Here is a 60,948-nt window from a genome sequence, read left to right on the forward strand (position 1 = left end):
GGTGCCATCAAAAATGCAGACTCGTTTCGTCATCATCTCCCTTATGCTTTCTCTGAAGGACATAAAGTTACCAGCCCAGATCTCTTGTCTAGTTTAAATAGGTACCGAATGTATAATTTCTCACAGCAGTTATACTCATTTACTACCTCCTTTCTTGCATGGCCTGATACGTTACACTGTCACTTGATCAACGGGAATGTTTTTATACTGCCTTCCTATATAATTTACATGGAGCTTGGCATCTTTGGCCCCAGTTTTCCACAACAATGGAAATAACTGTTCAAGTGCTAACTCTACTGCAAAGTTTTCTAAAGCCAGCTGTTGAAAGATAACTCAATTTTCAATGTTTAGTTTGTTCTGTCTAAGCAACTCTATTTTGCTTCTCCAAGGAGTTAATCTGTTAATTAGTTCACCTGCCCATTCTTATTCAATTAAAAATAATTAATCCTCCAAAAGCATTTCTTCACAACATGGAAGGATTTGACCAGATTCTCTCCATTACTGTGGGGTGTTTTGCTGGGAGTCTGGTCACTGGCAGAAGATGTCAGCATATTGTGGATATGGTCACCAGCAACTTCCGAATCCAAAGTGCTGCAACAGAAGGTGAGAGCTTGGCAGTCCAAAATCTTTTCTGAAAAACAGCCAGTTCCGTACAACAAATGAAAAGCCAGGAACTTCAGCAGGGGAGAGGAGAAGATTTGCTTCTGGACGAATATTATCATTCTGTAAAATGTCCCTCAGGACTGATTCAGTGGGTATGAACAAGAGGCTCAAAAAGACAAATTTTGCTATGCAACTGAATAATTTGCCTTCCCTCAGTTTTACTGCTGCTAGTGGGCCTCATATGGGTTTTGCTGGCATGTGATGTAAGGTTCTCGTCACTTTGAGGAGATTTTTTTTAAAAGGCTGGATCATTTCATGCAATCATTAACCACCTCGTGCTGCTTGGCATGCTGAAATAATAAGGGTAATTGAATATCACGCTTCTGGGTGTGAGCTAATTGCCTGCAGGGCTCTGGAAGGATGTTTCTTCCCTGTACACCACATAGCATAATTGGATAGGTAATAGGCATTATGGGAGCCTTCCACCTTCCTCAAGAACATCAGTGCAGAAGGCAAAATGTCAAGTTAGATGAACAAATGATTTAATCCAGTATGGCAAGCCCTCTGCTCCTATGGCGCCATGGTGAGCAACTGGTTGGATTGCAGGATATGCACCTGCCATCATGTAATGAGGTCCTGAGTAACCTGGGTCATTATTTTAACCTGAAACAGCAGCAAAAGCCTCAAACTTCTCAAAATGCTCATCTCTATGGCAACCGCCATATAAAGTATTGTGCAGTTGTGAATTAATATGTATTTATGCTTAAATGAGAACCAGGAGCAACTATTCCTAGTTTTACAAGCACACCGTTGCCTGAATCCCTTTAATCTTCTCTGTGTGCTGCTGAATGTCAGGTAATGGAGAGGCACAGTGTGAGCTCAATTAGTTTAAAATCTTATCAGTATAATTGGGCAGGATGAGCTGTATTAGCTTGCCAAATAGGACTCAACACTTTGAAGTTATTTACTCCATTTTATATTCTTCCAAATGCAATTAATTGCATAACCATTAGCAACTAATATTAATTAATTAATGGGGTTCCAACATAATTGTATGTGATAGACATCACCAAATGAGTCCTTCGAGATGACTGGGAGGTAGGGAAGGGGATTGCTACCATGAATACCAAATCTCCTCATCAGACTGACTCACCTACAAATCATGTTCAGGAACGACTAGAAAAACGCTCAATGCTAAAGATGACTCTAGAGCACACACTGCCATGCCCACGGCCTCAGCATGGAGATGCGGGGTGTTATTAAATCAGAATAACCTTGGTGAAAACAGGAATCTCAAAAAGCTATGTAAAAGAATGACCTTAAGTGTTCAAGGCCAGGGTGGATGGGGCTTTGAGCAGCCTGATCTAGTGGGAGGTATCCCTGCCCATGGCAGGGGCGTTGGAACTACATAATCTTTAAGGTCCCTTCTAACCCAAACCATTCTAGGATTCTATGACTTCAACAAATTTCTGTCCTTCAAACTCTTTTTTACTAGCTAAACATTCTTCCCTACAATTTCAGCTAACTGGGGCCAAAATCTTTCCATGCAATAAGTCATTTACTCTGGGGTTTGTTTGCCAAGAAGCCCCACCCGTGCTTGTCAGCACACCCCTGCTCCATTTTCTGCCCTTCGCCACTAGAATAGCCTCTGCCTGAGAAAAGCAAGAACACAGAATCATAGAGTTGCCTCTGTTGGAAGGGACCTTTCAGATCATGGAGTCCAACCATCAACCTAACTCTGACAAAAAACACCACTAAACCATATCTGTAAGCACTGTGTCTACCCGTCTTTTAAATAATTCCAGGGATGGTGCCTCACCCACTTCCCTGGGCAGCCTCTTCCAATGCTTGATAACACTTTCAGTGTAAAAATTTTCCCTAATATCCAGTCTAAACCTCCCCTGGCGCAACTTGAGGCCATTTCCTCTTGTCCTATCGCCTGTTAGGAAGATACACTCATCAACATCAAAGGTATGTTCTGTGCTGCTATGCTTGCTGCCCTATTTTCTTGCAAGCGGCAATGCAGAAGCTAATCATTCACCATCCATTTGGTGAATTAAAGTCCTAGAATACTGTTCCTATTATGCCATTGGAAGTGCCGTCATGTATAGCAGCTGTAACCCCTGAATGCGTGTGGTTATCTCAGGTCCTGAACCATCTTACTAGCTAGAACAGGCTGTTATGATCCTGACCAATTTTCTGACGTGTCCATCATGCATTAGCAGGGTACTACTGTTATGATCCAAATTTTCAGGAGCAAACATTCATTTGACCTCCCTGACTTGGGCTGTCTAGGGAGCCTGTGTTTTGGGGGGATGAGTGTGTGAGCTGGGCTCCATCAGTACCCACTGATTTTTTGCAAGGACATGAGCACCTCTGATGCTCAGAAAGTATATCCTACCTAAGCAAATTCAGAAGCAACTAGAACTTAGTGGATTTTGATCAAAGTATTAGCTATAGGGTGTGATGGGTAGACCAACTACCTTTCTCATGATAGCTGTAATACAAATAGGTTTAAAACAGGTAAGGGATGACATGAAGTGAGATTTATTTTCAGAAAACCTTATTAGTTGAATATTCATTTTTAGCTACGCTTTTATCTGAATGTCCCCTGCTGTTTCTGCTGGATTCCTCTTTGCTTCTGTCCTTCGCTGTGGGACGGTGTTGTTATACACAATTAAACACATTTCCAATTTGTGCTCCTGAGACTGTGGCAGCTGTACTTCAATAGAGGGTGAAGACAGACCAGATGGATAGAAGGTGAAGTGCTGTCAGTCCTTTGGGATTGAAGATGCCACAGAAATGCAAACAGAACCTATAGTTTATAAGCGAAAATAATGTCTTGACAGTCTGATGAAAGACTAGCTCAGAAACACCTTATCCTCCCAAAAATTAAGATCTGGGAAGACTGATATGGGTGCACTGTCAAGGAGTTCATCTTTTTTGTCCTTTTTTAGCTGCCTTTTTTTTTTTTTTTTTATGAGAAACCATACCAATCTAATCTGAATGAGGAAAGTCACCTTCCCCGGTGCTCGGTTTCATTTTCCTCAAGCAATAGAAATGAAAATGAAAATTCCATTTTGAAAACATGAAAAGAGGAACATTCCCGTGAAGGCAGGAAAAAAATCTTCAATAGTCCCACAAGTAAAACTCTTTAAAACTGTCACTTACATCCTTAAAAAATGAAGGCCTGTGAGTCAGGCTGTTCAAAACCATATGCAGGTGCTGCACATATTTTTTTTTATCAAAGACCAAAAGAAACTGCAGTGACTTAAAAATTCAATAAATACATAGCAAAGGAACACTTGATAAAGGAAAAGAGGGGAGACAGAGATGAAGTCAAGTTAATTTGGAAGATGCTTTAAGAAAAGAATACGAACGCTGTTACAACAGTTCCTCTGGGACTTCCCGTTCTGTGCATTAGTCAGTAATGAAAGAAGGTGCTTATGCGTAGATCAACATTTAAATCCCTGATACTCTTGTCAAAGTGTTGCTTTTAGCTTTATCCTTTACTTCTCACTTTTCATACTGCATCTATTTCACATGCACGCATTCCTATTTCTTATAGGCCAGATGTTGCACATCCGAAGCAGTGCCAAGTCCTACGAGATCAATGAAACTTTTAATCTGAGCTGCAAAGCAGGATATCATTATGCTTCCATGTGTTAATCTTTATGACCCTGAGCAAAGCAACCACCTGTGGCGGGGTATGAATTCCCTGATCCCAGCAGTGAGCAACTTTTCACCTCGGCAGTTCTAGCCAAGCCAGAAGCACTGAATTGTGTGAAGATCTGCTCCCCTGTCGGGTTTACAGATCTGCCCTTTGTGTATATATTACAGCAAAGATTTCCAGCCAGCCAGCTTGACATTCTTCTGTGAATTGACTATGAAATTATACAGATAAAGGGCAGTATGCCCGGGAATGACCTATTCAAGCGTGGCAAATATTGACTGAAACAGAATATTTTGGATTATGAGGGGCTTGCTTGGATTTTTCCATAAGCAACTGGGACATACTCAGCATTTATATTCCCAACATCCCCACCTGCTTTACAGACATGCCATCCAGCCCCAGCAGCAAGAGGAGCTCATTGCACTGGCTGCTTTGTAGATAGAGACCTGAAAAAATTGCCCTTGCCCAAACTCATACGAAGGAATCTGGGTTTCTACAGGTACAAGTTTTTACCCAGTTTCGGAGAGGTAAAAGGAATAAAGGGAATAAATCTTGTGTTGCTGAGATCAGTGACCTGAAATCTCCAGGGAGAGAGGATGAGCGTGGATGGAGGAAACCTGCTCTTGCACCACGTGGTGCCCCAGGGACACGTAGCCCTGGCACAATCTGCTCTGTCAAGTGAGATCCAGACAAAAGCACTTTTAGGTGGGTCTCACAGGAACTTGCCCTTTCCACAGTGAAGTGTTTTCCCTGCAAAATGTTATCGGAGTTCCCTGGGCTCTCTTCTCAAGGTCTCCCCATTAGAGAGTTAATCACAGAAATTATGTGAGATATGCGGTAAACTGTAGGGGAGCTTCATCCTTCCTCCCTTTCATAGTAACTTACAGACGTTATTATGTGAAATGGGCAGCAGACTTCGATGAATATGTGGGTGACAAAAATTTTATTAGGATCCCACAAACACCAGGATCTGTAAAGGTAGAGCCTTTTTTCCCCTACTTTCTTGGGGATATTGGGAACATTTTGACAGAGTTGCTAAACCACACATACACATGGGTGTTTCAATAGTTTCTTCTCCTGGTGTGCTTTGCCTCACTTTCCAGGTCACTCATTTCCCTTTCAAGCTGGTTTCTCCAGTTATCCCATTTTTATAAAATTAAACAGCAATTTTTCTTGGTGTTTATCTTTGCCTGTCTGCCCAGGCAGGCAGCAGGTCAGCTTGGTGGGCAGGCAGGAGGTCCAGGCTCTTCACTGCCCTCCAAAACACGCTGGCAGGAGGCTGACCAACATTTCATCGCGATATCCCAAACACATTTTGTGACGACTCTCACAACCTATAAGAAGGCTCATGTGGCTTTTTCAAGTGTTAGTCCGTCTCTGGTTTTGTACCAGGCTTCAACGGCTGACATTTCTATAAACTATTCCTAAGGCTAATCCCTAAGGATGGATAAAGGGCATGGCGCGGTGAGCAAGGGGCTCCCTACCATTGACTTTGCTGTATTCTTCTCCCCTCCGAGGGGAAGAGATGCCCCAGGCGAGGAGTTTGGACCGTCAGCACCCACAACGCCGCTGCCACAGGCACTCACCAGCTTGGCTCCAGGGTATTTAAAGATCATTTATAGCTCTGAGGTGAGGGGCCGGCGTCTGCTGTGAGGCTGCCCTCAAATCTGCTCCTCTGGCACACAGGCGCTTCCCAGCAGGAGGGCACAGGCCGTCTGTGCACAACGGAGCTCTCCCAGATTGCAACAAACTCCCACAGCAGCTGAGAAAAATCACCTTGACATCCACTTTCAGGTCATGATTTTGTATGTCCTGTTTTTCATGGATATATTTCCTGAGGGATTTCAGCCTGGTTCAGAATTCCCCCACCGCGGCACAAGCTGTTTGAGAGCAGCAAATTAAGAGTGTGGGAATGGCTGCAAAGGCACGTGCCCTTTCCCTTTCCTTCTTTCCCCCAGAGTTACCATTTTGAGAAAACCACCAGTAAATCGGTGTTTTCTGTGACTGCTCTGCAACTAAAGGTAGAGTTGTCCCCCTTCAATTTTTATTTAAATGGTTTGGTCATTTAGGGAAAAGAAGAAAAAGACAACAGCAAAACCCAGTTCTTTACATCATAAATGTAATCTTCTTCTGTCTGAACTACAGCTTTTGCTGGCAGTATTTGAGTGTCTTATATAGGCTAAGAAGGGGAAGAAAGGAAACATTTCCCATTTGGTGAGGCAGCACCCAACCTTACCTCTCCTCCACTATGGTATACCTTTTCTTCACCTTTTTCATTCTAGCAAATGCTTGCAGGCTGTTGAACAAAACAGGGATTGTACATACACACTTTTTTTGTCTCTCATGATAGATGACAGCCTCAGAGCTGAGATCCAAAACCCAGTTAGGTTCTGGGGTACCAGTGGTGCCAACACGGAGCACTTCCACACCTTGTATACACCAGCCAGCAGAGATGGGATTTACAACACTATAGACATTAGAGAGTTTAGGCTTCAGAGCACAAATGTCACTGACTGGCTGTGGGTATCTTATCTTAAATGCTAATGTGAGCATATGCCACCACTTCTCTCATTTCTTCTGAAATACCAGAGATTATTGTCATATCTTTGGCACAATAGCCTACTCATAAGAATGCTTGCTTTGGAAATGAGCATAAAATCTGCAAGTTGCTTTACCAATAAGCACTAGGCTAGGCTGCAGTATGGTGGGATCGAGTCACCCACTCCCCCCACCATCAGGCCAGCACTGTGCCAGTGTGCGGAATGGGTTTGAAGTTTCATTGGGCCACAGAGAGGGAAAGCACAACAGAGATGTTGACGGTGGGATCTGGAGACCAGAACACTAATGGTTGACAAGGAGTCTGGCAGTGTCCTTCCCATTCTCCAGGATGTTTCTGGCCTGTTGAGAATCTTTAATATAAAGTGCCTTCAGGTGCTATACAGCTCAGCAGCTAGGGCCACATCCTGGGAGAAGTGGCCTTGAAACATTTTGGGCTAAGGAGTGAATTGTGCTGAGGGTCCCATTTTCTAGGCCAGTGGTTTAAGCCTTGGATAATCACAATGAGCACTACAGCCGTTGCCCCCTCCCCGCCACCCTGAAAGACAAGGGTGAGCCAGTAACTTCATTACAAAGGAGAGGTGTCTCCTCCGGGGATCATGCTGTGCCCCGTGTCCCAGGCAGGCAGAGGTGCTTACTTGAAGTTCTCCCAAGCTAGGTGGGGAGACGTCAGATTTGCCTCTGCCCTCTGATTTTCTATGAGGTATCTCCAGGTGACTCCTCAGTCAGCATGCAGGTGGCACATAGGGGCTGCGACACTTAACGGTATAGCCGCATCTGGTCCCTAAAACTTATATTGTTTGCTTCAGTTTTTTAGCTGGTAATAAAAAAAGCTTATTAAGAAACTTCTTGCTGCCTGCTCTGTAGCTGCAGCTCACACACCCAGAAATAAAGCTCTGGGAAAAGGGGTGCACACTGGGACAAGACTTTAGGAGACATAAACTAGAAACATGCTCGGGCACACACATGACTCTCATTCCTTTAAGTTATACTCCATTACTTCTAGGTCTTTTATCTATGCATTTATGCATCAGGATTTTTATAAATAAAATAATTCACCTGAATTACAGTAGTGCAAACACCAGAGGAGCCACACAGCAATGCTAATGTAATGATTGCTTTCACTTGGTTTTTTAATCACTTAGAAACGCAATTTGGTACCTGCAGGATTTTTGCATCTCCAGGCCTCTGCAAGATGGCCAGATGAGTGCAGGTGCTCACTTCCATCTTCGTGCTGGTGGCCTCTGACCAGGGGCAGTGAACAAATGGAAATCAGAGGAAAGCAAGAGTTAAAAGAATGAAATCTGTGTGGGAATGGCATGCCCACTTTATTTAATACCTTAATAAACCAGAAGGTTTTTGAGGCAGCAGATAGCAAACAGGGATAGAGGGAAAGAGCAGAGGTTTAGAAGTGACCTTTTAAATATCCACACCTAAACAAAGGCTCAGAGCAGTCAGTTTCACTTTAAAACAGAACAAAATGAGCAGTGCTGTTGGAGCCCTCACGCTCAGCAAAGCATTTGCAGATGAGCTTGTGTTTAGGTTTGGGCTAAGGTTTTGTTTATTCCCACTGGACTTCATCAAGCGCTTAATATTCTGTTATGTGTGTGCTTAACAGAGTACACGCTTCTCTGATGGAGGTGGTGGAGAAGAGATTAATTACACTCTGACTCTTCCAGTATAAAAACTAGGAGATACGAAATGCACTGCAAAACAAACAAAGTAATGTAGTTTTTCCTCCGGTGTGTAGCAGACTTGTGGAATTTCTTGCCAGAGGCCACTGTGAATGCTTGAAGCTTATGCCCACAGGAGACAGAGCCAGCGCTTGAACAGAGATATATTATAGATTAGTAAACAGAAATTACACCAGCTCTGGAAATTGCTTGAGCTACAAAGGGTCAGAGGCTGGGGGCAGCCAGTGGTACCCTCTGTTCGCCCTGGTCTAGCCCTGCCCTTGGCTTCTGCCTGCAGCCACTGCCCAAGTCAGGGCGTTGGGCTGGGTGAACCCTCAGAGTGACCTCCTGCAGCCGCTCTGTCAGTGAATGGCTCTGTGCAGCTATGGCCTGCGGGACAACACCATTATTCACCTCGCTTTAGAAATACCAAAGCCGGGACTAAGTCCCAGACCCTCTTTCCAGGATACACCCAGGATGCAACTCATGCTTTTAAACTGAGCAAACAAAGTAGGTGTAGGGATCACCACAGAGATCAGAAAATAAATATTATTCTTACAGGCCCCTGGGAGACACCGAGGATAAAACAAAGCAAACTCAAGCTGTTGGTGATCAGTTCTCGTTGACTGTTCTCATTTAGCCACCGACTTCCCTGCCAAAGCTCCACTGCCAAACAGAGGTCCTCGGACTTCTGCCGCCTGCCGTCCAGGATGGGTCACTGGAGTGCAGAGCAAACTCAGCACAGCCCACTCACCGTGCGGCACTTCGAAGCCCCTCTCAGAAACCACTAGGCTATAAAATGCCAACACACCTCTGATGAAGAGGACTGCTGGTCCTACCATTTGTGCTGGGTTACCTGTTAAAAATCTGAGTGGGTAATTTATGAAATCACACAGCAGAATAGCCTTGAGCTCGATTCTGTCAGGAACCCGCTTACACCTGGCCCCCACTGGTCAGCAACTGGGGGAATCTGCTCCTGCGCAGAGGAGGCGTTCTGCTGGTGGCAGAGCTGCTGCTGGTAACAGCCGTGAACGCTGGCTGAAGGAATCATATTATAGGCCATTAGCAGAGAGGAAAAACAACAAATGGTAATCAGTCAACAGCTTCAACACATCTGTGCCGAAGCATAGGCAATGAGGGAGCTAGATACAGAATAAAAATAAAAATTGGCAGAGATCTGGAAACTGCTGTAGCGCTGGTATCTATTATGCAGCTCCAAAGGGCTCCGTCTGAGGCACACATCATTATTTGTGTGCTGAAGAGACCAAAAGACCATTCACAACCACTGCAAGTTGCTAAGTGTTCTTCGAGACTACCTCTCTTCACTGAAGGGGCTAGTTTATTTGGGGAAAAAAAAACAAAACAAAATATTGGTTGAAATTACATCCAGAAAAACTGATGGAAAAATCATGCTAAACTGTAGTTTTCAGATTCTTCAGCAGGGAGATTTCTATCTCTCCCTCTGCTATGATTTCTGCACATCTCTTGGAGGTGACCCAGAGCCACGCAGAATCATTACACGGTTTTGTGCTTCTCCCTACCAGGTTCAGGAACTATGAAGGAAGAGGTGAAAAGAAGGAGCTGTGGCGTTGAAGCAGATAGAGTAATATTCTAGTATTTGGTAAGTCTGGAATGAGCAGTTACCAAGAAAGCATAAGGAAGCCCATGGGCAATAAAAATCCCACAAGTCAAAAGAATTTTCCTCAAAATTTCTGTAGTGTTTGAGTCTGTTTCAAATGGGAAAGAAGCAGGGGCAGAAAACAAGTGGAAAAATACAGGAGTAAATATGTACAGACAAGAGAAAATCACATTCAAGCACACCACCACAGAAATATTGCTAAAACCAGCAGGCTCTCCTGAAGACACTGCAGAGCTCATTTGTGTTTCCAGCCATTACATATCCGACACATACACCTCCATTCTTTGCATTTGCAGTCCTTAAAATGCTGATCTTTGGTAAGCCTTCTCTTAATTTTATTTATTTTCCAGGCAGGCGTGTGGCACATGAACACAGATGCTCGGATGCTGGTGCGCAAAACACAGTTTTCAGATATTGTATTTGTAAAGAAGTTCCAACACCTATTATCACCCATTCCCTTGAAAAACGAAGTGATTTCCATTTACCACCTTGCACAGCTTGTTTGAGTCACAGAGTTCATGTAAGAAGCAAGTGTCCTTACCCTTTTCTCAGGGCTCACAACTCATGGCATTTGCTGGGGGCATTTTGGTTGCTGCAATACACCGATTTAGAACTTGTCTCATCAAAAATCAAGCTGGAGAACTCAGCAAAGCACTTAGGCATCAAGTGCAAAGTTTTCAACTTGAAATCCCCAGGACCATTCTCGTACTTAAATCTCCACAAGCAGTAAGTGCTTTGTTAGATCAGTTTCTATCTAAAGGAGGCGTCCCCTGAGCAGAGCCTTTCAGAGCGCAGAAGGAGAATCAGCAGATTGTCTGCCTGAACCCACTGCTAAAAAAGGGAGGAAAGGTATGCTGATGTGCGTAAGCATGCCTTCTCTTTGACTTCACCAACCTTTTTCCAAATAATTTTCTCTCCTGCTTTGTCAAATGAAGAGCAGATAATAGCAGGATAAACATTCTGGTAACTACTGCATTTCTCACCGATGTTTTTTTTACAGGCGTGGGGTTTTTAACACAAATTTTAGCACGGTGAACCCTGGATCTTTACAGCAGCACAAAATCATAACAGTTTCAGAAACAGTTTCAAATCTAGATATTTTTTATATTTTCTGTACTACCCAAGCATACCTTTTTGTCTGGAATATAAGCCAGTAGTTGAGTAAAAAGAAGATAACTGCACATTCTAATCCCAGTAATGCCCCAATAAACTAGGATGATCATCATTAAAAGTACAGAAATTACCCTAGATATATATCATTTATATCACTTTCTTATCTGATTCTTTCTTTGGTTTGGGTTTTTTTTTTTTCTTTCTAAATCGGGGTGCCACTGAAAGACACCTTGAAATTACTGCCATTCAGGAAAGCAAAATAAAACCATGTTTACAGCTAAAATTAAGTTATCGATTTCTGTTCCATAAGCAGAAATACACAAATGGCAGAGCTCAGCATTTTCCAAAGCGTACTCAAGTCATGTTCCCAGCAATCAAGAGAGATCTAATCAAATTTTCTCCTCTCAAAAATAATGATCTTGGCAGATTTTGTTAAAAAGCTTGCCAGGCTTTGCTGTTCCCGTGGATATTGTGTGCTTTTGGTGATCGCTGGGTGCTGAGATGTTTTTGCACCTCACCGCTGCGTTTCCTCAGTCCCTGCGCTGGTGTCTGCCAACCTCTGAATGAGATATTTCCAAGCACAATGAAATAAGAGCGATGATCTGACCGCAGCGGTCACACCGCTGCCCCCGGGGAGCAAACCCTGCTCACGCCTCATCTCTGAGCCTTCGCCCAGATTCCTGGCCATTTCCCAGCTGCTCTTGGCTCACACAGCTCTGCCCGGGCTGCTTCCCCTCCCTGTCCTCAGCCTGCGTCACAAGCACTCGCTTTCTCCTCTCCTTCTTTCCACGTGAGACGAGACCACTGGAAGGCAGACCACCTGGCCACTTGCTCTGCCTCACCTCAGCAGTCTGCTCTTTTTTTTTTTGCAGTTCATGTATTTTCCTACTCCTGCTTCTACACCTTTCACTGGTGGTCTAGTATATTTAGTTGCTGCCGTGTGAAATGTTTTGTAGTCCTTTGCATGAAAATTTCTGCAGAATAATGCATTTATTTTACCATTTAGGAAGAGTGGAAGAAGCCAAAAATTCAGAGCAGCATTTTCTATTTTAGTTACTCATAGTTGGGTATCTAGATTAAGTTAAACTAAAAAAAAATAATAAAACAACCCAAATAAACAAACAAACAAAAAAACTAAAACCACACCACAAATGAGATTTTCAGTGGTGCTGAGAACACCCTATCATGATTGCTTTCATTATCCTCAGAGGAGGGCACTTGGATGGAAAGGGCCATATAAGGCACCAAGAAAAATACAATAATCTGACTGAAGATGACGGCATCTGTTCGTGCATCCTTATTTCCAGGTGAGTAAGATACCCCAGTTGGGAAGAAGGCCAGAGCAGAGTCCTGGTTCTTATTGCTAGGCCGTGTGTGGCCTGAGTGCCATCAAACTGCAATACCCACACATGTGCCAGGAAAGTATGTCAGGGACATAGACAGGTAACTCCCTGTGAAATCTAAGTTGATCATTCAGACCATATTAACATGGAGTTGCAATGTACTTGCTATAGTGTCTGAACAAGCGCTCACAGGCACCCACACAGCCCCTGTGGGTGGAGGCACGAGAACAGCAGTTGTCCCATCCGATAACTGATAGAGGACTGAGGTTAAGTATTCTTCATGTCATGTTAAGAAACAGAATAACTCAAGAAAAGAGATTAAATAAGCCATTTCACCTGCAGAGTCAGAGGCAGCACTGGGTGCAGGACCTGCCTCTTGTGTTCCAGTCCACCCTTCTCCTGGTTGGATCCCGCTGCGCCATCTTGGGTCTGCAAGATGAGTTCGGCTCTCTCATGCCAATGCCTCAGACATCCACACGGCAGCCTTCCTCTGAATTTGGCCAGCTCTGCAAAACTTGGCAATGGTCTGAATGATGTCATTCAACAGTTAACTAACTGGGGTCAGGGCCAGTGCTACTCACAATTTCCCGTTCTGCTGCTCTGGCTTTAAGCACAGGTATTGCGAGGCAAAAGACTTCTAAGAGGCTTTCCTGTTTCAGCAAGACACATGTGAAGAGAAAGACTCCAGCAAGACAGATGTTTGTTTAGACTGCTATCCAGAGCTATCATTTGAACATATTTTAAGAGGTACCCTTCCCATTAGTTCTTCTGAAGCGTAGCCTTATTGATCCTATTTCAGAACAACACATCTCTATGCAAGGGATTTATTTGACTGCCAAACCACAATGCCCCAGCAACCACTTTTGTGCTCATAAAGCTTCACCTGCTTGAGTACAATCCATGAGTTAGTTGCCCAAGAGAGGGTATAACTGGCCTGTGCTCTTGAGAGCTTACCCTCCCACATTTCTTTCTTTATACAGCTAAATGTTGTGACTGCGTTTTAAGCCTAAATAGTTTGGTGGTATCCCTTTAACGGGTTAGTGAACTTTAAATACCGGCTATACTTTTATCTAACACATTGATTATGTTTTCAAATGAGTTGTGGTGTTTGCTATCCCACTCCAAAATATTTTTCCCCTTTGACGTCAGCTAGGACTACGTTTTATATATTTTTGCCTTTCTCCAAATACGATCTTTATATTCATTTCTTAACCTCTGTGTTTATGTATTTTATTGAATTTTTGGAGATTGGATTCATTTTCAGCATTTGATTTGTTGCAGTGACTTCGGGCTGGCTGCCCAACTTAAACATGGCTGCTACCCTTGGGATGGTGGCCTGACTATTAATTATTTCCCCACTGAAACTGCATTACCACAAAACAAATTTTCTTATAACGACATTAAGCAAAGACCATAGAAACCTGCCCAGCATTAGAATTTTTTCCTTGGCAGCTGTTCTATGCTTTTTCCTCACATCATCTAAATCAAGAATGAGATATCATTTAATATTTCCTCAGCTCACGAATAAACAGGCCTTCTATTTTTCTTGATGTAAATATAACAACATCAGCATTGAAGTAATTATCAAATCACAGACATTATCCTGCACTCTTTATAAATTCAATCTCCTACATAAGACAACATGTTTAACCACAAAAAGGTTGAATTATATAGGGCTAAGTGTCACCATCCTTGTTTTACAGGGTATAAGAGTTCTTATTTCCTTACCCCCAGACAAGTCTTGATACATAAAAAAGGTTTAATAAAATAGGCATTACTTATCTTTACAAATATGGTAATTATTAGTGACAAAACAGTTTATAAACCAGTCAAGACTGGAATGAAGCATCTTGGGGTGAAAAGCAGGGAGCAAGCGTAAAATATGTCTGATTAAGAATGAACACCCTATAGATTCACTGTTAGCATACCTGAAGGACCAACAACAGGTGTTTTGGATCCTTATGTCACAACTATGCAATTATGCTAATATATGGTAATGGCATTACCCTAGAAAAAAGTTGCTTTCCTCTGTTCATCTAGGAACAAGATCAATTATGAAGTCAGATGGTTTGGGTTTGCTGTTGGTGATATCATTGTGTCACTGAGCAACAGAAAAAGGATTAATTCTTTTATACTTGCATCGTTTCAAAGTCTGCTCCCTCAGAGCAGCCCCTTTCCCTTTAAGCTACATACCTGTGGAAAATTTTTCCAGCAGAATATTTTCAAGGCAATAACTACAGAAGTGTTGATTTACTCCTGAAAATATAAACAGTTAGAGTCGGAGACAGTCATCTATATCATGTCCTCTGCTACATTAATCCAATTCCATTTTAGCTAAGGGCAGCCTGATGTTCATTATCCTTCAAGAAGGTAGGACTTGCTTGCCAAATATATGCTTTTGCGGTAGTTATTATGCTTCTAAATTTTTTTTTCATGGTTTCCTGTTACACAGTTCCAGTGTATTTTTTTTAAAGAACCATATTATTTATTTCTTTTAACTCTGTCATTAGTTTGAAATCTCTCTGCAATTCAATGATGAAGAATAAAAGAAGCAGCAGGGTAATACAGTTAAGGTAAATGTCTTTGACTACTTCAAATCAAAATTTTTTTCTCAATTAAAGATCAGTAAAGTCTGTGTGTTTTATAAACTATAACTAAAAAAGGCCATCATAGTAGATAATGGAAGGAGTCTGACTTTTTGCCTTCTTTTTTTAAATAGGGATTTTATTAACTGCTCCTGCACAACCTACAGCCTATCTTTTTCCTTTATATTTGCCCAGGAGGGCTTGGCTGGCGGTCTCAAATTTTCATTCGATGAGCAGAGACACTCTTTTGCACATGTTTTTGTGCAGCACATGCAACTCACTTGCCAGTTGTGAGACTTTTCAACTACTCCAGAGTAGAACCTGGTACGAAACCTGCAGTCCCAGCCACATCCAGAGCTTCACTGAGCTCGACGCTGTACAAACAGAAAGGGAAGACAGCAAAGTTACAACTTAAGCAACTAGAACATACAAGAGCCAAAGGGACCACAGTTTGAAGTGTGAAATAACAAGTAAGGAGTAAGGGAGAAAAGGAGGTATTCAAGAGTCATGCCAGCCAGCCCGGTCTCCTTCCAGCAGGCTGCGTTGCCTACCTAAAAATGTCACGCAGAAGATTCTCATTAGTACTTTTCTGATATCAAAAGGAAAAATATTGACAAAACTATACCACTCAAAGCCTGATCCATTCCTCAAGGGGCTGTGTTTGTTACAAAAACACTCATGAGAGCTAGGATTGCTTAGCTCCTTCATGTACATAGCCCTGGGAAAAAATATATACAATTGTTTGGCCTAATAATGACACTGAGATACTCCAGGTACCTGGAGTTCTAAATGGTCCCATTCTGCATAGCAAATTCTACTTTCTCTTTTCATTTAACAGAGGTAAAAACCTGCTGTAACAGGGCAGAGAATATCGATGCTCATACCAGCAGAAAACCATTTTCCCCAACTGATGTTCTTCAGGGATGAGTTCTCAAAATATTTCTACTTCGTTCCCATTACTGTGTGTTTATTAGTTTGGCTTCTTGGGCCCACTTTAAAATAACTGTTACTATTTATCTAATTCTTTCTATAGGAGATGTTCTCTAAATTTTGTAGCAATTTTATGACTAAAGTAGCAAGGAAATATACAAGTGTATAAACAACTGTCTGCCTTCATCCTTTCATCCAAATTGCATCAAGAGGCGAGTCTGTGGAAAGAGCTAATGATGCAATCAGCATAAGAACATATTACAAATTGGAATTCTAATAGATAATCTCTAGATGCAGACTTATCATATAATTATACAGTTGGAGAAATGGAATATTTTTATAGGATTGCTTTTTCTGTTGCTGTAGCTTCTTGCAATGATCTCTCTAGCATTTAAATTCCTAGTTGCATTCAACAGAGAGGGCTTTGAATGGATGTTACTCGACAGGGTGACCTTTACTGAGGAAGGCAGGAAGGTGACAATGAGAGAAAAAGTATGCTACAAATAGGTACAAAGGGACCGCAAGCCACAGGATCTCTTTGCATTCTTTGTTAACGTGGTGTTGGCAAGTTCTTTTCATGTAGTTCATCGGCTAATGCAATCTGTATATCATATAGTCCCCCAGCAGTTCAGCAGAAGAGCAAACTGAAATGACAATACAGAATGATTTAACAGTGCCTTGCTAGGGCTTCCTTGAATGTGGGGCTTCTATAGCATTTGAATACCTGCCCTACAAGTGAAGCATCAGTCTGCTTCCCTTGCCAATAAAATCAGAATGAGGAAACAGCTGATACAGCACAGCTATACTTAGTTAGTCATATACCTACTTGTTTGTGCCACATTATGTGCTGTTCAGTACCAAGAGCCCTAAAAAGAAATATAGCTAGCTGTGAAACAAGGGCTAAAATGACAAGTACTTGTCCCAACATATATTAAAAGTTGCATCTGATGGAAAGGTCTGTCTGTCGGGGATGCTTGGAAACACGTTTTAAGCTTGGAGTTTCAAATATTTCTCAACAGAAATGGAAAACTTAAGCAAGTTCTACTTCTTACGCCATCCTCCTCCCCACGATCTTTACTGTAAACCCAGAAAAAATGGAGTAACTTGTGTGCCCTCCTGCGCTCTCAACTTTCAGTCTTCCCAGTTCCATGAGAGCCCAACAGCCAGACAGCAGCACTGACACACTCCCTCTGCTCTCTGCAGGAGGTGAGGAGAAACAACCCCTGTTGTTGGTCTTTGGAGGTAGCACGGGTGCCATACCGCCCACACAGCACATCTTTGCTGTGCTGTTTTTTTGATATTTCCTTCTCAACAGCCTATCAAATCCGACACAGCATAGCAAGCAAGCAACGGGCTGTTACCATTAAAGTGGTTGGTCCCATCCCTATATAGAAATATGAGCCACGATCTTTTTTGCTACTCATGAAACCAGGAGATGAGGACATACGACAAAATGGGCTGCTGGAATTGTCGCTGTTTTTTTTTATTTAGTAGGTAGATGAGAAATTTTATTTCTCATCTGTTTTCTAAACAAGCAGTGTTATTTCAAAGAAAAAAAAAAAAAAAAAACAGAAACAAAGCCATGATCAAAACCACACATACAGAATAACTTAAATAAACATTTTTCCTTTTGAAGATGATTGAAGTGTAGGATAAATAAAACACATTATTATTCTGGACATTCTCCATAAACAGTTCATATCTAATAGTTTCTCCATTAAGTATTCAGATAATCGATATATATCAGCTAAACTACTCTGGCACTGACTGGGTCTTTAAAGGAACAAGCTGGCTGGAAAAAATGAGATTTCACTAAAGGACAAACCTATAAAAATTAGGTTTCTTAATGTTTAGGCATCCTTAATTCTCTGTCCCTTAGGAAATGCTTTCTCTCCCTCCTCTCTTGGACTTAGCCTACAACAAATTGGTTTTACCTCAGCAGGGCTGGAAGATGTTGGTGCCACTGCTGAGCTTAGGTAAGGGACTGAGCAGCATCGGAAAACAACAAGGATCATCCACCAAGCCAACATTAGCCTACTGAGGCTAAGCTCCTGAGAAATCCTCCTCAGAGTTGCTCTTTGCTCCTATAGAGGAATGTATTCACTTCATTCACCCCAGAGATAGCGCAGCATAAGCTTCAATCGGCTAAATCTAGCATCAGTGAACATCCACACGCTGCTTGCAAAAGGAGAGACTTTGCTATGGTGAAGAAATTAATCTAGGTCAACAACACAGAGGCTGCGGTGTCAATCACGTGCAGAGGCTTATCACACAGTTCCTATAGGTCATGTTTTAGCCCAGTGGTTCCTGCTTAGATTGACTTGGCACCTAGGGAGCCCACCGTCATAGACCAGAAGAGCAAAACGTATCTTTGACTTAGAGATCTCACAGCCTAGGATAGTCTAATAAATAGCAGCCCCTCCCTACAACAGAGTAAGACTGCAGTAAGTGGAGTTGTTTCCTCTCTTCAGGCCACGTCCCAGCATAACCCCAATGTCACAAAAGAATAGAGCTGTAACTCATAATATTTTACAGTAATTAGACAGGCCAAGAGAGGAAATTCTAGTTCACTGTATTAGACATTAGCTTTTTAAGAAACTGAGCTGAAAAATCCGTTTCCTTATGGTCTTTCTCATTAATACTGCTTGTCTACAAAATTAACAGAAAACACTTCAATAATGTACACTTCGCCTAAAATAACTGAGCAGCTTTGATGATGATCAGCTCCATGCTAACCTGAACCTTAATCCGGTCAACATCTGTACCTGTTTTTCTGAGAATGCCTTCTCTTTCTTGTCACTGAAGTGTTGCCAACTCTATTTCACCTCACATCTTATTTAGTGTCTACCCTAAAACCTTAGTAGTTAAAAGAAAATCTTAGTTTCCCTTCGCAGAGTTTCTAGGTGTCATACTTGCAGCAAAAGGCTTGAAAACACAAATCATATCAGCTTAAAGAAAGCAAATAAAAAACCCTCAAAGGCACTTTTTTAACAAAATTGTCACAACTTTTATGACAAGCTTATAATCTGAAGAGGAGAGGCAAGCGTCTGACTCATGATTTCTAAGTCCTTGGGGTTCGAATGTAAGGGTTCCTCTTCACCTTCCTTTTCCTCTGCTGCTTTTCTACTCTTGCACTTTGCATGAGGAACGAAGATGCCCAAATTTCTGGTAGAAATCATCTTCGGCACGATTCAGAGCTTCCTCGTCGATGTAGACAGCTGGTCTCCGGGAAGCCAAAAAGTACTGCACTTTCCGCAGGCTCCATCCCATCACGTACTTCAGCCAGCCACTGACAGCAGCTGTAGACCTGCCAACGCCAGCATTGCAATGAACGTAGACAGTGTGTCCATTCTCCAGTAGCCCGTGCAAGAGGCAGACAGCTTGTGGCAACATCTGTATTCTTCCTAAGGTCAAAACCAAGACATGTTCATTTGCATTGGAGAAAGCTGGGTTCACAGTTGAGTTTATGTCTGTACAGGCCGATGCACTATGAATCACAATGGCAAATCTACATATTTGGGGGTTTTTTCTTTCTTTTTTTTTTTTTTTCCAAATGACCTTCTACCCTAACCTTTGTTTCTTCTGGCAACATAGATTTGCATCACACAAAATCTGTAAAATGCCCCAAGTCTTCTCTAAATATACATTCTGATTAACACTGAACATGTGTGGCATATTAATTTTCACAGGGACTGAGATAAGGCAGAAAATTACATCAGACAGTATATCTTAGGTAGGTCTAATGTTAGCCAGCAAAAAGTGCAATGTTTTTTAGTACCAGAGGTTTGTGAAGCTACCTATCTACTGCTGCTTTCCAAAACATTGTAATGAAGGCCATTATGTCAATAATAAGGGAGGGAGGGAGAGCACAAGAGTATTTTCCTGTACAACTTAATGATGTTGTGATTTCATTGTGTACTAAGCATATGGTTAAACAAGACACAACAGTCTTTCTCACTCCCAAACGGATGACTATACCATATTTCCTGATGCCTTTCTCCCTGTTACCCCGGGAACTGAAGCTGTAAACATCAGAGCCCCACTTTTCCTCATGGCACAGATGAGCACTGACATTAAGCCCTTTCAAATCCCTGTTTTAAGGTCTCCTGTCTTGCCTGATGTCCTATTAGTGATATGACAGTTCTCCATTTGTGGCAGGAGTATTTCACTCTATTGAAAGCACTCTCCTGGTAGGCTACTCACTCGAAAACACACACGCTTTCTAACCTACTGTTTTCACAATAAGATTTTGAACTGAGCATTCCAACAGAGGAATTAAAAATACTAATTTATGTTATGACATGAAGTGCTGTGGGTATTCTAATTAATTACTAATAATTATATAAATGACTCTATCGAGATCCTTTATCCCAGCATCAGACTGGGATACTATAGTTAAAGAAAAATTATTTGCTGGGGGAAGGGAATAGAAAAGACGGGCATACAGCACTGTCTCTCCGTTTTTAACCAGCATGGATGGCAACCTGTCCTGCTGTGCAAGCTTGCAGTCTTCCACCTACACAGCATATTTTTATTATACGGCTGAATTCAAGCTCAATGCAAAAACAGCCAAGCAGGTATCAATGTCAGATGGCTTTAAACTCAAATGCACGTATACTGCCAGACACAAAGTACGTTAGATGGCCTCTCCGCCTACAAAATAGATGAGTAATTTATTAGAGACAACGTGCACACACACAAATTACACCTTAAGTGTTGGCTATATTTTTATGTAAAATTTATGCAGAAAAAAAAACCCAGTCGTGAAAGTGACAGATTAGTAACTCAGAGGATTTGTTACTATTAATTTAGCGCAAGAGTGGTCTGATCATTACCTTCCGTGCTCATGTCTGGGGTTGGCATCCAGACATAAGCAAGACCTTCCTCTTTGTACAGTCTCATGAGGGTTTCGGGGCTCATGGGTTCAGGGTAGCGGTTGCAGCCCCAGGAATTCTGAACAATGTCCCACTCGGTCTGGAAGTTCATCACAGCTGTAACACCCAGCTCGTGCTTCAGCTTGACAGTCACATGCTCCAGCTGCCGAGGACAACTTCCCAGCCAGATGTTTGGCAGAATTCTAGCATTGAGAAAACATTGCAGTGGGATCAATTAGAATATCTTAACAAAGAAACTGCCAAGTTCAGCGGCGTTCCAGCTCCAAACCTGCTTAGCATCATCCTACGAACATGGCTAAGCGCAGCCTTTTCATGTCATGCAATAAGCAGCTTCTTATTTCATTACAGTTGAGTTGGTAATGTTTGATGCTGACGATCAAGTTCCTAACCTACCACAAAGAGCCAGACGGTCCGAGAAAAAATTCAGAGCATAATTAGTAGCACAGGTCTCTAAGGCATCCATCATTAAGCTTGCAGTAGAAGCTTACTAACATCACAGATTAGAACAAGAAAACTCTGAAGATTCATGCAATTTGCACAAAAAAAAAGAGAGACCTAAAAGATTCACATGGTCCAGATCTGAATTACTTTAGTAATAAATCACAGACATAGAACTCTTCCAGCTTTGTAGCTACCACTATAATGAGGAAAGTAGACAGAAAAAAACCCTAACTTAAACTACACTTCTGTGAGCAAACTCAAAATTGAATAAGCAATTTTCTTCTCATTTTTCTCTGTTCTTGTGGAGTCTAGTGGGAACCAAATGCAGAACTACAATACATGTTTAGCTTCCCTCAAGGCCTAAAGAACCAGAAATTTTGCAAAAAAAAGGCGAGATGTGTAGGACGGATAAACATCCATATTTCTGGTACTTATCTAAATCAAACTTCAAAACTTCTATGGTTTTCCTGTTGTTAATTATCATAAAACTATTACATGTCTCAACAGATTTTGACATAAATATAAAATGAATATTAAGAAGCTCGCTTTCAAATGACGATTTTTAATGTGCACATGCGATTAAACTGATGGTACCTACAATGGATTATTTACATGCACAAATTATTAGTGGTCTACTTTAAAATTTTTTTTGTTTGCATAGACTTCTATTTTGAACACGTCATCCACAAACTACACAAAATATCCCTGAAGTTGAACATACAACTTTGCAAACATTTTTAACTGAAAAAAATTGAAGCCAATCTACAACAAAGGCAAGATCCTCAAAAATAAAATGTCTGCCATGCATTTCTGATGGGCTTTTCAAATTTTAATCTCAGGGACAAATAAGAGAAGTTTTATGTTTATTCAGGAGCAGTTACTCATGGAAATAGTCCTTAAATCATCAGGTAGCTATTTCATGGAATCAGGGAATCAAGGAATTTTTCAGAGTTGGAAGGGACCTCTAGAGATCATCTAGTCCAACTCCCCTGCTAAAGCAGGATTGCCTAGAGCACATCACTCAGGACTGCATCCAGGCGGGTCTTGAAAGTCTCCAGAGAAGGGGACTCTACAACGTCCCTGGGCAGCCTGTTCCAGTGCGCTGTCACCCTCACCGTAAAGAAGTTTTTTTCTCATATTTGATCGGAACTTCCTATGTTCCAGCTTGTGCCCGTTACCCCTCGTCCTGTTACTGGGAACCACTGAAAAGAGTCTGGCTCCATCCCCCTCCTTAGACCCACCCTTTAGATAGTTGTAAACATTAACAAGGTCTCCCCTCAGCCTTCTCTTCTCCAGGCTAAAGAGTCCCACCTCTCTCAGCCTTTCCTCATAAGGGAGATGCTCCAATCCCTCAGTCATCTTTGCTGCCCTACGCTGGACTCTGTCCGGTAGTTCCCTGTCTCTCTTGAGCTGGGGAGCCCAAAACTGGACACAGTATTCCAGTTGTGGCCTCAACAGTGCAGAGTAGAAGGGGAGAATGACCTCCCTTGGCCTGCTGGCCACACTCTTCCCTATGCAGCCCAGAATTCCGTTCCACTATCACAGTAAAAAGTCCTTACTAGTATTTAATTAAGATCTGTAATTGACAATGATTAAATCCTGCTATGTTACTACTGAAAAAGAAAAATTCAGATCCAGGAAGTACTTATTACTACTGTTTTCTGTATTTTGGCTGCCTCCACAGTGAGTTACATACCAGCCACACAAACACAGTCTTTGGCCTTAACAGCCCCTATTTCAGTGAGACAATGAACTCGATCTCAGTACGTGGTAACTGAGTCCCAGCTTTCTGTATCACAGATAATGAATGAAAACCTGAAAATTTAGGCGAATCTATTACATAGCAAATCACCATTTCCACCATGTTGCACTGACTGTGAGATTATTTGAAGGGATTTGACTTAGTTGTTGTTTCACATCCAGACCCTGGTCTAGAATGTGGTGAGAGTATTTCCCACTGCATTTGTTCCTAAGCAGGAAGCAAGCTTTAACCCAAAATTTCATAAATTAAGATTTACCCTTTGAAGTAATTTCCTTTGTCACTTTTCTCACACTTCTGAATGCCACCTTTCTAAAGGAGAGAAGACATGGAAAGAAAGAAGTTCTAATACACAGGCTCTGGATTTCTTAAGCTACAAAATTAAATTCAGGTTGTTTATTAAGAAATACCAACACTCAGTGGACTGGATGTCAACCTGAAGGAAATGCAATAACGCACAATTGTGTATCACTATTATGTTCAAGGCACAATCCCACATGCCAGTCCAGGAAGGGAGCTTCACAAAATTGGCCAAAGTCCAGCATAACCAGCTCAAGCATTCCCCCTGACCAGAAGGAACGGTGAAGGTCCACTGCAACAATTACTTTAGTGCCCCATTTCCCACATTGCAGGCCCACAGCAAACCCCATCCTAACCTGAAAGGGACCCCCTTCTGCCACGGGAATCCATTGCAATGATTAGAGCATTTCAAGGAGGCAAATGCAAGTTAAAGTGCCCTACAGAAGCTGATGAATGGCTGAAGATGAGTAATGCCCACAAAAGTCCATAGCAGAGAAAGGAAAATGGCAATATCACTAATACCTTGTGACAATATCAGGATATTTTTTCAACAAGAACATTAGTATCCTTCCTTCGAAGGCTTTCCTGGAGACTCATACATATGTAATTCTCTTGATATTTTGGGAAATATCTAATACAATAAGTTACCTTGACAGGAGAGCAAAAGTGTGTTTTCTAGCATTTGATTGAATCAGGAGTGATAAAATTCTGGGCAGTACTCTTGCTTACAGATAAATCAATGCTTTATAATTTTTTCCCCAATGATTATTTAGTGGGTGAACATCACTGCTGTACTACCTGCAAGCCCACTGGGATATACACCATGTGTTTATTCTGTTTTTGTAGCCTAAAGGGTTTTTTCCGTGACAAGACCTCCTGTATTTCACAATAATAATTGCATTTACTGAAGAATCTGATGGGTTTACAAAGTTTTTATCACTGTCTTTCCCTATAATTAACCAAACTAGTGGTGGCATTCAGAGAATGACCAAAACAACATATTTAGGACAGCCAATTCTTGTGAATTATTTTTCTGATCAGGTCCTAGAGCTTAGCCTTTGAAAGGATCAAGATGCAGCCTTGACCTTGGTCTTCAAGCCCCTTATTTATCCACCTCCAAATGACTGTAAAGTCTTGGTCTTGCTGGACAAGGCGTAACTGCTCTTTTACCCAGAAAACAGTCTGTGCAGAAAGCAGTACTGCAATACAACAGTATTGGCCCATTTATGTGAAAATCCTGGGATAATCCTGCTGCGTAGTACCTATATATCCATTTAGCTTTACCTGGTTCATATCTTGACTTTGTCTTACATCAGAAGAAAAGAAGGAAAGGGTCAGCACATGTGCAAATACATACACTGACGAAGAGTTTAGCAGATGTATTTTTTTATATAGATTTTTTTGATAGCCCTACTGAGGGCTTAGTTACACTGAGGACCAGGGAAAAGTATATATTAAACAAAGCAAGACAGCGGTAATTTCATTTTCACATCTCTTTCCTTAATAATATGACTTTTAGTTTTCCTTTTCCAATGTGGCCTTTCTTCTTTAAGCTGCCACCACATTTCAGTAGGTAACTAGAATTTAGCTGCAAGAGTATTTGGCATGGGGAAGAGACCTCTTTTGATTTCCCCTCTCAACTGTCACGGAATAATGCTCTGAGCTCTCCGACAGCTGCTGCTTTCCAGCTCACATGTGGTTGTTTTCCAGCAGCAGATTAAGTGATGCCTACTTAACAGTTCAAAAAACATTTGGGGATTACACGTGATCAATAAACCTATAAACTTTTCAGCCATTAACCCCTGTCATATGCCCCAAATACCACAACAGGAGGGTGTTTTAACAAAATTCTACTTAGAATTCTATTTCAATATAAAAATGTCACTTTGTCATTGTACCTTTTAACTCCCCTTAGTGTTACTAAGGATAAAAAACCATGCTTGATCCCAGAAGACATGGTCAATTCAGTCACAGGGAACGTATCAATGAAGAAATCGCCTAGAGTAACATCAAAAATATTCAGCTAACTTCAGAGATTAAGACTTGCAGATTATCTAAAAGCCCTTTCTTTAAAGTTACTTTCTGTAAAGTTACTTTCAGCCTGCCTTACACTTCAGTTCTCCACCTGTAAAATGGAGATAATATTTACCTACCTTAAGGGGACTTTTGAGGATTAAATGAAGGAATGAATGTGAGAAGCTTGAATTACTGGTAACAAGGACGAAATTTTAGGGAGGTGTCTGCTCAATTTACTTGATTTACAGAGCCCAAAACTGAAGGCTGATGTGTTAAAAACCTGCCTTTTGACTTGTAAACTGAGAAAACCAACAACAATTTACCATTACCAGAGAATAAATATGGAACACCCTGAAATCACTTGTATGGTTATTTTCCAGCTGTCATCATACTTAAATTATTTTTAATGATGCAGATATATATTGCACTTGGTTGCTTCCCCCCAGGACCCTGCACAGCCTAGATTAAATTATAACAATTCACTATGAATGCATCTGAAACAACAAATGCATTCCATTTAATCAATGCATATGCAAATAGTCTTCCCATCCTTAAGGAGTAAATGAGTCTGAGGCAATGAAAGATTAAAATTCTCATACTTTTTTTTTTTTTTTTTTTAACGTTGCAGATTGTACTTTTCAGGCTAGGGGAAATGTTTCCGAAGGGTGACACACCATACCTTTGAATCTTAGACCTCCACAGATAGTACAAAACCAACCCAGCAACTGTAGCTGTAGGGATCCCATTCACAGTGAGGGTGACCTGCCCTAGGGGAAGGTACCCGCTTACTGCACCTGGCTGCCAAATCCAAATCCTCCTCCACAACACAAATGTCGATGCTGCTTCTTAAGCAGCTCCTTTGTTACTTTTGCTGATAACGGTTTAAGGCAAATGGGCACCAAAATCACGTTCCCTTAAAATGGCGAGCTGTAAGATGGGATGGCTCCGGTACTGTTTCCAGATCTGTTCAATCATCAGCGTACCAGGAGCAGGCATTTTACAATCTCTCCTAAAATCAGCCAGCCCTTCCAAGCAGGCATAGTTCTTACAGAAAAGGGTAGGATTCAAGCCTCTGGGGAACACATTTCATCAGAACATTTATCAGGTACAATATTGCAGATGTCCTTTTATCCCTACAGTTGCCAGCTTTAATCAAGAAAGAGAACTTTGCCAAACCAAGGAAAAATACTAAGGTATTTTTCATTGGTTATTGTCAACAGAGTAATCCATCAACCATTCTATCTGTTTATATTGGTAATATTTTTGACCAAGGTCCAGCGTATTATTTTAAATGAAAAGTGATGGATTCATCCTTCAGCGCCAGGTCAAGATGTAGCCTGAGTTACAGCTTGCAATTCACTTCAGTTATCTGCACCAGTCTTCCTCAGATGCCACTAAGCATCTGATGACAGCGAGATGAGCGCTAATATATACATATAACATGATAGAGCAATTTAGCTGAAACAACAAACAAAATAATGATTAAATCGGCTGTGTCCTCCCTTAAGCCTTTATTTCCTAAAGGTGTAGCATGCAACTACAGCTACACGTTACTTGCAGCAAAACTTATTCTGCATTCCCAGAAGAGCAACATATATAATTCAGCTAATTTACCCCCAGCATTTTGTGATGCTCATATGCATACGGAGTGTTTTTTCTACTGATGTAGTGCTATTACCCTGACACCACTACAAGCAAGCGGCCCAAGGGGAATGTAGGCCTGAAGTACAACTCAGTTAGAGATGTTTTTGCAGCACTGTAACTACTGGAGACTGCTTCCAATTACAGCGTGTTCCTATTTCCTCCCCTGGTGGCACTGGAGTAGGAACTGGTTCAGAATTTTTGATAAGGTGGATTTTTAATGGAAAATGATCTGTCAGGACCAAAACCTTGCATTGAAGTTTTCTACTTTTAACCAAATTTAAACTAGTTCAAGACCAAATGTCCCATGAGAAATAAAGGGAGGCAAGCAGATGGCAGCAAAAAAAATCCTACCTCTCTTTCCCTCTCTCTCATTTGACACAAAAGAGATTTCCAAAAGTATTGCTTTGGGCATATTCAAAATGAGAATATAGTAAACCCTACCAGCTGTAGCTGAGATGCTCTTTCATCTTTTCTCTATCCTCTGCCTTGTGACAAGGCACATCACTTTAAATGGTGACACCACTGGAGTATGATGACCCAGAACTATCATCCTGCGTGTGCGCTTTCTTTTGCCATTGCCATCATTTTAACAACATACAGCAGCTTATTCTTAGGTACACGCATGCCTCTTCTGGGCCTTCCTTGTTCTTTTCTCCTGAACCTGTGACAGTGAAAATACTAAGAGCACTTGCTAGAAATCAGACCAGGTTCCTGCACCTTTGTCAGAGCAACCTAGAAACATGACTTAGATTGCTATCTAGTGTCCTGAAATGCATTTACAAACAGAGAAACGTTTTCAAGTGACCAAATTCTGCTCTCCAGTGGAAGATCTGAACACTTTCAAATATTGCTTGATAGGCAGAAAGCACACTGATGACTATCCTTGCCTTTAGAAATACTTTCCTAATGTCCAATATGCATAGTGCAGTCACAGGTCACAATGACTTCTTTTTGTCTCTGTAATGGACACAAAGAACAGATTATTCCTTTCCACTCTGCAAGACCCTTTCACCCATCTGAAAATTACAAACACACACACACACACACAGAGCCTTGTATTCTTCACATACACACACACACTTACTTGTCATCTATTCAAAGCATCTGATGACAATTGTTTGCCTTTGGACTCTCCAGCTGGTCAACAACCTTCTAAAGATGTTATACCCAGTACTGGAAAGAGGTTTCACCATTTCGGAGCTGAACTGAAGATCAGTTCCATCTTCTGCCTCGAAGGCTGTATCCCTCTTTATAGTTCCCTGACTGTCCTTTTACAACACGATGCTGTTCACCTATATTCAACACGGAGTTCTGTTTCCAAGTTAAGATCTCTCATAAGAGATCAGTCTACTCAAGGAGGGGGTGAATCTGCCTGAAACAGAATTTTTTAAGATTTTGTTAGTTACAGCTGCCAGGAGTATCAATAAAACTAAATGAATATACAGCAAAGGAGTAGATGAGGTTCACAGTTGATGAATGCATCTCAATAATACACCTTGGAATAAATAATTTCAGCCACTCACATACACCACTGGGATTTAAGTTAAGTATAATCGATTAGAAAGGGAAACAGTACATGCTTGCAGTGATGCTTGGTGAAAGTGTTGTGTTACAGAGAGGTCAAAGTGGTAATATTAGCCCGTACATAGAATTGAACCAACAATAACAGAAAGTTTATAGTAACCTTCTAAAAATCAATGATCCCATTCTATGCACTCAAATTTTGAACTTTCTGTTAACTATTTTATTGTATCAGAAAAGATACAGAAAAATGAAAACATTCAAAATACAGGAGATGACAGCTGCTTCTTGTGAAAATACTTTTCAGACTAAGAATTTAGCATATTTAAGATGGAATTGGATGACTGCTTAAAAATAAAGCAGTGAGGGGAGGGGCAAATCAACTGGCCCTATCTACATAAAAGAGGTAAAGAATCTCAACTTCCACATAGTTTCACCTATAAGCAACTACTAAGAGATGAGAAAAAGGAGAAGGTGGGTTATAATTATTTTTTTTCTTGCACTTTCCTCCAAAATACTGACAACATAGTCAGATATCAAAACAGAGGACTCCCTGGTTTGGTCTTGTACAAGAATTCTGTTTTCTTTACATTCTCTTTAAATAAAGGACAGAGAGATCTCTCAGCAAAATGCCTCCTTACCAATGAAATAATAATGTAGAAGTAAGGGGTTACGACACTGACATTTCATTGCACATTGCACAGGGCACATGGGTAAACGGCTGTGGTCTTAATCCCTTCTCCGGCTGACTTACTGATAAAGTCTCCTTGCAGAAGGCAAGCTGATGGAGGCTTTGTGATGAGAGGCTTGACTGAACACAATTGACTGATGCACTCAATTGCCCAGCACACAGACAAGCACTACTGGCCAGAGCAGGAGAGCAAGGTTTGATGATACTATGGTCTAACTCACAGAATACCGAGATCTAATAGCCAGGCTTAATAAGATCATGCTTATCAATAAAGATGGATTAAATGGTCATAACCTTAGCAGAAGTCATCAGAGAAAAGTGTTGATTAATGATGAAACTATATCCTACTGAAACGACGCAGCTGCAGACCTTGTAAGAACTACTTATATTTTTGAACAAAAGATTACTTTAACCTAAATGCCTAATGTAGAAGGAGCACAAGTCATCACTTATAAATTTGTTCTGCTTTACCACTGAAAGAGTGCAGTTTATTGTGAAGTTAAGAATTCTACCTCAGGGCTTTAAATTAGGAGACTTACATAGACTACAATGTAGTTCCAAGGTGTTTTTTTCTTCTTCCTCTCATTTGGCACTGTGATGAAAAGTAATTAAGCTCTGGCAAATTTTCTTCTTAGATGTAATTTGGACTACTTATCTAGCCTCTCACATGGGAGCAGACTTGGCAACTAAAAAGAAACACCTGCCTTTATCACTGTAGAACAACACTGTGTCAGCTTAGAAATATGCAAAGTTTCTCAAGCCCTTGAATTCTGAGTGTTATACTTAATAGTATCTTATTTATTCCATGTTCACAAATTTATGCATGAATGTGGCATTAAACTACCTCATTTGCTGATACGCAGGGCAAATAAGCCATTAAGATTTGACCTCAAGCTGACAACGTGTTAAAATGAAAGCAGGTAAGAATAATACCAAAGCGATAACTGAAATATAAGCTTACACAGACATTCAGCTACAAAGCAGTTCCAATGATACAGCGCCCACAGGTTCTGCTGTCTTAGCGGGAGATTTCCATAACATCAGCTTGATGGCATAAAAGGGCTTCGTTGTCCCCTCATCACCCACCAATCTTCACTTACGGCAGGTGGTATGGTGCACTCCTCAGGTTGTGAGACAAGGAGCAACCATGCTAACACCTAAGCACAGCACAGCTCTCCTCCTCATTCATAACCTTCTGGTGGATTCCGGCTCTGGGGAGGCCTGTGGGCTATGTCTACTTTATGGATTGTCCTGGCTTTGAATGCACCAAGGGTACAGGATAAGAAGGATCCATGTGAGTAAAATTAAAGTCAGTCACCTAAGAGAACTTTAGTTTAGGGGGATCCACCACGCTTTCTGTTTATGGCCTATTTTCCCCTCCCACAGCAACCTCAAACTTTCCCTTACAAGAAGCATAGGAGTTTTACTAGAAAAAACTCATGAAAATATCTCATGAGGACAGCTGCAGAGATCAAGGGCATTTCTAACATCCTATACCCTGCCACAGCAGGGAATGTATTTGAGGAAAAACACCTAAACAACTGGGAAGTAAACCACATCCCACACTGCAAAAATGACAATAATACTTGGATAAATAAGCAGTAGCGCTATGCCTGAGTCACAAAATAATCCTTCAATTTTATTCAGTACTGGTAGACTTTCACTGGGAGGAATGGGAAGAAGGAAGAGGAACAACTGGAGAGCCCAGCAGAGAGTACGAGAACAACCAGAAATCTAAAAGACAAGTTTTCAGAGAAAAGCCCAAAAGAACCGAAAGTTAATATCAAAATGAAAATACTGAAATGTTCCAACCTCAACTACTCTGTGATTCTGTGAAAAAGGATAGGAGTTTGAGATTAGAAAAGCTTTTTAATGTTAGGAATAGTGAGGTAATTGAAAGGAAGAGGGCTGTAGAATCTCATCACTGAGATGAGATCATATTTAAGATCAGGCTGGATAAACCTGGAACGATTTAAATGTAATTGAGACTAAGTTAGAGCAAGGAAATGGACTGGATGCTTTCTGAGGTCTCTTTGAGCCTATGATCTATGATACTATAATCATAAACTTTAATTTCCATCTCTGGGATCACTACCTATATTAATTTATCAAGATCCATCTTGAAATAATTTAGGTTCCTTGTCATCCCTGCCCTATTTGAAAGGTCATGCCAGAATTCAGACATCATTCCTTTCATGTCAGAAACCTTGTTCTAATTTACGCTCTAAATTCATTCAGAAGCAATTAATATCCATTTGATCTTAAAGCAGGTTCAATTTCAATAATTCTTCTTCCTCCCTTGTACTAATTCCTGAATGTCTTTTACAAATAGTAATACATCCTCTTTCTCAGTCTTCATTTAACTATGCTGTCTACCTCAGACACCAGAAGTAGTCAAGCTATTGTAGCACAGAGTTCCTTGCAAGCCAATTTATTTTGCTCCAACTCCAGTGTCATGAGACCTACACAGCCTGTGGAAAATGCCCTTATTCATTGCAAATCAGCTCAAGTACCTCTGCTTTTCACTGCAGTTTGTGATGATGGGAATCCCTGACACAGAAGCAAAAAAGAATGTTACATCATTTTATATTTTAAGTGGGTTTGCAAACCAAATTTGCTATTCCCAATTCCCTCATGACACAAAGAGGATGCAAAATTCTCCTAACAAGAGACCTCGAGGATCCCTTTTGTGGGATACGTCCTGACCACAAGGTTCCTGTGAAGAAGACAACACAGAAGAGGCAGTGCATCCCCATTAAGAGGGATTGCATCATTACCTCAAAGGTCAGTTACTGAATGATGAGATAAATCAGCCTGATATAGCTGATCTCTTTCATGCCAGGACTAGAACATGTTCCAGACTTGCTTCTCTTGGGAAATGGAAGTGCAAAAGGGATTGTAAACAATCTTTGTTCTTCTGTCAAAATAACAGGTGAAATTATATTTAACTTTGTCTATAGGATAAGTGGGCATTCTCCAATAAATTCAATGGGATTCATTAAGCTTGCAGTACATTTGAATCTATCAGGGAAAAAAACATACTATAAGCTCTTAACCTCTCTCATTCACCTCACTCCATTAAAAAGCTTAAAGCCAATGAGTTTATACCTTACACATTTTTTTATAACCTATTTTATCTCTGTTCTAGAAATTATCTAACATAACTTGGTCACACAAGACTTCATGTACACTACCAAAGCTAAATTGTGGAAGATAAAATTTTATTCTCTCTGGATTCAAAGTGAAATATTTTATGTCATATTTCACCAGGTATTTCTACTGTGAAGAGAAGAAAGCAATCATTCATATGCACACCGACACCTTGTAGGACAGGGGGCCCAGATCTAGCCTTATAGGACTTCATCAGAGTTTATTTTCAAACATACACGTAAAGTTTCTACTGATGCCCAAGGAGAACACTGCATGCAGCAGAAAGCAGGATTTGCCTTGTGCTTCTCGTACTTTCATTTGTATAAACATTATCTGAAGCAAAGGACGCGCCAATTGCAAAAATACAGCCGGAGAAGAGAATCAGGTTCCAAGGCTTGTACTGAACAACCTGGAAAGGGCTCCTCTGTCGGCCTGTGAGGATTAATACTTAAACGCTCCAATTATAGACTCTTGTCTCATGCAACCACGGTTGCCAATGGTTACTTCCTACAATGTCTCCGTTAGGCTGCCAACATTCCCATTTGTTTTGAATTAGAACAAGTACTCGGAAACACAAGAACAACAGGCTGCTAAACTAAGCCAGATAGTAATGAGCCATGAATCTCTTGGCATTAGGAACGAGAATTTCTAACATTAATTCTTAGCAATGGGAATGATGCCACTGCTGGCACCTTTAAGTTAAAGTATCTCAACAAAATTGTCTTAAACCACTACAGATGAACTTTAAGTTACTGCCTGAGAAGTTTCAGGAATCAGTAAACGTACCTTTTGTCATCTTTCAGAGTTTACTTACTAGCAGCTGCTTAGAAATCTAGGCTGTGAAAATAATAAATGATGAATCCACTTTTCAATATGCAGCTTTTCAGATCCAATGGAAATGCTTTCCAATGCTTCAGAAACAAGCACATATTCATTAAAATTACATAATTGCAAAGCACAGTTATTCAAAGGTGGCCTTGTGATCCACATACCAGCATATGCACACGTACAGAAGACTGGAATGCCCTCAGAAGTGCAACAGTCAGAGGAAGAAGCACACCCATCCCTTGTGCTACCATCCAAATACAACAGTCCTGACGGGTTCTGTATCTGTCCATGTTCATTCCAGTTAAGATACTTATCCAGAATTTCTAAACCCGCATCAGTTCATTTATATTAATTTTAAAGACATATTCTGGAGTACCACAGGCTGGAGACATCTCAGAAATATTGAGAAAAACTGAATCAATGCATCGCCACAGTCAGCTACATAAATATCTAAAAGAAAGTGTTGCCGCAACAAAGTCAAATCAAAGGGACAACAGCTGCATGGTGCTACCATAATAAAATTGTCAGAAAACTTCATTTTAGCTAACATACCTGGTTATTAGATTATAAACATAAAAATAATAACTGTGGTGGATGAGTTGCCAACCTCAAAGGTTGATGCTGAGACTGTAATGGAGCTACTGAGGCCCCGGAAAGATCTGTTGAAGTCTTTTTAACACAAAACTGCAAAGTATAGTGGGATATCTTGAAGAAGTCTTGGATGTCAAAAGAGAAAAAAATCATGTGACTTAAATTTTATCAACTAACAATGCCACAGTTTTATTGGAGCCCAAAGATTGACAAGAATTACCAAGGGTTGTCTATTTTTTTTAAACTGACATTTTTTTTTCAGGTTTCATTCTTTTCTTAGCAATATAATTTTACTTGCTTGGAATTTGGAATTGCAGGTCTTTGAATAAATGTATTAAAGCGATCTACTGTTACTAAAGTTTATGTAAACGTGTCTACATTCTTGGCTGAAGCTTGACTTTGTGAATTTGTAAAACATTACTCATACTAGATGGCCTTATTACCTAGATGACAAATATAGAATCATAGAATGGTTCAGGTTGGAAGGGACCTTAAAGTTCATCTAGTTCCAACCCCCCTGCCATGGGCAGGGACACCTCCCACTAGATCAGGTTGCTCAAAGCCTCATCCAGCCTGGCCTTAAAAACTTCCAGGGATGGGGCTTTCACCACCTCTCTGAGCAACCTGTTCCAGTGTCTCATCACCCTCATGGTGAAGAACGTCATCCTAACATCCAGTCTGAATAGACCCATGTCTAGTTTTAATCCATTCCCTCTGGTCCTCCCATTACCCGACATCCTAGGAAGTCCCTCACCAGCTTTCTTGTAGGCCCCCTTAAGATACTGGAAGGCTGCTATAAGGTCTCCTCGGAGCCCTCTTTTCTCCAGACTGAACAACCCCAACTCTCTCCGTCTGTCCTCGCAGTAGAGGCACTCCAGCCCTCTGATCATCCTCGTGGCCCTTCTCTGGACACATTCCAGCACGTCCATATCTTTCTTGTAGTAGGGGCTCCAGAATTGGACACAATACTCCAGGTGGGGTCTCACGAGGGTGGAGTAGAGAGGGAGAATCACCTCCCTCGACCTGCTGGCTTTTTCCTTCTTTCATCTCACCAGGTCGAAGCAACTCAGTATGACAGAAAACTGAGCAATTCAGTCTTCTGCAGTGAAAGCTGTAGTTAAAGCTGTGTTCAGGAATGGCCTGCACATGGCCAGCCTTTCAAGCTGGCAGACAGACTGCAGAAAGAAGGAACACTAAAGAAATTATTTTATTCAAGAAGCTGCACATCCTCCTTATCAGACCTTCACCATGTGAAAGCAAAGGCACTGGATATAACTGTTCTGTAGAGTTTTGAAAAGGTATTCCTGAAGAAACTAGATAAACTAAAAAAATCATTTTTTAAAAAAGGCTGTAGAAGCCCACCAATATCCACACATACATAGTAGCACCCAGCATCCAGCCTGAACTGAAAAAGCGCGCCATGGAGAGACTTGCTGCTGGCCCACGGCTGATGAATGGACTTTCTGCATGAACGCTACATCCATTCCTGCTGCTCTTCACTTAATTACGAAGGACGGAAGGAAGGAAGGAAGGAAAGACGAGCAAGCTTCTACTTCATCATTGATCTTATTTATATTCTACCTTTTCTTGTCTCTGTATTAAAACTCAAACGCATACTTTCCTTTTTTCCTCTTCTTGCATGCTTAAAATCATATTTTCTATTACTAAGTTTTTCACATCAAAGAAAAAAGACATTTCATTTAAACCTACAAACCATGATGTCTATTGAACAATAAAGAGGAAATCCATATTTCTTATAACTTGTCAATGTCTATGACATTTGACTCAATTTTTATCATAGTTCACAAGAGGATATACATTAAACTTATGAACAATAGCAGGGATTATGTACCTGACTCTCTGAAATTAAACTTCCCAAAGTACAAGCATTAAAGGAGGGAACAAGAGATTTTCAGTTCAGCCTCTTAATATGTTCCGTGGGAAGACAAACACAGTTCATTTCTTTGTTTCTTTGTTTTTTCTTGCAGAGAGAAAATTATATATGGGAAAAGACAGCAGCAATTTGATAATCTCTATTTACTCTTGGGAAATAAAATACGTTTCTGAGACAAGCTTCAAAGAAACTAGAGCTATATTCAAGTTTCCTCTCTCAGAAATCTTTTTTTATTCTTTAAATAGGATTCTCCATATTATTACATGGAGGAGCTGTTTTAAAATTATCTTGTAAATATCTAGCGCATTTAAGCATGAAAACTTGAATTTATATCTCTCAGCATTTATAAAAATTATTGAAGATAAGAAGTAGAATTCATAGCTTAATGGCTTCAGCTTGCTACTCTTTTAAATGAGGTATCTTTTACACTTTCTCCATTTCAAGTTGAAGCAACTATGCAGTTGTTTATTTCAGATTTTTCTGATTTACAGGTTACCTGTTTCAGAAATACAGTATACAGTGAGCAAGCAAACACCAAGCCAGCTGGTGGTGATAAACTATCTGATGGTGCCACTTTGCACATTTGGGGAAAGAAAACTCTCTCGTTTTGAGTTGTTTTTTTCCCTGTAAGTCAGCTGCAGACTGGGATAACCTGCCTTGGGAGTTGTGCCTGCGAAAAACCATGGGAAGGGTAGGCAGAGGGGGTTTCTGCAGCAAACACAAGTCCCTGGTTCAACACTTTCACCAGTTGTAAATTACGGAGTTCTCTTAGTGAAGTTCTTCCGATAACAACCAAATATCTGCCTTTGCTCCCTCCTGGTAAACTAAATAGCAATAAGCTTGAGTACACAATCTCTGCCTTTGAAAAGAGCTTCTGCTATCTTTAGATAAACTATATTTAAAAATGCCAGTGATTACAGGGGACCTAATAAACGCATGTAAAAGCTAACAGGAAATAAATATCTGCAAGACAACTGGAAAATCATCTTTGGTGAAAGAGCGATGCTGCCCCTTCCCCGTTGTCCCAGCTGTGAGCTAAATTGCCCAGATTTCACAATCTCAGTCAATTTTGTTCACAGCCGGCAATGCCGGCAAATTGCTTTCCAATGGAGATAGAACTTTACTCCCTTGCTGACAGCCTGAATGTTAAAGAGTAAAGAGGCAGGAAAAAGGGCTGAAGACCTCCAGAAGAAATACAGACAAGGGACAGGGAGGCACAGTAAAACAGAGAGGAATTAGAAGCAACAATAGTGTTCACTCCCTAACAGTGATACCGCATGTAAAATTCACATTTACTAGAGTATCAACATTTGTCTGTTATACCCCACAGAGAAAAAATGAACAAATAAGTATGTTTACTCCTCAAGGTTTTTTCACGGAGAATTCCCAGTCTTCCTTCTGGTTTTTGCTCACAGTGCTGTAAGTTTTTCTTAAGAAATAAGGAAGTTATTTTGTGCACTGACACACCTATCAAAGATCCACTTTAAAGATCGACAGTGGTTGTAAGCAAATATGACTCATTACCAGCCAGCTGATGAAAGGAGTTCAACTCTTCCCATCAGCAGCCAGTCCCTCTTGCTGCCATTTTATTAACATAGTGCTCATTCCTGAACAATCACCCCTCTAATTAAATAATTCTCAATCAAATGCCTGTTCCAAATGTCACATACAAATGGCAGAATGGTAAAGAAAAAAAAACAAAACAAAACCAGAAAAAAGTCCAGATAAAACTCACAAGACTATCCAGGCAGCATGTTAAGTTCCCCTTTAACCTGTTGTGTCCTATTGCCCACTCCCTCTTTGGAAATTACTTGGCTGAATTACTGACTCTTTTGCACGGAACCCTCATTGCAGGTTTTCTTCTAAAGCACCTTGCAAGCCACGAGCTCCTGACAGGTGAAAAAAAGCCAGTTGCTTCCTCAAAGCTGCAGCCGGCTTTGCAGCTTTCTCCCCCTCTGCCACATCACAACACTCGGTCCAGCTCAGCTATGGACTTTCTACCGAGTTTTTTAAATTATTTACATTTTTTTTTAAAGATTTGCCAAATTCACCAAGCTGACTAGAAGCACCTTGAGCCATGCTCAGTTTATGCATATAAATTGTTTGGTTTCCAGAGGAATATCACACCTAATAATCGCTGCTAATAATTGCCCGTTCCTCCTCCTCCTGCCACACACACGCTGACAATCCAGCGGCGACACTGCACAGAATGATAGTAACTTCTGAGACAGAAGTACGTTAAGAATTTGCTGCTGCAAAAAACTCTCTTTTGCCTTTAGGAGTTTTAGCAACACTCTCAGGAAGCTATTACATATGCATACCACCTCCCTAGCCATCAAAGTTTAGGGAAGCCAACTCGTTCCTCCTTGGCTGAGACACATGGCGGTTTGAAGGGCCTTGACATTACTTCTGAGTATGATTCAGAATGTGATTAGGAAACCCCAGCTTTTTCAGGTGTGTAACAACCAAAATATTTATCTTTCTTTGCAGCAATAAGGAATGGAAAGAACTTCACAACCCTGCTTTCTCTCATGAGGAGTATAACAAAGGCAAACAAAAAAAATGAAGGTGCTGTGGAAGACATTTCTTTCTAGTACAGATGAGTGCTAGGCATTACTTTGGGGGATTCAATAACTCCTGAACTGTGAAAATATTTCGTGTTTCATTAGAAGTACATTGGTTTTCATCAAAAGTGAAATTCACACATCACTGTGATTTGCCCTTATTGGACTACCAAGAATTATTCTAATTGCTCTATAACCTAAAGCAATGTAAAATTCCACATTAAATCATTTTTAAAATGTTATGCTATTTAGACTATATATGTGAACAGGTCAAAACTATTAATTTATCAATAATGCTGACAACATACAGTCTAACTTTATAGAAAGGGGAGAAAACACTCAGAAAAGCTGGTGAATATTAATGATGCCTGCCATTTGAAAAATCGCTGACATAACAACATTAATAGTTCACAAGTTTGCGAGTTTTCAGTCCCGTTTGCTGCCAAAAATCATTCCCTCCCCCAGTTTTTTCATATTTGCGGAGATAGTTTACCATCCATCAGCCATTACTTCAACAGTGTCATCCCAATGTAGATAGCATTTTGCGTCCCTCAGCCACCACAGCACACCACAAACCTGGCAGCTTGCTGGCCAGTAGCCATTCATCAAATGTAACACACCAGACACTGTAGGTGGAAGTAATACTGGGAATTCAAACACTGATGATAGTCATGCAAAAATCTTTAATCTAAAAGCTCCATGATTTTTTCCTCTGGCAAAATTTACATCACCCGTTTAAATGCCAGATTTTGCCTGCTACTGTGGCACATACAAGAAACGCAATTAGAAATCAGTAGCTGAGATCCAGGAGTTCCCATTTCCAGCTCCTTTCGAGTGCTCAGGAGGTAGGTCACAGCGAGGGAACCAGAGCTGTGCTGACAACAGCTACTTGCTAGTATTTAGGAAAACAGAATGTGAAAAGTGAGTTTCCTTGATCCCATTCATCCACAGTATTACAATGGTACCACAGACTGCACTGCTGGCACATCCTAGTTGTATTCCTGGGCATAGTTCATGGGACCGGGATTTGCAGCTACCTCTCTGATGGCCAGGCTTAGGTTATCCCAGCCAGGTGCCATCCTCCCCATGCGAAAATCACAACACTTGGAAAAGCAGAATCAGTTTTCAAGTTTTTAGCCATTGTTAGGGAGGGCGCAGTATGGGGAGTTCATGAAAGGAGAAACTTTTTGTTCGGATGGGCAACAAATGTGGAAGAAAGATGCATCTCTTACCCAATACGGAGACACACCCAAATTAAATAAATGTAAATAAATAAGGACTTTAAAAATGGATAAAATTCTGACCTCATAATGTTTGTCTTCTCACTCTTGCTCTTATTTCCTCACAATCCCTCTTAGTTTTCAATAACTTAAATAAAAGAATGCTTAAATGTAACTTTTTTTACACTGATCTGAAACCCATTTTCTTCACAGCAGAGAGTAGTAAAAGCATTTCACAGCTCCGGTTGAGGGTGATACAGGAAAAAACTGAAGATATAAAAGGGACAAAAAATAGAATTAATATGTAAAGCATGCTATAAAAGATGATTCCCAGTGGGAAGTAAACAATGCATCTCATTTAAACTAGTTTAAGACTATAGATCAGTACAATAAAACAAAATTCAAACAAGTGTTCAAATGTCTCAGTTTATGGGATAAATGAAAGCCACAAGATGTGGCTTAGAATATTTTCATTATTTAATGTATAAAACGGCCAGATAAGTTCACAGTTAGAGCCTCAAGTCCTGAAATCAAAGGCCAAACTCCTATTGATGTTAAGTATTTTTAATCAGGATTATTTTATTAGAATGCAATTGAAGACTTTTGTTTCAGAGCTCATTATTTCTTATTCTTTTCTCTAATATTGTTACCAAAAGTATTCTTGAGGCACAGGGGACAGCTAGCTCTCAGTTTTTAATGTTAATTATGGTAATCTTGGCAGACAACAACACGTCGTCTCTTAATTCATGATGTAGGCATAAAGTATCAGTTCAGCTTTCTACTACAGTAGCATAGTTCACTGCACTCTAGGGTTTGGTTTTTTTTGTGACAGCTTCCTCTTTAAAGTTTTTTTTATAATTCAGTAACAAAAAAAATTACTTCAGAATTACACTTAAAACAGAAGGGTATTTTATTTTGTGAATTAATTAAAACCAGTAAGTCAGCAGAGAAGTTAAAGAGTGAAAATAAATAAAAGCACTCTCTCTTGTATTTTTTCCAGTTGCATAATTCAAAGGCAATTCTGACTTCATGTTGAACTGAGATGGACATTATTCATTAATATAGGCTAGGGAGGGGATACAAGATCAAGATGAAGACACCTAGCGCTGATTATCTACAAACGAGTGTCTTCACAGCATTGCTCAATGCATTGCCTAAGTACAGTTTCCCACTGACATCTGAGACGTCCCATACCATCTGGAACATCTGGACGGGGCTCACAGACATGGCCAACAAACTCTAAGAAACCATGTTCCTGTAGTGCAGCAGCTGGAGGCCAGACAGTAAACTCTAGAGCATCTCAAATGAGACTAGACATCAACATTCAAGCAAGCAGACAGGATGTTTAACGTCTTATTATAAATCAATAGAGATCTCATCAGCATCATCAGTGGAGTATGGAGACCAATGCAATTCTTCAATTCACTCTAAAGTAGACATCTAGTCTCCAGTGAGTTAACTGCTGCATATAGACATACGAATTTAGTCGTCTTTATCTCAAACAGAGTCCTACCACAGATGTCTTTAAATATATCTTTACATTCATCAATCCCAGCAGAGTTCTAACGTTCAAATAGCAATAACTGTGCCTCGCATGACTCAAATAAGGTAACAGAAGTTACATTATTCCCGTTCCGCAGTGAGTCTCATGCAAAAATATACTCAACCAGCTTCTTGTTTTCCACCCCAATTAAAGTTGCACATCAATCAAATAAATGCTCATTTTCGTCACAGGAGAATTACTACAGACAAAAGGAAACTCGGTGCTCATCAGCAGAATAGCGCTCTAGTGCCTCCAGAAGGTAAAGCAGCAGCATCTGGATTTCGCCCTGGATCATTCCTCATCCAGTCACCTATCTATGTTAACATTTTAGTACAAATCAGGAGCACACATTTTATGTGACTCTCCTGATTATCCCCACTTAATGCTTAACTTAGGTTATAACCTACATTTCTATGGCAATGTTGAAGAAAACCATCTTACCAACAAGCTACAAAGCATTTGTAAAGACTATATCATAAATAAAGTTTAATTTGCAACCATCAAGAAACAAATTAACAAAAACAGTATTTCCAAGCACAAGGGTTTATTTTCTTTTATCTTTTGCTTTATTTTGTCTTAAGGAAAAAATTGGGGGCATAAACAGCGGTGATAGCAACGCATTTGGCAACTTTGCAATTTCTTGGCTTACATCCAGTTACGGGAACATCCCACTCGCTCCACTAACATGAAATATTAATATTTAATGGCCTTAATATTTAAGTGTAAAAAAGCTACTATAAAAACTGTGCCTCAAAAAATTGTTGTCAGGACCTATGGCTACTCTCACATAGTGATTCCCCCAATAGATTCTGACTGTGTACAAGCTGACTGTGTATTTCCCTCTGAAACGTTTAGCAGCCGTAACAATATTTCAGTTAGAGATTAGCTATCCCTGTTGTCTGAGGAATTCACCTACGGAATCCAGTTTAGTTGCATTTTACATGCAAAGCACGTAAAAAATATTTTTCTTCGTCAGATTTAGGAGATATGACCCACAAAAAGCACACACAATGAATAAAATTACAGTTATGAAGACAGTAAATTTGAAACACGTGTTATTAAAAAATAGACACCATAGATGGCATAAAAGTACATGTCCTAAAATGAAGAGGTGGTGGTCACACATCATACTCGAATGAGTAGGCAAAAAGTATGGGAACTCACTACTTACCAGGGGGGGATTCAGGAACCTAAAATTAGTCTAAAAATAGAAAACCGTAACTAGATGGCTTTTTGTCTCAGTGATACTCTTCCCGTAGCACCTAATTCTTCCATCAAGCATCATTGCCTCCAACATATTATTTAAGGGTTTTGTAATTTCAGGTGTCACTCCCTCTCTCGCTCTTACGCAATGATTTTCTTCTGAGAATTGCCGAGGTTTTTATATAAATAATAAGGTATATAACACCTATGAATTAGGAATTTCCACCTTTCACAGATGGAACTGAAACAGAGCTAACATGCCCCAGATTTACAAATTTTCTGAAGTCCTCTTCTCCCAGAAAAGATTACAATAACTCTAATGTGCTTTGGAAAATTACTGTGTCCTAAGTGAACTCTACTGCAATTTGAAGGCATCTTATTGCAGTAATATCTAACACGAAAGAGAAAGGGACTGTAATTTTCGGATTTTGGTGATACGTGTCATTACATGTCCAAAACAAGTGGACACTAACGCCACAGAGGTATTGGTCCTGACTCTGTAACTGCGGGCAAGCTCCGTTTTACACTTACAAAAAATTAATTCAAATGCTGCTATGCTTAAAAAACGCATCATATCCTCTCCAAACTGAATGACCAGCACAAAGCGAGTTCTCTAAATATAAGCTTAAACATAAACTCACTGATTTATGAGCGAATACATCTATACCAAACAAGAAAAGTCCGATTCCTCAGGGCATTGCTGTCAGCCACAGCACAATTCAGAACGGTTTCTAGCAACAGAAGGAAGCAAGTTCTTCTCATCCTGCTGCAGCCCATTTAAAGTTTAAGCACATGTTTTATGAAGATGCAAGGTGTTAGCGAAGCTCAGAGCAACTGCTTCTAATTGTTGTGATTAGACAGACGACAAGCAAAATCAGTCCGAGGGCTCATGTGGGAGGCCTTTTTGACAGAGATAAACTTTCCTCTCCAGCTAATTCACGCATGGCAATCCTATTAAGTGGAGCAACGTGGAGAAGGGGCTCACCTCACAAGTTTTCACTGATAAATCACTTCTTCCCAGCTGCCACCATTCTGTAAAGATCCTACAGCTGGTGGCAGGACTTAGAATTTGTGCTCACAAAGCTCCCTGCAGTGCTGCTGCCTCCGTTACAGCGCGGAAAAAAGTAACCTTAGCTGGATAACTACCACCTCATTGTACACTGAGCTTTCAACCACACAGGCAGAGGGACTGGCTCTTTGCTTCTGTTTTGGGATGTTTTTTCTGTTGTGTTTTGTTTTGCTTTCTTTTCTTTTCTTTTTGGTGATATTAATCTCCATAGCACTCTTCTGAATCAATAAATCCATTATAAAATAAAAGCTTTTTCATCAGCTCACTTCAGCTGCTCTGCCAAAAAAAAAAAAAAATCGTAATTCATTTTGGGGCTGCTTTGTTATAACCAGCAGAATGGTGAATCTGCCCCCAACTGTTAATAATTAAAAAGGCTGAGTATCTTCAAAGTATTAAAAATAATTATGTGACAGGACTGTTATGGGGTATGCTCACTTAATATAACTCAAAGAAATGAGATAAGAATTACTGAAGATATACATATACGGTTGCCTTGCAATGAAGGGGGGTGTGTGTGTGCAAGGGGAACGGAGGAGGAGATCCTCATCTGGAAAAGACTACACAACTCACAAAATTTTCTCCAAATATTCTTTAGTGGAATCTGCAGCTTTTTACCTAATATTGGAAACATGTAGTCACGCAGATAAGGCAGTATTAAATGGATCACTGCTGCCTCTGGAAAGAAAGATAAGTTAGCCTTCGGTGCTTAGATATTCGCTTTCTGACAGCTGTTCTTCTTTCTCACAAACTTTCTCTGCCAAGCAAAGATTATTTGGGATTGACAAGTCTGTGCTTCGGAATAAACAAGAGCTTTTCTTTGACAGGGTGTTGGAAATGGATGCTTAAGATATAGATAACAGTATAGTCTGTCAGGTGTATTATATAGCTTGAGGGGGTCTCAGGGAAAAGGTACCAAGTCACACGAATACCTGCATATGCCTAACGGTGTTTATGAATCCGTACTCTTTCAAAAGATACCAAAAGAAGGAAATCTTTCCCTCACACACTGCAGCTCTGACAAGAAAAAGACAATTCTACTTCCTACCCTGTGTGAGGGTGGAGACAAAAGGGTAGGAAGAGGAGACAAAATGGTGAGGTTGGAGTAGCTGAAACAGTAACCTGGAGAAATTCACATAAAGCAATGCTATGACCTAATGAAAGTAAGAGGTGGTTTGATTTCTTCAAAAAATACATACCCCCTTGGGATCACTACCTGCTCAGTAACCAGTAACACCAGCTGCATGTGGCATATCAGGGCTGCCAGCATTCAGGCAACCATTATCAACCAACAAACTTGCTGCCACATCCGTGACTGGAGATGGGGAAAAGTTACAAATGGTCAAAAATTCCTAAGTGCCACTTTGTTAACCACTAGTGCTGAGGCTGCTGCTGTAAATACATCCTGTGCTTCATCTGCAGCCCTGAAGGGTGGGTGCCCTCTTCTCTTTAAGCTTTACTGTCTCCTCACTCAGGCCAGGATGCTCCACTGGTGAGGCAGTGGACTCAAGCGAACACCATGGAAGTACAAACACTTTAAGACTTGTCTAAGTTTTAGTACTTTTTTAAATGCATGCACAGAAGCAGAAGTCATCTATAACAGCTGTCACTAATTGCAGTTGCTGCTGCACATGAGCAATAACACGACACCATGAAGTTCTGTTTGGAATACATTCTTTTTGTTTCCTGGGAGATGTTCTACAGCAAAATAATCCCAAATCAAATACATTACAAACGTGTACATTTACATGTATGTGGACAAGCATTTGAAAATGACAGTTCCTCATAAATTTATGCATTAATTACCAGTAGTCATTTTCAGATGTGATGCGACTTAACACACCTGTACTGGCTGCAGGTATCCTTGAACTCAGAGTCTCTCCTTTTGATTGCCAAAAGTGACATCTAATTGCAAAGAGGCGTTGAATCTTTGTTGAACTTTACTGTTACATACCTACTACTATTCACCACTTCAAATCAAAGTTTGCTGTCATTATGTCAGTATACTCGACACCAGCTGAGCCCTGCCCTTTTCTTTTACCTGGAGTAATGGATAGCTTGATGTCCTGCAATGTTAAAATAGAAGTCAGTTGTATGTTTCATCTCATCAGTATGTCCAGAGACTTCAATCCAGTGTGCTATTGGGAGGCAGTAAACTCCATCTACTATGTTGCTCTCGTTGTAAACACAACTTCGATCATGATGGGGCCCATTACCTATAACAGAAGAAAGGACAATTGCAGGCTGTGTATCCGGAAAACCTTCCAAAAAGATTTGCAGGAGATGTGAGCTGAGTATTTAAGGCAAGGAGTGCTGTTTGCTGCCTGTTCAGATTGCATTTCTCGTAACACATTATTAACACCTGAAATAGTTAGTGCTGCCACAAAGCAAATGTTCAGCATTAAAATCAAATTTTTGCAAATTATTTAAAAAACATTAAAGCTGTGTAAGACCCCCAAATCATCAACCGTGGCACCTACAATTTCAAGAATAATTAATTTCATTTAAGTTCCTCATTTGATGTCTGACAGTATGTGACCTCAGTGTTTAACATTTCTGCTGCGTGACCTCCCTCTGGGGGGTCCAGCTTGCTGTGGCCCGAGGTCTAGCTCTGACACAGCACAGCATCCTCAGGTTTGCTTCCAAGGAAATTGCTGAGCTACGAGAAAGACCTTGGAGAAAGCACAGAGTACGGGCCGTGCAAGATCAGAAAGGTAAAACCACAAACAAAGGTGAGACTGGTGACACTGGAGTTGTTACCAGCCTAAGGATTCAAGAGGAAAAACACCAACGTGGAAAGGCATCATCTACCGGAGGAGAAAAGGAAGCAGGTGACAAGCAGGAACCCAGCAGCAATGAAGCCCTGTTTCAGAGAGCAGAGAAGGGTGGTTCTTCTCCACCTCACCCACAGCTGCCTGACCAGCAAAGACTCTTGAGGTGTGCCTCCAGGGACAGGACGCACACCGATGCCTAGTCTAGGAGCTCATTAAATCCTACCTGTCTTTTATGTTTGCTAACGGATAAACAACCACTTCGTACTTTTCAGATGCATGTCCCGCTTACGAGGTCTGCTCATACACAGTAAAGTTGCCCAAAGTGACCCAATGAGACGCGGTCACATCTGCAATGCCGAGCGATCACGATTACCTAAAATGCCTTTGTCTAAAGTAGGAAATTTTTCTTACAGTTTTCCATTATTTAATACCCATTACCCCTTGTTCTCTTACAGCAATAGTGTGAGATTTAGTACAGAAAACCAATTTTTAATACCATGCCAGAGTAAGCAATTTGAATTGAACTGGGTCATGTCATCAATCAAAAGGTTATCTAGCCTCCAAAAATTCAGTACATATATATTCTCCCCCCCATCATTTTTATATACTTATTGTAATACTAATTGCCATGTAGGAATTATTGTGCAGATTAGAAGTGACCTAGTCTATGGCTTGCTTTTAATGTAAACCTGTTACACTTATGCATTATTAATTATGTTAGAAAATTTCTGAGTAAAATTATGCCAGAGGAATATCCTCAATTTCACACCACATGTAAATGCATGACTGGCTTCCAAACACCACATTTAGGGAAATTTGCTAGAGCAAGAGCATTTTGGGAGATGTATAAATACAATGATTAAAGAAAAAAGACTAACATTTAATAGTAAAGTTTAAACAATCTCCTTATTTCCAGATGACATGCAGTATTGCTATCATAATTGTGAAATATTATTATTTACCAAAAAGAAAATACTAGGCAGAAAACTATTTTCTCATTCTAGATTGTTGAACCATTATGTGTCATGCGCAATGGTATGACACAGCTTTTGATAAATAAGGTGAGCAAGATCATTATATAGCTCCTGAGGCTACAAATCTTACCACGGTATTTTTATGTCACATTTCTAATTGTTTACACATTCTTACCACTTTTAAACACCATTTGAAGACAGCAGCATACATCAACAAATACAGCAGCGTAACAAAACCTATGGATATTTATGACGCTTAATTGATCTCATGTATTCAGCAAAATCTTTACAACCACAAGTAACACACCTTGCCTAACCCCATGCAGCAATCAATGCACATCACCATGGCCCTGCCCAGCCATCACACGGCTGTGTCTGATCCTGACCCCCATCCACCCACGGGCTGACGTCCCATCCCAGCCTCAGCATGTCCCCGTCCCCAGGGAGGTGCCCAATGCCCAGGCCTGGGGCTGCTCTGGTGTCCCCATCTGCCTGCTCCTGGCTGCCAGCCCCATGGGGTGTCCCTGAAGTCCCCATCCCCAGTCCCCAGGGAACCGCCAGCCCTCACTGCACACTGGCAGTTTTGGACCATGTTCTCAGGATCTCTGGCTCTGTTGCTACTCCCAGCCCTATGCTTCCATGTACACAAGTACCCTTGCGTGACAGGTACCCCCTGCTCCTCATCCCTGTAATGTCATCATTCTGGCAAGGATCCCCAAAGAACCTGTCTGTCCCCTTAGCGCTGGGTGACACCTCGTACACACTCCAGCTCCCTCAAGGACTTGCCCCTTCATCCTCCAGCTGTTCCTCCTCTCCCGTCAGGGTTTCTGCATGAATTTTTGCCATCACATTCTATGATCTCTCTCTCCTGCTTACTTTCTCCTTTCCCCGAGGTGATAGTCAGTCCTACAAGAGAACAAAGCCTCATTCTTCTTCATCTTTATGATCGTCTTCATGATCTCAGTTGCATACCTCCTGCTTTGCCATTTCCAAGTGCTGCTGCTTTAGGTGCATATCCTTCCGTCATTCACCAGTTTTACTGTCCAACCTCTTCTCCTGCTTTAATTCTTGGCTCCTTCCTTCTCCATCATCTGCCTTCTTAAATGGCAGTTACCTCCTTGCCTCAGAACCTTTTCACCTTCACCATCATTCACTCCCTTACCTAGCCTGCAACCTCACATGAAAGAGGGCCAAGAGTAAATTGCCACGAGACATTTGTTTCCTTTGCTCCCTCAAACAGGTTTGTCAAATCTCATTTTGAAAAGTTTCCTTCTCTAATTGTTATTTAATGCTGTTGATTTTTCTGTACGACTCAGCCTCACCTTCCCCCTGTGGCCTACAGTCAAACAGGGATCTCAAAAGGTATGTTTCCGTTTCAGCTGTAATACTCACGTAAACAATAGCAGCTTGCATTCCTAACATTTTTCATGAGAATTACACAGCTCTTTGCTACCCTTTATGTTATATACTGATCTATGAAACAACAACCCTCTTATTGAAATATGAGGTCTGTGCAATAGAATGTATATGAATATAAATTTAAGAGATATATATATATTCACATGTGCATGTATATTCATGTTATTTTGTTAAATATATTCTATTCATTTAGTTTCTGTACCTGAAGCTGGGAAAGGCCCCACCTAGAAGCCGGGAAGGCTATGCTGACCGTGCTGGTCAGGGTGCCTCTCCATCACCACCCGGCACGGCACAAAGAGAGAAGGTCCAGCGTTTACTTTGCTGCACTCCAACATGCTTCCAGGACCACCAGTGCACGTCACATCTTTACCAGCAACAGATCACCACGGGCCAGTCCCAGATGCACACCACTCATGCAGAGACGGAACGGCTGGAGGATTTTGCATCCCTATTACAAGCCAGGTGCTAGGAGGGAAGCAGCTTGAAGCACACCAACGTGAGGGCACACTGCAGAATCAGAATCCTTAGGGCAAGCTGCACCCTTTGGTGCATAAATTGTTAATGTAAATACATCTGTCCCCTTACGCTGACTAGTCTCCCCAAGCTTACCCGAACCTTGGACAAAGACTTCAAGACACTTTGAGTAAATCCCCTGTGACTCCACCAACCTGCCCAGCGCGAATTCACCACAACTCTCATTTAAACGCTCCGCTCAGGCACGGCAGCCGTGCGCCTCCTCACCAGTGTTTGCAAGACCAGAAGAGCACCAGTCTCACAACCAAATCCTGTTTTCTCTCACGTTGCTCACAGCACACACCACCAGACCACTGGGCCGGTTTCCAGGTACCTTTTATATGAAATAAACAATTATTTGGGTGAAATGTTAATTTTTTTAAGAGTCAAAAAAACACTGTGCAGCCTCAAAGATTGGAGGGAATTTTAACAGTGTGTCAACTTTTTGTTCCTAGAGCCAGTAGTAGTAAAGCAAAGAAAATCAAATCTGTTTTCCACTCGCCTGTTCACCTTTGCAGAAAAGAAAACAAGCACAATTGCCCTTTGACAAAGGGCAATACACCACAGGAAACACCTGTTTTTACAGCCCAAAGCACTTCTATATTAATATTTTTCTTCATCTAGTTCTTATTCATATTGATCCAAGTGGCAAAACATTGGTTTAGTTATTTATTTTTGGGAGGCAAATACACAATCATTTGAAAGCATGTAAAATTCAATATTAAAAAAGGGTAAGTTAAATATCTGAACATTACTAATCCTCCTGTTAATTAATTATGGGACTTTCCTAATTAAAGAACAAAAGGAATTTGGAAGAGCTTATTATAAGATACAGGTCTGAGTTTAACTGATAGTGTAGCACTCTTTTTTCCTTCAATAATCACAGAATGATAGAATGGTTCGTGTTGGAGGGGACCTTAAAGATCATCTAGTTCCAACCCCGCTGCCATGGGCAGGGACACCTCCCACTAGACCAGGGTAGTCATAGCCCCATCCAGCCTGGCCTTGAACACTTCCAGGGATGGGGCATCCACAGCTTCTCTGGGCAACCTGTTCCAGTGTCTCACCACCCTCACAGCAAAGAATTTCTTCCTAATATCGAATCTAATCTCCCCTTTCAGTTTAAAACCGTTACCCCTCATCCTATTGCTAAAATAAGGTCCAGAATGATTTTATTTAAATTCCGTCTTTGTGACTCTTCACTGCAAAAACGCTTATCCAAAAGAGAAATGTAAAAGTAAGTTTCTAGGCATTAAATTATAAAATCCCATTGCTTTTGCAGCCCGCTTGTTGCTGTCTCTACCGCGGATGGTTGCGCAGTGGACTCCACCGATGTAGACAGGGAACTGCTGGAGAAGAAAGCAACCAGCAGCCCCACACACAGCTCAAGCCTCACCGTGGGCTCTTTCCCAACCTGCGTGACCGCACGTATGGCTCCTGGGTTAATGCATATGACGGATGATCAAAGCAGCACACGAAGGAAGCTGGCTGCGCAACCAAACAAACGACAGATTAGAATCAAAGATCTCCACATAACTGAGAAATGGCACTGTCAAAAGACAGAGACAAGAATGAAACAAAGGAAAAACAGATGAAGGTACAGTAAGTAAGAAAAACATGCCCAAAGATCAAGGACTGGAAGAAAATAAGCAGGGACCAGAAGAGGATCTCCTGAAATTTGAACTAACCACATGCAGTAACAGAATACAAGGAAAAACCTTCAGTTACTATTTTATTACAGCTGTACTGCGGGGATGAAAAAAGTATAATCCAACAGTCTGCCAACAGCACAGACTCATCTTGACAGAGACGACAACTGCACACAGACTGCATAATGTTCTGGAAGAGTCACAGTGGTGAAATTATCAGCTTGATCTTAAAAGATAATGAGCAAAATCTGGGTCAATGAAATTTCTCAGCACCATTAAGCGTGGTGAACAAAAAAACCCATGAATGAATAAAAAAAAAAAAAAAAAAAAAGATTGTCTCTTCCACTGTCTCCGCAGAGCTCTTTGCAGCAAAGCCATGTAGTGTTCTGCTCGGCCACTGCTCTCCCAGCTTGTCGCATACCTTGCTGGAAGTTTTCCTTTTTTTTCTGTTTTCTACTGTGTGAAGGTGTGTAGAAACTCCAGGGCACGGCAGTGGCCACAGAGGTGCTGCGTATCTCATCCCTGCCTTAGCCAGACCCTAAACCACAGGCGTTACGACTGCCAAACCTCCAAACCCCAGCAAGGTCAGCGTGTTTCTCAGCTCACTGCTACCTTTGAAAAAACACAGGGCTACTTAGATGACCTTAGATATGCCCATTAGCTTCAATGGCAATTAATAAACCCAAACAGCAAGCAGCCAGGTAATTTTCAGATCACCTACTTACAAATCAGTACGAGCAAAGACTTACTTCTTAAATCTTTGTCATAAATTTTGCATGAACCAGCAATCAAGTCAAAATTATAAGTATGTCTAAATATTACAAGTAATTACATTTGAAATATTAAACAATGTCCTTTTAACAAGGTAAATTAACATCTTCAGTTCATGCTTAGAAATTCCCCTGGAAGATTTTAATAACATCGTTAAGCACTATAAACACTCTGGGGGCAGAGGAATCGGGAGGGGTAGAGGAACAGAAGATTTTTTTAAGAAATATTAATAGAACAACAGGAACTAAAGGAAAGATATGGGGGGAAAATTCTCAAAAATTAAGGATTTAAAGGATTAAGTACTCGCCAGCTTCCTAATCTTTCATACCAACATTGCAATGAAGAAAAGCCTCAAGTCCTATTTTGGACCTGATTCTTGCAGTTATCTGAATGTGCCACTGCATAGTGTCATTATCAGACATTACTCCAATTGGACTTCCATCACTACACTTACAATATTCAAATTTACTTACCCTTTACACCAGATTCTGTCACGGAGGTCTCCCTGTTACCTAACTGTCTGAATGAAATTCAGTCTCTGATGTCTTGAAATAGGATCTGCCTCGATCCCACCAAGGCAGAATTGCTATTGATTGGTAAAAAACAGAGCTCGGGGAGGCTGAATGCCCCTCACTGGAACCGAGCGAGGTCAGGTATGTCGGCAGCCTCAGCCCCACCGGCCTCAAGGCTCAGCAAAGCTGCCCTTTGTTTTTACACCTCTGACAAATAGAGCCAAATTACACCTTTGAATTCTATATGTCACGTACTAACCCTCACTCCTATGCTTAATACAAGTATACTTACTCTGCTTTTTAATGCTACTTTTTCTGCTGTCAATAAACCGTCTTCCCTTTAAATTCTGAAAAGAGTAGATGAGTTTATTGTATTAAATACCTAACAAGACAAAATTGTTAATATGCCCCACCTAGTTCACTAACTCCTTCTTCATAACTGGTTTGATTTTCAGAAGTGTTTCCTTGCATTTGCTGGTCTAAAAGAGATAGACAAAAAGCAGACGACCATCTGTATCATACGCCACCTGCTTATTTTCTGCTGGACTTAGACTGATTCAGCTTCTCATTTAGTAAGGCTGTTATATATAACCAAGGAAACAAGTTTTAAATAGATTAAAATCCAGGCTAAATTTAAGATTTTTTTAGTCTATGAGCCTACTCCTAAGAGAATTCTTTTTATGGATTTTTTTTAATTATGCCAGAATTAGAAATAAATGCTTTACAAGAAAGCTCTTCTCAGGACTTAATGCTGTTAATCAACAAGGCTTTTTTTTTCTTTTTTTTTTTTTAAATTAGAAATGAGAAAATAAGACTTTTCAAAGGCAACTTTCAAAAATGTGTTTTATTTCTCTCTCTAGGACTGCTTAGGCACAGGTGTTTCTCAGTGGGAGCCGCTACCGTACTAAGAGTTTTAACCAAATGCCCAGTCTAATGATGTAGATTAAACCAGAGAAAAGCAACTGGAAGGGAATTCAGCTCATGTGAAAAAGAAGTTCTTCTCACACAGATGGTGGAAATAAGAATAAAGGAAATGCAGATGATAAAATAATGGCTGATGGTGACCAAATGTATAATGTAATACAGTCTTCTTAACTGCTTTGAAACTCTCTGTGGCGTTGTACTGTATGTTACTGATTGTTATGTTCTACCATACCAGAAAAGATTACTGAATTATAGGCAGAAAACAAGCTACGTCAAAATAGTAATCATGGCAAAATCTTAAACCAAAGTATCATCCCAGTTACTGTACTTTTCACTTCTCAGTGCTTCTAACCACTGAAAATGAATTCTCGACCCATATTGCATGCTGCTGGCACTTGGAAGTGAGGGCAGGGAGTGAAGTGGGGGATGGGGAAAATGGTAAATAAATAATTTGCATCAAAAACGCATTTATTTTAATTTTACCATTATATCCACAAATGCTTTAATTAGCTCTCACAGCAGTCAGAGATGGCCCCTGATTATCTCTGTGGCGAGGAAATGACACATACCTGCCAAATCCAGCGGAATGCATGTGTGCATACTTATTCTTCTAATTTTGCGGTTTCATGGGCAACTCTCCATTGTTTTATTGATCTCCAGTAGTCTGCTCAGTGTAAGTTGGTTAATGCTGACACACAGTTAGGAAGTAATGACAAACCTGCTACCAATTAATTACACCATAATCCATGCTAAGTATATGTTTTGAGGGGGCTGAAGAACAGAACACCAGGAGCTATTGCACTTTGTAAACAGAAGTTTCTCTCCATTCATTAAAGAGCTATTAAGTACTAGATTTCAAAGTTATCCACTTTACTCATAAATTTCCTCACATCGGAAAGGTGTTAAGGCATCTAGCACTGTCCAGAATGCAACAACCTTTCATAAACAAAATCTGTATTATGCACAATTTTTCAACTATCAACATCCAATTGCACATTATATTCCTTCCTAGTCACTATCTACTTCAGAGCAAGACGGGAGGAGGGGGGGGGCAGGGGGGAGGAATTAAAGCCATGTTTTTTTGTCAAAAGCAGAACAGATTACACTAAATAATGGTAAAACGTGCACATAGCTGCAAGAAACTGCAGCCACTGGCTATACACAGGTAAAATGGCGACACCCAGTGGGAACAACACTACATAAAATATCTGCATTAAAAGAGATATGAACTAATACTATCCTCTCCAGTTTTGTTTTTTCCCTTTATTTTTTAAATAATAGAACTGCTACCTTATTTGGAGATATGCAGATTAGCTTTGGGAAAGAAAGAAAGAGAGATCTCACAGTTACAGAAAAATAATGTTGCATGCAACTGCACTTCTCCAGAACAACCTCAAAGAATTTTTACTTTGCTTTTGGGGCTATGACTTAGCCCCAAATATTTTTTATTCTGTTACAACCTCTCCCATGCAAATGCCAACTAGGTATTAACTTCCCGTACAGCTTTTAAAGAATCTCCCCTTTTAAAATAAGAAATTGCACCCGTTTTATTCCACAGAGTTAAGGCCAAGCAGCGAGATTGTTTTAGGCTTCAGCACACTGCCTCTTGAAAAATGAAATTTCAGTGCGCCTTACTATAACCACTGTTTTCAGCCAATCAAGTGCTCGACCCTTGAAAGCTATGAGCAAATTTTACTTCTGATATTTTCACTAATTATATTACAATATTATGAAAACCTCTATTACTCCGTAAACACGCCAGTCTTTCTGAACTATCAATCAATCAGAAGTGTGCGTGGTGCAACAGATGGCTTAAGCTATATCTAAAAAGCTCACAGGAGCACAAACTGGAAATGTTGGAAGGCCAATATACCAAGGCACAGGCTGGGTAACCCAACTGTTTCTAAACTGAACTGCGTTGTACCGTTTGTTTTAGCCCCCCAAGAAACCACATAGAACAGCAGCAGTAGGTAAGTGCAAACAGGACACCCCCTTTTCTCTCCTCCCCCGACCTCAAAACTAGAAATGGGGTTTTTTGGAAGGATTAAGGCTCTGTTCACCTGTACAAATTACTAGAATGTAGGCTGACTGTGCCTTTTCAGATTTAACTGGCAGTACTGTATCTGTCAAGTTTCAAGCAAGCACCAATTACATCAAACTAATGGTTATGTGAAAATGGATCAACATTTTAGAATATAAGCTTACACTTTTTATATATATTTTTTCCCCCCCTTCTCAAAACATAAGATGTCAACAGACTGTACTCCATCACCTCAAAGTATAGTTTGGGGCATACTGTATAATGTTCAGTAACTCCTCTGTCCTTTTATAGAACATGTATTTTGTAGATTAAAGGGGATAAAGGCACAGATGAGTATTCAAGCATAAACTCACAAAAATAAATTCAAACTTATTCAAATAAGTTTCATCTTGTATTTATTTAGTTTTGACAGTACGCACAATATACTTTAACTTTCCAAGCTGAAAGAGAGACATAAACCCAGTTCTGAGGAATCTACATGAAAGACAAAGTACACAAAAAGACACATAGGATGCAGCTGGAACAACAACAACAACAAAGGTATACATTCATTTATTTTTTCTAATGGATAAACCTACTCCCAGATTTTTAAAACTCAGCATAACCAACCTGTTTTCCACAAATACTGTAGCACAGTCAAAAACCCTCCTGGATAACAGGCCTTTCAGCTGAGTTCATGGCAGATGAGCAAAGTACCATCCCTGAAGAAACTTCATTTGGGACACAGCGCATACAGAAATCACGTGATTTGAGCCAGAAGAGCCCAGTGGCTTTAAGTGACAGGCCCTGGATGCACCATCATCACCCTGGGACAGCAGAGGTAAGAAGCATCTGACCCTTCAGGAGCACAAGAGAGCCTCCTCTCCCACCTCGTCCTCCAAGAGAGAGGAACTAGTTTCCTCCAGACACAAGCAACAAGTCAGCAACCCTCCCGTTGGCCAAGCCTTGCCTGAAGGCTTCCCACTGGACCACCTTGCGGAACCCAAAAGCCACAGAACACTGGTCAGTGACTTTGACTCTTCTAGCCCACAGAAACAAATACCATCACTTTATCCATTTTGCTTTCCCCATTGCACTGGAATGGCTGAAAGGACGAACTATATTTATACTCAAAACATATGATGCAATATATACGGTAGTATTATAAAAATAATCCGCATTACTAGGGGAAATTTCACACAAAGTATACTAATAAAAAATTTGGAGGTAATTTTCTTAAATATGGCACACTATTTCACATCCAATATATGTAAACATCCGACATCCATAATTGGACAGAAGTTTCTCTGGTTATAGATAAACGCTTCAACTCATAAATTCAGAGCAAGTATCACTCTGCACCTTCCTGTATCCCTCATGACCATGTCTTCAAAATTGCAGATGTTCTGAAACTGCTAAATGTCTCCCAAAGCACATTTTAATTCTAAACACATAGGATACTAAAGAGCCAAAGCAAAGCATTTGCTTATCACCAAAAAGTTTTGTTCTTTATTTTAAAAAGGTAGTTGTCTTTTCAAACTGAGATTTTTTTACAAGAATAAACAGATGACAGTCAAAACTTTTATTGATCTACAGTTGAAAAAAAAATCATTAAAACAAATGACATTAAAAAAAGACTGCAAGATATTGTTCAAGTATTGGATAGAAAAACAAGCTTAAGCTCTCTTTATGTAACACATGAAGAACAAAAAATTTCAGGGTTTAAGCAAATTTAGTTTTTTCCAGTAAATAACAACTTAGAAAAAAATGATTGATATGCATGACTAATCAAAGAAAACTCTCTGCATTTGGATGATATGCTCATGTGTTTTCTATCTTCTAGCTAAGCAATAAGCTCAAACCACCGAGCGTTCACAATGACAAGAACAAAATCACACACAGGTTAATCCTAAAAATGCATCAGTAGCACTACTGCCAAACAGAATACGTTTCTTATTCAACATACTACATTTACTAAATGCGCTCCCAGGTATGGACAAATACCTTGAGATACCATGACCTCCAAACTAGAAAGTAAGCATCACCTTACAATTTCAGATTCTCTATAGACTGAAGCATGCTATTATTATTTCTCTATTCTGTGTGGTGAGGACCTCTTTATACACCAGTATCACTGGCGTATTTTGTACAACTTGGCACCTTCAAAACAGACCCCATTCTGCTTCCTTGGACAGAGGCAAAGATTTTTATTCCAAAAAATTCATTTTTCCTGCATTTCTGCAAAAGAAAAAGACGGTTAAAACAGGCAGAACATAATACTTATTTTAGATGGTAAATAAAACAATTGCTATTACCTGGTGTAAATATTACTACATGATGTAAACTTCTGTGAATGTACTATTAACAAATCATCTTTTATTAGTATGAAGAAGAAAAAACAAATGCAGCAGTTATGACGACATGCATGTCTTAGTCTATATGACAGAATGGCATTTTAAAAGTGTGATATGTGTTCTTAAAATGAGTGAAGAGCAACTGCTCTACAATGTGCTATTTTGGTATATGGATTATAAAACTATTTTCTAAGTTAAAAAAAAAAAACCTTCACAAATTACCTAGTCATCTGTCTTCCTTTCATTGAGTCCGATCCATTCCTCATTGACAAAAGGTATATTTAGAGCTTTATTTGACTCAGCATATGATTCTATGAATGTTCTCTTTTACTGAAGATACTTAAATTAAATATACTAGAACAGCACATGGAAATTGACTAAAGTTATTCAACGTGTGACAACACAGAACAGGACAAAAATCACAGTGAAGTACTACTGAAACAGCAAGAACACTGGAAAAGCTGAGGTAAAACTCTTCCCTGTTTTTTTTTTTCCAGCACTTCTGATGGTAAAATTTACCAGCCTGAAAATGCCATCATGACATTTCAGCTTTCTGAAATAAAGCAACAAATCACACCTTAATGCATAAGTAGGAAATTCTGAGTACTTTACTTCTAGGGAGAGAAAAAAACAAACAAACAAACAAAACATCATGCACAACGGATACCTACAGTAAGAAAAAAAAAAAATAAATTGTTTCAAAGAACTTTTACCAACCTAGAAGGCCAGCTTCCTCCTGCACTCACCCTCCTCCATCACACGGTTACAAACAGTGTTTCTGTCAGCAAGTGGTCACGCCGTGTCACGACAGGAGGTGCCACCTGCAGCCCCACTCAGGCCTTCCTCGTACAGGAGGCGGCCGGGGCCCTCTCCGCCGACACCCCTTCAGAGAACGGTCCCTCTGAAAGGGCCACCGGCCCCGGGCGATGCCCCGGGCAAGAGGCGGCGCTGCCGGAGCCGCCAGCAAGGCGAGCGGTCCCTCACGGAGGAGAACTCCCACCGCCCTCTGCCCCCCCACAGCCGACCCTCCCGGACCCTGACCCAGGGCCGCTCCCGGCCCCAGACCGACCCGCTCCCGCCGGCCATCCCGCAGCCCACCCGGGCGCCCCTCCGTTACCTTCCCAGAGGAAATCGCCACCCCGCCGCCGGAGGAACTTGTACCAGAAGGGGCTGGAGGCCTCCTCGTCCGGCAGCACCACCTCCGCCAGCCACAGCGCCGGCTCCTGGGCCGGCAGCGGGGCGGTCGGCCGCGCCGGCTTCATGGGCACGGCGCGCTGCGGGTCCCACTGGCCCAGCTCCGGCCGGGAGCCGGCCAGCAGGAGCGCCCCGCCGCCCTCCGTCATCTGGGCCGGCAGCACCACGCCGAAACGGAACAGCATGTCGGGCGGCGGCGGCCTCCGCCTGAGGGGAAGCCTCCTCCCTTCGGCCGCCCCGCCTGGCCCGCACTTCCGGACGGCGGCAGGAGGCCGGGCCTGGGCCCCGCCGCCCGGTTGGCGGGACGATAGCGGCAGCGGCCGAGCCCGGCGGCGGGCGAGGGGCTGGGGGGACTTCCAAAATAACCGTTGGGAGTTAATGCCACCTACCCCGGCTGGCCTCCTGGAATGGGGACTGGAACGGGGAACTGTCTCTGCGGGTTTAGGGGTTGCAAAAGGCCCCGCGTTATGTGTAGTGACTGTAGCTAGTGAGGGTTATAACTTCATTAAATGAAGGTGCTGCAGTTCCTCCTGAGAGCCCAGACTGAGCTCGGTGCAGCGAGCACATCATTGAGCAGCTGCCACACGCGTGGCATTTCAAACAAGGCTTAGCCTGAAGTAACACTAAAGTGCCCACGATGTTTATATCTTCCCTGCAGACAGGCAGCCCCGTCGTGGTGACTCCAGAAATGTGCAATATTGGAGGGGCTTAGAAAGTCTTTTTAAAAAATTCCATAGCTCCCAGCTGCATGCATTCTGCTTTGCCTTTCTGACTGTGATTTGGCAACTCCTATGTGCAGCAATATTCAGGGCTTGCAAAGAATGACTGAGAGAGAGGATGCAATCCAACCATTTATAGGGCAGCCCTTGTCTGAATACACCCATTTCAGAAGCGTTTTAAGGACAGAAACAGAGGAGTGGTAATTTTATTTAGGTCAAGTTCTGGGAACAGGATGAAGGCCTTTCAATGAGTCAAAAGAAATGCTGCCTCAAAAGATGGGTGCTTGTTTCCTGCGTTCAGGGGTGACGACACGCTGCAGTGTGTGTACTGCCAAATTTATTTTTAAGAGTGCTTTAGCTCATTTTTGCTGATCCTCATTGAACTTGTGGAAGTGATACACCACCACTGCGCCAGACATAACCTAAGCTAAGGGAATTCTGGCTGTCCTCCATGCATTTTGGCTAGCACCAGCCCTCGCTGTGGCACTGCTGCTTTTGTGGAACACAGCATTACATTTTAATCCTTGCTTTTGCTCAACCATACCCATAACCTGTCCCAGAACTGCCTTTCAAATATCTACCCCTTTACCATACACCTTCATCTTAGTATTTTGGCCAATACAGAATGTAACAATGAACTTCAGGATTTTATCCCAAAGTTCAAGCTTGAGGGTAGCCCTAAAAGCACACCAGCATCATGCGTCTACGTAACACCATATGCTTCTGTTCATTCCAGTCACAGTCCCAGCTAAGAAATTGCAGGATCCAGCAATACATCTGGTTGATAGTTTAGGTCCTAGCTGTTGTCTAAGCCTCAATGTAAAGAGAAACCAGCAATACGTGTACCTTTAGACAAACCTTAACTTCTTTGTGCCTGCAAGTACCGACTCCATCTTAGACCTGTAAGCGGTGTGGAACAATAAAAAAATTGTTCTTTAAACTCTGATGTGCCCCATACTAGCTTTAAAAATTATTTAATCCATTTCTTCTCCAGGTTCTGCCTTAATCCTGTCAATACTGGGTGTTAGAATAAGGTTAAAGGTGACCAAAAGTGACAGACTTGACTTCCTGCTCTTTTTTCAAAACCCCTAGTTCAGATTAGGGTTAGCTCTGAGAGATCAATCAAGAAAGGCTGCAAAAACGGATTTACAGCTGGATCCTGCAAAACTGAGATATAAACTAGAACTGGAGATGGCTTGGAACTCAGAAGTCCCATGGCTTGGGGATAGTGGGAATAGAAGAGCAATTTTTATTGATGAATACTAATGACTGAGTGAGGGCTGTAGACAGGATAAAATGGATTCTCATTAGATCTGAGACGGGTAGGCTGTAGGTGCCATAAGGTTTGGGTTTAAGCTCAGAAGCAAAGGCAAACGTGTGTTTTTTCCATTGCTAGACTTGCATAGTCTATGGATTTGTCATTGCTAAACTGGAATTTTAGCTACAGTAAAGAGTGTGTGTGGGGGGAAGGTGGGTTACATTTACTGTTATTGTTTGGGATTGCAGGAGTTGAAGAAGTACTTCTACTGTTGGGCCATTGCCATAATCCTAAATTTAGTTTTAAGTGTCACCCTAAGCCTCCTAAGGAATTAACAGTGAACTCATTTCCTCTGCCAAAATGACCCCATATCTGCTGCCTGACCTGTGCTCTTCACCTGCAGTCCTCAACACTATTCTCAAACCT

The 60,948-nt window shown here is 41.0% G+C and overlaps 1 protein-coding gene and 1 long non-coding RNA gene across 2 annotated transcripts; both read right to left on the bottom strand.

The window, feature by feature from the left end:
• Positions 1-17,574: 17,574 nt before the first annotated feature.
• On the bottom strand, positions 17,575-58,795 carry EPM2A (EPM2A glucan phosphatase, laforin). The gene is made up of 4 exons (XM_054195988.1): positions 58,469-58,795; positions 45,483-45,657; positions 20,951-21,192; positions 17,575-19,519 (listed from the first exon to the last, which is right to left on the bottom strand). Exons 1-4 carry the CDS (start codon positions 58,728-58,730, stop codon positions 19,239-19,241), a joined length of 960 nt encoding a protein of 319 aa, XP_054051963.1. The 5' UTR covers positions 58,731-58,795; the 3' UTR covers positions 17,575-19,238.
• LOC128907297 (uncharacterized) lies at positions 55,397-58,458 on the bottom strand. The gene is made up of 2 exons (XR_008465551.1): positions 58,069-58,458; positions 55,397-57,235 (listed from the first exon to the last, which is right to left on the bottom strand). It is a non-coding gene; the product is annotated as an uncharacterized LOC128907297 (long non-coding RNA).
• Positions 58,796-60,948: the final 2,153 nt, after the last annotated feature.

The sequence above is a fragment of the Rissa tridactyla genome, chromosome 3 (genome assembly GCF_028500815.1).
Source record: "Rissa tridactyla isolate bRisTri1 chromosome 3, bRisTri1.patW.cur.20221130, whole genome shotgun sequence".
Lineage (NCBI taxonomy): Eukaryota > Metazoa > Chordata > Aves > Charadriiformes > Laridae > Rissa > Rissa tridactyla.

Excerpts from the sequence above, each read along its gene's own strand:
- EPM2A (XM_054195988.1), bottom strand. The coding sequence starts at position 58,730 with ATGCTGTTCCGTTTCGGCGTGGTGCTGCCGGCCCAGATGACGGAGGGC. Across the intron at positions 21,193-45,482 it reads CAAGCTATCCATTACTCCAG|AATTCTGCCAAACATCTGGC; the intron begins GTAAAAGAAAAG and ends TCTCAATGCTAG. Across the intron at positions 19,520-20,950 it reads CCCAGACATGAGCACGGAAG|GAAGAATACAGATGTTGCCA; the intron begins GTAATGATCAGA and ends TTTTGACCTTAG.